Source organism: Perognathus longimembris, chromosome 16, assembly GCF_023159225.1.
Source record: "Perognathus longimembris pacificus isolate PPM17 chromosome 16, ASM2315922v1, whole genome shotgun sequence".
Classification (NCBI taxonomy): domain Eukaryota; kingdom Metazoa; phylum Chordata; class Mammalia; order Rodentia; family Heteromyidae; genus Perognathus; species Perognathus longimembris.
In genome coordinates, this window is record NC_063176.1 from 24,142,773 (window position 1) to 24,214,861 (window position 72,089).

The window sequence follows — 72,089 nt, forward strand, 5'->3', positions numbered from 1 at the left end:
GCACTTCTATGACACAGGGTTTTCCCATCCACACTAGGAGTGTCACCCAAGAAGAAAGATGAACAAACCACTTACATCTGATGAAGTGCATGGCAGTTACAGAATAAGTTAATAGTGATATATGTGGACTCTTGTCCACATAAGGACAAGTGCTTTTCCCTCAGAGGAAGATCAGTTCATAGGTCCCTCTGGTTAAATGTGCCAATAAAGGGGTTAAGAGAAGCACTGTTTAGATCTTTAGTACAGACTTGCCTTCATATAGAACTCTAGATAGTGATTCTACTGACCAGAGTAATCTGTATTTTTCAATTCCAGTAGTTGGGATGTTCACTTCTTTTTTTTTTTTTTTTTGCAAACGTGGTTATTGTTTACTCGAAGCAACAGTCCGGGATTGAGCAGCATAACACATTTAAGGACGAGACTTCCTCATGGTCCAGCCCAGCATCATGCACACAGCATCAACCTACTTAGTAAGAACACACACAGGCCCGGACCCCTGCTCCTGGATAGGTAGGGACCCCCTTGCTGCATCACCACCTCCCCCAGTGCCTCCACCGCGGGGCCTGCCAGGCAGCGCGGCCCACACCGGGCGCCGCCCTGGGCATTACAACAGCCCGAGCGCCCACTGGCCAGCCAGTCACGTGAGCGTGCGGCAGCGGGGCGATGGATGTGGGCCGCTGCTGGTCCATGAGGAACAGGAAGATGTGTTTAGCAAAGGACAACACTGAGGAGAAGCTCTGTAAAGACAGCCTGGTGAGGTGGGCCTGCCAGGTGGTGTCTGTAGTCTGTCCCATCATGGTAAAGCGAACACAGAGAATGATTTTTTTTTAATAAAAAAACAAAACAAAACAAAACAGTACAAAAGAGCCTCTAGCAAACACATCAGGAACAGGATCATTTGCTCTTAAAAACACAGTACTAAGAGCCACAAAGTATTCACTCCAATCTACTACTAGAAAACACCCATGCCGCTGCCCGCAGACCCAAAGGAGTCAGAGAAATAGACACTTGTTCCTTAAAAAGAAAAAACAAAAGAGAGAAGTGTGTGTGTGTGGGGGGGGGGGGGGGGGGAAGACAGCAGTAGATAAAGTGCTTCTTTTTTAATGAAACAAATCTAAAAGATGTACAGTCAGGCTCAAGTTGTGCAGTTCACAAGCACGGAGAAACAAATAAAAGGACAGAGTTCAGGGCAGCTGGAGCTAGCCCAGGACCAGGCTGGACTTGCTCCCGTGGGGGTGGGGGCGGTGCGGTGGTTTCCTGGCCGGAGCCGGGCCGGGGGCCACAGGGCTGGGCGCGGGAGCAGCGGGCCACCGGCTTCCCTTCGCTTGGCTCCAGACTGCCCTGGAAGTCTGTGTCCACATTTTCATGACCATCTCCTTCTCCCTTCAGATCTAAGACGTCTCCAGAGCTTGCTTCAGAGGTGTTCCTGCTCTGTGGTCCAGACGACTCCAAGTTTTCCCGATTTAGGATCTGCTGGCTTGGCCCAAGAAGGAGGATTTTCTTCAGGTGTCCCAAAGATGTTAGAAGCCATTTTGTTCTTCCTCACAGGCTGTTCCGTTGGCTCACCAAAGCCTAAGGAAAAATTGGATCCACCACCTGGGGGCCGCAAAACCCGGGAGCTGTTCCTGCTGTTGGGATCCACACCCTTGAAAGTGGTCGTGGTGGTCATGGCACCGAAGGAAAGAGGTAGGCTGGCGCGGGAGACCAACAAGGAGAGGACAGGACCCGAGGGGCGCAGAGAGCTCCGGAGCCAGAGCCGCCCGCCGCCGCTGGAGCCTCCACCCGGGATGTTCACTTTCTGGCAAGTGATAGCCTTACAAATAAGGAATAGTCCCTCACTGACCAGAATGAATAAATGATCTGTTGTTTCACCATGTTATGCCAAGAGATGTGGCTATTTACAAGAAACTTTCTATGAGAGCCAACAGTCAATCATTGTGACATCCTATACATAACCTCCAATAAAATATTTGACCAATTTGGGAGGGAAATATAAACAATATAGCTTTGCTACATAAATAACATCAGTAATATGCACCTGTAGCACCACAAATCACTCCCTGGGAGCTCCACCCCGAGTGACCAGTGACATTAGCTGATGGGACCAGATATATCCTAGCAATCTGCCTGTTCTGGAGAAATTTGTTGTGACATGTTATGTTCCCTATGAGATTCAGATTGGTAAAAGCTAAAGGCATGAACATCTTGAGAGCTGATGTTTGTACACACTTCAGTGTCATCTTAGCCTCATAACTATTCCCTGTTGAGGTTTAAAAGGTCAGCCTTTATGTATGCTCAAAACAAGGAGTTGTATACAATAAGAACAATAGAAAATGTCATCACACTTCATCTAGAATATGACTTGAAATCAAGATATATCATCTGGGAAAGAAGTCTATTCTGACACCACCCCTCATCCTAAAACATGTATCATGCTATCTTCATAGCTTGGACATGGGGATTGGAGGTGTTCTGGCAGTCTTTGGTGAGGACATGACTTACCAGAACATGGAGACAAGCCTTCTTTCAATTTCAGTTGTGGATAATTAAGAGAGGATTATAAGGATATTGTTTACTCGAAGCAACAGTCCGGGATTGAGCAGCATAACACATTTAAGGACGAGACTTCCTCATGGTCCAGCCCAGCGTCATGCACACAGCATCAACATACTTAGTAAGAACACACACAGGCCCGGACCTGCTCCTGGATAAGTTAGGGACCCCCTTGCTGCATCACCACCTCCCCCAATGCCTCCACCGCGGGGCCTGCCAGGCAGCGCGGCCTACACCGGGCGCCGCCCTGGGCATTACAGCAGCCCGAGCGCCCACTGGCCAGCCAGTCACGTGAGCGTGCGGCAGCGGGGCCATGGGTGTGGGCCGCTGCTGGTCCATGAGGAACAGGAAGATGTGTTTAGCAAAGGACAACACTGAGGAGAAGCTCTGTAAAGACAGCCTGGTGAGGCGGGCCTGCCAGGTGGTGTCTGTAGTCTGTCCCATCATGGTAAAGCGAACACAGAGAATAATTTTGTTAATTAAAAATTTCTGTGGCTTGTATTACAATGAAAAAGTTAAAAATATCCATTCTCTTTCAAAGAAAATCAACCCTTTTCTTTATTCAATATCTGGTCAGCAAGTACTGAACTAGTACCTTTTTTTTTTTTTGCTAGTCCTGGGGCTTGGACTCAGGGCCTGAGCACTGTTCCTGGCTTCTTTTTGCTCAAGGTTAGCACTCTGTCACTTATGGCCACTTCTGGCCATTTTCTGTATATGTGGTGCTGGGGAATTGAACCCAGGGCTTCATGTATACGAGGCAAGTACACTTGCCACTAGGTCATATCCCCAGCTCCCTGAACTAGTACATTGACCATTCACTTAGGGGGCATATCAGTCTGCATATTCTTTGTTGTCAACTTTTCAACTTGACTGAATTGAGAGAGCCCTAGAAAATTAGTGAAGCATACTTCTGCATAGGTCTGCAAACTAAGGGTCACTGTGAAGTCCCAATTAGGGAGGATCACTCAAGAGTCTTGAGGCTTCAATAAGACCAGGAGGGGGAGATTGTATACACACACCTCCCCCTTATTCAAGGGATAAATTTGCTTCACTATCACTATAGATATCAAGCTCCAGATTCCTCTGCTTTTGGACAAACTTGCCCCAGTGATTCACTAGGGGTTTTCAGAGCTTCAGCCTTGAACTAGAGTTGCATCATTGATCTCTCTTGTGCAGAGACTTGCAGCTTCCTGACTGTGCAGCTATTGCTTCCCCTGGCTCTCAGGTCACAGATGGTCATTTGGGGACTATTTAGCCTCTGATCTCTGATAGTGTATGGAAGTCTTATACATCACCTCTTATAATGTTGGATCACTATATACAGAAATATGTGTACAAAACATACATACACTGCTCAGGAAGGAAATCAAAGGTTTAGGGAGATTTGAGTGTTGGAATAAATTTTCTATGAAAAACCTACCTCTACCCTGACCCCCCTCCACACACACACACACAAAGAAGTGCCTTTCATCAGTGCTTTAAGAAACAGATTCATGAGGTGAGTAAAACATCCTTGAAGGAGTTTGCCATTGCTCAGGATGCCATATTGCAGGGAAGGTATCTGTCATTCAGTTGGAAAACTGAAATATGATGGGCAAAACTGGATCTGGAAGTGTCAGGAGTCAAGTAGCAGCACTTGTCCGCTGAAGGCAAAGTGACTACCTATTGCAATGGACTGCAAGCAGCCAAGCCACACCAGTTTGACTCATGTAGACTGGTGGATTGGCCCCTTCTGGTGTTTCCAGAAGTGAAATAAAAACCTACTAAAACAACTTCTAGGTCAAGTGAAGAAGTGTCTACATTAAATCGCTTCCCCTTAACCAATTCCTAAGCTACTTTTTCAGATGCACTAAAGAAACACTGGGACTCCATTTTCATCTCAGATATATTCTTTTCAATACTTTTAGTTTTCATTGCTATTGGGAGTCAGAGTGTATTGAAGACAGAGTAGTTAATTATCTCCCTCTCCTGATGGTCTTTAAGCTTGATTTTTAAATTGTTTTGTTATTAGAAAGGTGATGTACAGAGGGGTTATAATTACTTAAATAAATATAGAGTACATTTATTTTTGGACACTGTTGCTCTTTCCCTGGCTCTCTCCCAGTTTTGCCCTGTCATTCTCACTGATTTTCTATAATTTTTCAAGTCATCACTAGGAAATCTATTGGATGGGAAGTCACATAATTGTGGTAGTCTGATAAAAGAGCATAAATCCAGACATCTTTGCAGTTAAACTAGAAAACTACCTTATCTTTTTTTCTTTCTTCTTTATGAACAAGGATTTTACTTTCTACCCATTATGGACCATCAGAACTTATTATTAACAAGAGGTACTGTTTGGAAAACTACTGCAAAAGTCATTGAATTCTTTGGGCTGGGAATGTGGCCTAGTAGTAGAGTGCTTGCCTAGCATGCATGAAGCCTGGGTTTGATTCCACCACACCACATACACAGATAAGGCCAAAAGTGGCGCTGTGGTTCAAGAGGTAAAGTGCTAGCCTTGAACGAAAAGAAGCCAGGGACAGTGGTCAGGCCCTGCCTGAGTCTAAGCCCCAGGCCTGGCAAAAAAAAAAAAGTCACTGAATTCTTGAGGTTTGACAGCTCTTAAAAAATCAAATTAAGAAACTGATATGATCTGGATTTGCTTAGACAAATAACATTTCCATTGAGTCCAGCTGGTATACTAGTAATATTGAAATAAGCTTGTCCATGCTTATCAGCAAGGTCAGTCCACTCACTGGATACCACCTCAAGTGACACATCTGAACAGAGTTCTCACTGTGGAGTCATGGCCTTGGCTCTATTAGCTATGGGATCTTCTTTCACTTGAATGTCTAGCACTTGTTTCTGGCTGTAGCAGCTACTACTTTGTAAAACCTTGCCACAAAGTCTGGCTCACTAACTTCCAGCTGCCAAACAAATTCATTATGTTCCTCCTCAGCCCAATCCTGAAACCACTGATTCCAAAGACATAGCTGCCAAAGATACAAGGTGGTAGGTGTAAGGTCCACCCCCAGGAGGGCTCCATGCAGATGCCCCGCATCTGTTTAAATCTGCGCCCAGTAGCTGAGTTACCTAGGTAACTGGCACATCTGGAGGCAGTTACCTCCTCCTTCTCTGAGGTCACATCCAATCCACCTGGCCAGATCTCCCACCTTTTCCTATATAATCTGGCTCAACATGGTCCCTGCACTTTCCTTTTCTCTCTTACTCCCTCTTGCTCTTTTTCTCTTTTTCCCTCTTCCTTTCCCTCTCTCTCCCCGTGCCTCCATCTTGTGTGGGCTGGCAGTTTGCTTTCCTCCCAATAAACTACTTTCTGCCTGAACCATGTAGCAAACCTTACAGTAGATTTGCCCTAGATACACTAAGCTGCTCCAGACTATCCAGTAGAGGCTGTAATCTTCCTTGCTCTGCCTTAGCTACCAAATCCTGTAGAAAACGTTCAAGCTGGGAACCAGACCAAGTGGCAAACCACTGAAGAATATACTTCATCTCCTGGGAAGCGATATAAGACATTGGAGAGGGGAGGAGTTGGTAATTCTGTCTGCCACGGAAGGTAATGAAGAAGGCAAGGATTGTGGCAGTGCAAAGGAAGATGAGTCCAGTGGCATTATTACTTTTGTACTTCTCCTTTTGCAAGGTGGAGGATTAGTAGCTACAAAAAGAAACTGCTAAACATGAGTTCAAATACCAGAATGGTTCAGAGGTTGCCATGTTCAGAGCGAAGCTACAGAAAGCCGTTCCTTAGGGTCATCCATCAATTCGTTTTTCTGAATGCACAAACACGATGCTGACTCTTCCCATTTTGGAAACCAGGATCCTGTGTCCGTGCCTCCAAAGTATTCTTGACAAGGAATGGCAGAATGTTCAGAAGATGGGGCACCATAGCAGTTTGGGTTAAAGGAGCTGGTGTTTTTTAGCAGGTCTGCCGTGCTAAGGGAATTGGCCAACACGGAGTCAGGCCTGGTCCACGGAGGAACTTCTTCCCCAATTCCCTCCCCTTTCCTCTCAGACGGCACCCAAGGATCACCACGAAAGTCCTTCAATGAACCCGGCCAGCCAGGCTGTCCACCCCCTTCCGGCCTAGGACGGGGCCCCAAATGCTCAGGTGCCCCAGCGCCCGCTCCAGATCAGGGTGAGGCGAGTCCACGCGGGCAAGTACAGCGGAGTCTGGGCCTCTGCCGGGAGGAGGATGGCAGAGCCGGGAAGCTCAGGGCGGCAGGGAGACGCTGGGCGGACGCATGGACGCGAATCAGTGCGGATGTGGGATGTGGGATGAGGGATCCGGGCGCCGGGAGTGGTAATGGAGGCGTAGACTATGGCAGTGGGCGGGGTCGGCGCTGCGGGTGACCGACCTGAAGTCCGCACATGGGCAGCGAGGCCTAGCCAAGAGCGGGCCGAAGAGTGTGCTGGTCGGGTGGCTCAAAAGAAGATCGGCGCGGCCGCGGTGTAGGAGGGAAGCGGAGCGGTGGAGCGGGAGTCTCCGCCGCGGCTCGGGCGCAGGGTCCGGGCCGCCAGCCATAGCCCGCGGTCCCCGCGCTGGGTGGTTGGCAAGGCACCTGCTGGAACTGAGATCAGGGTTCCTGCCTTAGCCCCAGACGCTGGAGCATGGGGTGGGTGCGTGCTGCTCTCTGGGAGCTTCTTAAGCTCCCACCCCCTCCTTGTTTATGACTGTGGTTTTCTGGTTATTCTTTTCAGGGTCACAACTCTGAAAGCTATATAAATGCATGCTATATGGATTTTGATTGATAACACATAGTTTATAATTACGGAGAATGTAAGCGGCTAGTGGAACGGTGGGCTCGGAGCACTGAGGCCAAGTGCTCAGATCTGCCCCTGTGGACCCGAGGCCCACTGAATTCAAGGTGACCGCAGCCGGAGCCACCGCTGTGCTTACACAAGAGCAGTGGAATGGACTGTGGTCCACTCAAATAATTCTTTGTGTAAGGTATCTCTTTCCATTTAAGTCTCCTTTGCTTTCATTCATTTGCAGACACTCCTAATTTTGCATTAGTCTATGATACCCAAACATTCTTCTCAAGTAACAACTTTTGTGACTTGGCACTACTGGTAAACGTGGTGAACAGTACATCCGTGGGGGAGAGAAATTTTTTATATCCGATTTATCCTATCACAGCTCTTCTAGCTCTCTTTGAAACAGAAATCCGTCCATTTTTGATGGAGAAAAAAACTATTGCTTTTCTGCCATGTAATTTCTCAAATTAACTAGAAGTTGTCTTTAATCTTCCTAATGACCACAGGAAACCAGCTTAATATATATGCACTTGACACATGGGTTTCTCAGCAAATGCATTCTTGATTATGTAAATCAGTAAAATCTAGAATGGTAAAAATTACTAAAAGAAAAATAGAACTCAACAGTAAACAAGCCAACAGCAAAGCTTTAAGCGTATGTTAAAATTTTTGTCACATTTTTAGTATATTTTTTGAGCCTATCATAAATGGAATTTGGTGAAATGTGTGAAAAGAAAGGTTACAGCTAACAGTATGACCCACAATTTCCTTAATTACACAAGTATAAGACTCTTAACTGAAGCTCCAAACCATTTCTTAGCAAGACTCTCCTAAAAACATGACATTATTCTTTCTGGAACAATGATGAAAATAAAAAGAGAAAATTACAAAAAAGACATATTTTAGAAACTATATCTCATTGTTTGAGACAGATACACTCAGTTGGAACATGTTACTACAAAAATGTAAAAAATACTTAGTTTCAAAGGCTCTTTCAAATTCATTTGGAGAATGTATTTTTTGTACTCTATAAAAGACTAGAAGACTTTCAAACTATATATAGGGAATACTGGCTATCATTGGCTATTTTGCACATGATTTTCATGCTAAAGACCTGAACTACTGTTATTCAATTGATGAAAATAGCTGCTCATTACAGCCCCCATCTCCTGTAGCACATCATGAACTTACTAAGCAATTCCTACTGCAATGATAGATGAAGAACAACTTGCAAAATGAAAAACATTGTTTTAAGTTAGACTTCCATAAACATATTAAGAAAAACTTATTTTATATTTTAAGACAATTTTATAGGAGTGTAAAACTAGAATGGGTGTCACATTGCATTCCACTGGACTTAATTTCTGTCTCATAGTACTTCTGAAAAAAAAAAACTGTTTCTGTTTGTGGAAGGCAAGAGCAACAGAGACCAGAGTTATCCACCTAACAGAAAGAAAAACAGGCAAAAGCAAGGAAACAAAGTGAAGAAAACAAAATTGAAGACATTGGATATAAAAAAGATAGATACAACTGTTGAAGGCACAGGGAAGAATCCAGTGGAGCCCTGTGGCTGCTGTAGCTCTCTGCATAGAGGAGGATTCAGGTGAGGCACAGAGAAAGAGAATCCTGACAAAGCTAGGTAACTCAAGGCACAGAGGATCACTGGACCCATACAGACAGGAGAGACTTATACTCAGACATCTTGACCACTCCGTGTGTGCGGATCGTACCCTGTGCTATGAATGAGGAAAGTACCTGAGCCAGATAAAACAAGATCCATCCTAATGACCATGACTAGTAAATGCCCTGCTAGGAAGAGAAAGTCTAGCTCTCAGTGCACTAGCCTGGAGTTGCAGTGCCCCTGAGTCATGGAGTTCAAGGAAGACTTCTTCTGAGTCTCACAGCTTCAAAACAAGAGGGACACCCACAGTGGAGACTTCATTGCCCCACACAGCTTTTCTTAGCCTTGAGGGGAGGTGGATGAAACAAATGAGTTATAGTCTTCTGTTGTCCTTTATGACACACGTATAACAGTTGCATGCAGCATGTGCATGAGTGTGTTCTTGCTTGCCAGTCTCAACAAGCCAATGCACAGCATCTGTGCATCACTTACAGAGTGAAGAACAGTGGCTGTTCCTACCAGCCAGGTAGAATTCAGACATTCTTCAGAGAGTATGTAGAGGAGCTTGCTTCAGTCAGGGAGAACAGTTATCTTTACACAGACTTACAGAAAGATCTGAAATAGGAATGTTTTTATCACAGCCAGAATAAGCCAATAATACTGATAGGAATGCAAACATATCCAGCATCCCAGGTAATAAACTAGTGTTTGGCTTCTAATCAAGAACATGTAGGTACCCATAAATGCAGAAAAATATATTCAATAGTATGGAGAAAACTTAGCCAATTTTTTTGAAACTGGACAATTTTCAATCTAGAAACTGCAAAGATTTTAAAATTAGCAGAAATATACATTAAACTGCCTCCTGTATGTTCAAAATGTATATTGTATATTTCCCTTTAAAGGAGGGAAATTGAAATTTGAAATAAAAGTACAATGGGTAGAACACAGAAAAAATTAGTAAACTTGAAGATATTACAATGAAAGCAATCAATAAATAAACTACAGAGACTCAATGAACTGTGGCAACTTGAAATCATTTCATAAGTGTTTTATAGCAAAAGATACATTGATAAGAACACGGTTAATTGAACCCACAGAACTATGCCTAATTAATCTTTGATAAAGGAGCTAAAAAATAGTCTGGAAGAAAGATAGCCTCTTTAACAAATGGTGCTGGCAAAATTGGTTCAACACATGCAACAAACTAAAACTAGATCTTTATATATCACCCTGCACCAAAATCAATTCCAAATGGCTCAAAGACCTCGAAATCAAAACAGATACCCTGAAAACACTAAAGGAAGGAGTAGGAGAAACACTTGGGCTCCTTGGCACAAGATGGAACTTCCTTAACAAAGACCCAGAAATGCTACAAATCAAAGAAAGGATGGACAAATGGGACTGCATCAAACTGCAGAGCTTTTGCAGGGCAAAGGACATAGCTCGCAAGATAAACAGAAAGCCCACAGATTGGGAAAAGATCTTTACTGTCCATACAACAGACAAAGGCCTCATATCTAAAATATATGCAGAACTAAAAAAATTACCTTCCTCCAAAACAAAACCGCAAAGAACCAATAGCCTTCTCAACAAGTGGGCTAAAGACTTAAAAAGAGACTTCTTGGATGAGGAAATGAGAATGGCCAAGAGACATATGAAAAAGGGCTCTACATCACTGGCCATAAAAGAAATGCAAATCGGGGCTGGGGATATGGCCTAGTGGCAAGAGAGCTTGCCTCCTATACATGAGGCCCTGGGTTCAATTCCCCAGTACCACATATACAGAAAATGGCCAGAAGTGGCGCTGTGGCTCAAGTGGCAGAGTGCTAGCCTTGAGCAAAAGGAAGCCAGGGACAGTGCTCAGGCCCTGAGTCCAAGGCCCAGGACTGGCCAAAAAAAAAAAAAAGTGCAAATCAAAACAACACTGAGATTCCATCTCACCCCAGTAAGAATGTCCTATATCAAGAAAACTAACAATAACAAATGTTGGAGGGGATGTGGCCAAAAGGGAACCCTACTTCATTGTTGGTGGGAATGTAAACTTGTTCCGCCACTCTGGAAAGCTGTATGGAGATTCCTCAGAAGGCTAAACATAGAGATCCCCTATGACCCAGCAGCCCCACTTTTGGGCATCTACCCAAAAGACCACAAACAAGAACAAACTAAAGCCACCAGCACAACAATGTTCATCACAGCACAATTTGTCATAGCTAGAATCTGGAACCAACCCAGATGCCCCTCAGTAGACGAATGGATCAGGAAAATGTGGTACATATACACAATGGAATTTTATGCCTCTATCAGAAAGAATGACATTTCCCCATTCATGAGGAACTGGAAGGACTTGGAAAAAATTATACTAAGTGAAGTGAGCCAAACCCAAAGAAACATGGACCCTATGGTCTCCCTCATAGGGAATAATTAGCACAGGTTTAGGCTAGACACAGCAAAAGATCACAAGGGCCCAATAGCTGTACCTTTATGAACACATAAGATGATGCTAAGTGAAATGAACTCCATGTTATGGAAATGACTGTTATATCACTTTTGTAATTACTTTCAACATGTGATATGAAACCATAGCTTCTATTATTGATGACCCTCTTGTATCCCCTTCCTGTGTTTGTACCTGCACTATCTCTGTATCTTATTTGAGTATACTGGTATTAGAACTAGGAAAGTGAAAGGGAATACCAAAATTGAGAGACACAGGATAAAAAGACAAATGACTACAAAAGCAATACTTGCAAAACTGTTTGGTGTAAATCAACTGAACAACTCATGGGGGGAAAGGGGTAGGGGGAGGTGGAAGGGGGGAATGAGGGAGGAGGTAACAAACAGTACAAGAAATGTATCCAATGCCAAATGTATGAAACTGTAACCTCTCTGTACATCAGACAATAAAAGTTTTAAAAAGTTTGACAATAAAAGTTAAAAAAAAGAACACGGTTAAAACATCTCACATCATAGTGGAGGAGTGGGTGTCACTGTAAAGATAATTAGACAATGTGAAATGGCTGGTGACTACACTAAAGTTAAAGAGAGACACCTTTGCGAAGGACCTGAGGCTCCAGCAGCTGTCAGAACAGATGAATGAACCTAGGGAGAGAGAGAGAGAGAGAGAGAGAGAGAGAGAGAGAGAGAGAGCGAGAGCAAGTGGTGAGGCAGGTATTGGACCTAGGGACCAACCTGGAGGAACTGAGAAAGAAGCTGACAGAACATCAAGTCCCGGCAGGACCATCTCAGGTTGAGCAGCAGCTGAAGGCCCAGGTCTACCAGATGCAGAAGGAGCTAAAGAACCTGGAGCAACAACTTCATATCCAGGTGCAGGAAAACTAGATCCTCAGTCTCTAGAACTTGGAGCAGCAGGAGCAGCTGTGGAGACTGGAGAAGAAGTCAAGGAGTGGGATTGGCCCAAGATCCTTGAGATGATGAGATGTGCATGTGCACAACAGACAGCTGACAGATCAGCTGGCCCAGCTGCAGGATGCTTTCCACAGGCTGAGCAGTGAGAAAGAGGAGCTCCCCTGCATCCTGAACTTAGGGCAGCAGGTGAAGAAACATCTACGTGAGAAGCTGGACCACTGAGAGGAAAAGTTACAAGAACAGCAAGAGGTGGCAGAGATAAAGAGCCAAGCTGCTTAGAATGTGCAGGAGCTGCATGGCCAGTACTTGACCCAGTTGCAGGCATTCAGAGCCACCTGTGATCAGCACATAGCCTCCAATCAGCAGCTGACCTCAGAGAAGGCCCTGCAGAAGCACCTGCTGAGGCAGACCCAGCTGCTGGAGCAGCTGAAGCAGGAGCAGAGGCAAACTAGCAGATGGTGCCTCAAAACTCACAGGACACTCAGAAGTGCCTGGAAGCAACAAGACTGGAGAATGAGCAGCTGTGGGCCCAGCTGAGCTTCCGGGCTTTCCCTAGGGAAGAAGTGAGCAATGAAGATGAAAAGGGTGAGGAGGCATTCCTCCTGATATGATTGTCCCAGAGGATGTAGACAACTCTCAAGCCATGAGAGATTTTTACCTTCATGTGCTATCACTTGCTGAGTCAAAAAATGTAAAACTCAGCCAGCAGCTGCAGGAGCAGCAGCAGGCCCGCTGCAGGTGCCTGGCCATTGTAGCAGCCCAGTGCCAGACCAAGCTGGAGTACCAGGCCCACTTCCCCAAGAGCTGGAACTATCGCATGACTGGGCACAGAAAGCAGGTAACCAGGTGCCCAAGAAGAAGCTGCAAATCTGCTTCATCCATGACCTGCCTGACAAGGTGGATTTCCAGAGTCAAGCAGAGGACCTCCAGCACCACAGCAGCCGGCTGTCGGAACACATCAGTCCCAATGGAAAGTCCATAGTTTTATGTAATGAAGAGATGGAAGTCCTGGATGAGCTCTACCAGGAGAAAGATGAGGGTGTAAACCAGCTGTCCCAGGAGAAGGGGAAGAAGAGGGAGCTGCTGTTGCACCTCGCAGGTGAAGGTACTGAGTGACAGGGCAAGATGCCAGCAGACACCAAGACCCCTGCTGCTGAGGTCACCTCAAGCTTGTCAGGCCCCATGAAGATGGAATTTAGGGAGGAGCAGAGAGGTTTTGAAGAAGTGCAACTTAAAGACAATGTAGTACCTGCCCAGTGTGCTGCTGATGCCCGATATCCAGCACCATCAAGAGCTTTCTTGCTTGGGCAGTGAGCACTCCATTCCCTTCTTCTCCAGACTGATGCAAAGGATGGGTTTGAGATAAAGACTTGGCTACCACCATGTAGAGAAGTAGGCAGCTGGGTAGCATTTTCTCAGACCTTGATACATGGGGGGGTGGGGAGGAGGAGGGGGGCGAAGAGAAGTGTTAACTGCAGATCAGATAGGGCAGAGGTTGCGGGAGGAGGCCCAAATTCTAGGGACATCTAATAGTCCATTGGGTGCCAGGGAAGGGGCTCATGTAATGGTTATTACAAAAAATAAATTCCTTACAAAGGAAGATGGAGAATGATGGTGTAATTTCCTATTAGCATATTGTATTAGTGATATTATTTTATAAATGAATTCCATATTAGCATACTCATTATGTTATGTCATAATTTAGAGTTATGGAAAAATTTATTTCCTCAAATGAGTTATTTTAACTTTGTAGGTTGGTGCATTTGTGATTTTTTTAAATGGTACTCTGCACCAGCAACACTGAATTTTCTCATTTTATTTTAATATACCACAATGGTAGTACACCGAGGTGAAAAAAACAGTACAATCTGAAAATGAAGAAAAGGCTATTAATAAACATGACAGTTAATAGAACAAATGGAGGTAACCTGTAGTGGAAAAACAGACACTAAGGAAGTGCAGAAATGGAATGCAGAATAATGTATATAAGTGTAGAACATCTGTAGTGAGAAGATCAAGCATCTCAATTTTTCACCCATGAATTTTTCAAGTGATAAATGTGGCATACTGTTCACTGAACCTAATGAAATATTAAAAAAATATTTTAAAGTAAATTGATACCTAATAGTTTAAATGTTATCAGTGGGCTAAGGAATCCCAAAATGAATCTTCAAACTCCACTTTTCCTCAAACTGCAAATCCATTGGCATGTTCTAAGTGGTTAAGAGTATAGGGCCCCAAAACATGACTGAATCCTAATGACCCCAATAGGTTTTGTTCTGGGAGCTCTGCACATTGTATTTAGGCTCTTAGGCAAGCTTGTTAGCACTTGACCCAGGCCCCCAGGCCTTTTTGCTTCATACAGCATCTGAAAGTTTATCCCAGCTGTCCAGAAAGACTAATTCTAACACTATTGTCACCCAAGGAGTCAGGATTGATGACAGGTGTTCAGTAAGAAACTTCAACTAAATCTGGAAGAAAAGTCACTTAGAAAGTAAAGATAAACACTGTTCAGCTTTCTTTGAATGGAGATTGATTACACTTTTTTTTATTTTAAGAAAAACTGTTAGCTAGAAAAGTGGTTTTGGTAAAGTATTTTAATAGTCAAACTGGGGGGTGGGGGGAAGAGGCACAAGGCAAGCAGGGAGTAACCTGAGAGTGAGAAAAATCCACGGAGGCACAGCTAAAGGTGAAAGCGTTTTTTTTGTTTGTTTGTTTTTGTTTTTACAAAGGAGTTTTTTTTTTCATTTTTTTTATTATCAAACTGAATTACAGAGAAGTTACAGTTTCATACATTAGGCATTGCTTACATTTCTTGTACTGTTTGTTACCTCGTTCCTCATTCCCCCCTCCTCCCTCCCCCTTTCCCTCCACCCCCATGAGTTGTTCAGTTGTTCAGTTCATTTACACCAAACAGTTTTGTAAGTATTGCTTTTGTAGTTGTTTGTCTTTTTTTACCCTGTGTCTCTCGATTTTGGTATTCCCTTCCAATGTCTAGTTCTAATACCAGTATACCCATATACCAGTATATATCCAATATACTCAGATAAGATACAGAGATAGTGCAGGTACAACCACAGGAAGGTGATACAGCAATATCATCAATAATAGAACCTATAGTTACATAGGGCACGTTGAAAGTAGTTACAACTGTGATATAACAGTTGTTTCCTTAACATGGAGTTCATTTCACTTAGCATTATCTTATGCGTTCATAAGGGTATAGCTATTGGGTTCCTGTGATCCTCTGCTGTGACTTGCCTAAACCTGTGCTAATTATTCCCTATAAGGGAGACCATATAGTCCATGTTTCTTTGGGTCTGGCTCACTTCACTTAGTATAACTTTTTCCAAGTCCTTCCATTTCCTTACAAATGGAACAATGTCATTCTTTCTGATAGAGGCATAAAATTCCATTGTGTGTATGTACCACATTTTCCTGATCCATTCATCTACTGAGGGGCATCTGGGTTGGTTCCAGATTCTAGCTATGACAAATTGTGCTGCGATGAACATTGTTGTGCTGGTGGCTTTAGTGTGATTATGTTTGTGGTCTTTTGGATAGATACCCAAAAGTGGGGCTGCTGGGTCATAGGGGATCTCTATGTTTAGCCTTCTGAGGAATCTCCATACTGCTTTCCAGAGTGGCTGAACCAGTTTAGATTGCCACCAACAATGAAGTAGGGTTCCCTTATGACCACATCCCCTCCCAACAGTTGTTATTGATAGTTTTCTTGATATATGACATTCTTACTGGGGTGAGATGGAATCTCAATGTTGTTTTGATTTGCATTTCTTTTATGGCCAGTGATGTAGAGCACTTTTTCATATGTCTCTTGGCCATTCTCATTTCCTAATCAGAGAAGTCTCTTTTTAAGTCTGTAGCCCACTTGATGAGGGGGCTATTAGTTCTTTGGGGTTTTGTTTTGGAGGAAGGTAATTTTTTCAGTTCTGCATATATTTTTAGATATGAGGGCTTACAAAGGAGTTTTATTTACAACCTAAAACCCAGAACCAAAACAGCCTCCACCTTCAAATACTGGCCTGCAACTACCTTGTCCTGAGCTAACTACCCAGAACCCGGATGGGCCCTGACCTCCATACTTCCACTCCTTACCCTCCAAATCCTCCAAACCTCCAAAGGGGCAGCTTCTTTCATTCCTCCTTCCTGCAGGGCCTGACTCTCCTCAGGCCCCAAGCCTTCAGCAGGCCTTAGGACTCAGGCCTCTGTAGCTCAGCTCATCAGCTCCTCTCCCCTGGCAGGCACTTTCCTCTTTCCTCCCCCTATTCCTCCTCCCCTAACCTCCAAACAGCTACCCTGGCCCTCTGACGCTGCTCCTCTCCAGCAGAGAAGCCCACTTGGAAGTGCCACTGTGGCAGCGATGATGCCAGCATGGCCAGGACTTTCTAGGCTGCCTCTCCACCACTCCTGATGCCACGCCCCCTCCTGTAGTCCATCCACCTGGCAGTGGCACAAGCGTGGGGTGGGACTTCCTGCCCCCCTGGTTATTACAGTAGCTAAGACTTCAGCATAAGAAATCCCAGTCTGATGAATAACTGTCATCCCAACTGCTTTCAGAACCCCAGTAACTAGAGAAATTCCTATGTATTTAGAGGTAGAGAAGGTTTACCTGATAGAGATCTCAGGAAATTTGCTGTGACCTCCTCAGAGATACTTTCTGTCTACACCCAGTGTCTGGTTTCCCTTCTCTCCAGTCTCTTGATGTATGTGCTTATATTCCCTTGCCTTTTTTGTGGCTTCTTTTCACTTCTGAAGTAAGCTATCCCAAATTTGCCACTCACTTCCCAACTTCCCAGCCATCAAAGTTTTCTGTGTGGTCAGGTCCTGAAGCTTAAACCCAGGGTCAGGAAACTGTCCTTGAACTTTTTTGCTTAAATTTGGCACTGTACTGCTTGAGCCAAACCTCCATTTGCCCTTTTTTGCTGGATAGTTGGGCATAGAGTCCCAAGTACTTTCTTGTCTGGGCTGACTATGAAGAATAACTCTCAGATTTCTTCATCCTGAGTCACTATGATTACCGAAGTGACTCAACAGCTCTTCAGAGAACCTTTTACTATGTAGCACTTCTACAGAACTTTGGCCTTTGCACAATAAGTTAAAATAAAGCACACTCTAAGCCACATTCTGTCCACCACTCGCAGCACCAACAAAGCAGGCAACATCCTGCCCACTGGCCCCATTTTTATATTCAAAGCCCCTCCTTCTTGAATATAGACCAAGAAGAATGCATGGAGTTACTTCTCCTTTTCAATTGTTCCCCTGCCAACAGGTGACACCAAGCATCCAAATGCCCAACAGCTTTCTGTTCAGCTTTGCTGACTTCAAGAGACATTGCTCACCTGGTTGCCATATTTTGCCATGTTGTTAGGCTACTAAGACATTTACTTAGTCACCTTGTAAAGGTGGCTGAGTCAAGTTTGCCTCTAAGTACTCTGTCTTGGTATGGAAGAAGGTAAGCATGCGCTAAAGTTCCAGGTAGGCCACAAGTAGCTATGCAGTCAGACTCTAATTAGAATTAAACATGATTCCCCAGGTAAAACTCTGATGAACACAGTTGCTGGATGTCTGTCACCCATTTTTGTGAACTCAAAACATATTATAAAGACTTATAATTCAACAAGAGCAAGGAGGGATGGAGCAAGTCTGCTCTTCATACTGCATACTAGTGAGTATGCGATTCTCAGCCTGCAGATGGGTCAAAGTTTCATCTGTACACGTTGGGGTGCAAAGCATTTGGCTTGTATTAAGAATATAATAATCCCGGGGCTGGGAATATGGCCTAGTGGTAAAGTGATCGCCTCGTATACATGAAACCCTGGGTTCGATTCCTCAGCACCACATATATAGAAAAAAGCCGGAAGTGGAGCTGTGGCTCAAGAGGTAGAGTGCTAGCCTTGAGCAAAAAGAAGCCAAAGACAGTGCTCAGGCCCTGAGTCCATGCCCCAGGACTGGCAACAAAAACAAAAACAAAAAAAAAAGAATATAGTAATCCAAACAAATATAAAGAAATGATTTAATAAATAGAAGTGATCAACCTCCTATACTGATGAGTTTCCAACAATACATGTACACAACCCCCCTTCAAGTAGTAAAGAAAGGATACATTAACTGTACAGCAAAGAAACATGTCAGTGCTATGACATTGATCCAGGAAGCCAGGAGTAAGGCATCTTGTTACACACTCCCTGATGTGGCATGGGGAGAAGAGCCATTGACCCCTGTGGTATGCTTCAAAACCCATCATTATAATAGAATTATCAGGCAAACATCAGACATGACCAAACTCAGGGACATGGGACAAGATCCTAACCACAACTCCTGAAAATCACCATCAAGAGTATAAAAAGCAGAGAGGTAGAGAAAATGTCACATAGGACAGACTAAGGGGACATAAGGTCTAAACACAATGGGGTGCACTGGATTGGAGCTTGAAACACAAAAGTATATTAATGGAAAAATCCAAATAAACTTGGAAATTCAGTTCTTTGTAATACACACACACACACACACACACACACACACACACACACACACACGTGCACATGTGGTCATCCTCCAGCTTGAAATGAGGCTTGGACCTGGTCCCTTAGGAATCGTTTGCTCCAGTTTGTTGCTCTATCTCTTGAGTCGCAGCTCTACTTTTGGTGTTTTGGCTGGCTATTTGAAGATAAAGAGTCTCAAAGACTTTCTTGTCTGGGCTAGCTTCAAACCTTGTTCGGCAGATCTCATTCTCATGAGTATTTTGGATTAGAGGTGTGAGCCACTGATGCCTGGCAGGAGGGATGATGTTAAGCCACAAATCTTTTCTTGATTCTCTATCGTGTTGAGGATAAAGACAAAATTCCTGCCATAGCAATAGTTACAGAAAAAGGACATTTTCTGCCAGATCATGTTTCATCAGGCATTCAAATGGCTTCTAGGTTGAGGCCCCTTCAGTTGTCCTTGCAGCACTATTCTAACGCCATTCTCTCCATCAGGTAATTCTCCTCTCGTTTACACACTCCCCATTCAGCCAACTAATTTCCACATATCCTTCCCTTCAAGGTCAAAGCAAGAGTTCTGTTTGTCTGAAACCCTTTTTTTGGCCTGGGAGCATGGCTCAAGTGTTAATGTGCCTGCCTAGCAAGTGCAAAGCCCTGAATTCAAGCTTGAACTGCTAAAATATGAACAAGAATTAGAAAGTGTTTCTGTGCTCAACACTATTTGTGATACTGTTAAAAGAAACAATACCGTAAGTTGCAGTTTCCTGGTATTCATTTTGTTGAGATGAATGTGGCATAAGGGATAAGGTCAAGGGGAGGGGAGTAGACAAATGGAGAACAGAAGGGTGGGAAATGTAATATTCAATGTATATATGTGAAAATGGAACTAGGAAAATTGAAATATGTGAGGCTGGGAGAGATGAAGTGACATTAATCAAAGTGCACTGTACTCATAAACTGAATATTGTACTGAAACCCCTGTGTACAACTACTTCAAGAAGATATTTTTTAAAGAATCAGTGTCCTAAAATAGGTGGCTTTTAAACTACAGTTGTTTGTCATTGGTCTGGAATCTTTGACACTCAAGATCAAGGTGGTATCAGACAAGATGTCAGGGCAGGCTGTTCTCTGGATTCTGTATGGCGCTTGTTTGCTGTGTCTTCACATGAAGGATGGGGCAAGTGAAGTAATGGCGTCTCTTATGAGCTATTAATCCCATTCAGGAAAGCTGTATACTTATCACTGAATCCTCTCCTGAAGGCCCTGCTCCCTAAAACCTTCACCTTGGAAGTGAGGGTTTGGACATGTGAGTTCTGGGGTCACAAATGTTCAGGCCATAGCTAACCCCCAAACATACAGTTGAACAAAAATGCTCATATGGCTCTTATATACTTCTGATGCCAACTAGTCACTTTTCTGGGTTTTTGGACCCTTGGAAAATACAGTGACTTATTTGTCTTCATATCCCAATCCCTATGATAGTTCCCATTTAGAAATAGGTACTAAGTCATTATTTTTGATGGGGTAATTATTATTATTGATTTATTATTATTTGATGAGGAATCTAGGATGTTTTATCTGAAAATTCATAACACCCACCAATAATATAATTGACTTAATAAAGACAGTTTCAAAGTTGTAGACAGGTGAAACATATCTGGAGTTAGGTAGAGCTGGAACTGTGGCTACCATTAGGGCCTTATTTACAACAGGAAATAGTAGATCTCAGAACCCAGAAATGCTACAGCTAGAGAACCAACCCTCAGGACATGTGGCCCTCAACTGAGCAAGATTAGAGCTGAACTGTGTTTTCTTCCATCTTCCCATCTTTCTCCCTGGCCACACAAACCAGAAGTAGGGAACAAATACAGTGATACAATCAGTATGGGTGGATCTCTGTAGACCCAGAGCAAGCCACTTTAGAAGAGCAAATGAAAAATATTTAATACCCTTTGATACAGAATCAGTTAACAGTAATATCATGTGGATTCTTACTCTTCTAGAGAGCAAAAGCTTTTTCCTCAAAAGAAGATCAACTCATATCCTGGTCCCATGGTCTACCTCTCCATTGAACATCAAAACAAGGTTTCTCAGTGAAACAGTAGCCAGATGAATTCACCTACTCAAAAACTGAGACACACCAGGCAAACAGGATTCATTCTACACATGCAAGGCTAGTTTGATGTATGTAAATGTAATTGTTGCCCATCAGGAGAAAGAAAGGCAAGACATGCAGGACATTTGGGCAGGAAAGGTCTTTCATAAGATCCTGGATGCTTTGATGTTCAAAGCTCTGGTGAGCTAGGAATACATGGAAACTTTCTCCACGTGGTAAAGGCTGTTTATATTCCTCTTGAAGTCTGGAACCTGACAAAGATGTCCACTTTCTCCCCTCCTATCCCACACAGGGCTGGGTTTCATTCTTCTAAGAGTATTGAGGCAAGAGAGAGAGAGAGAGAGAGAGAGAGAGAGAGAGAGAGAGAGAGAGAGAGAGAGAGAGAGAAAGCAGAACCAAATAAGAAGGCTAGCTGGAAGGGTGAGAGGGAGGGAAGCAGAGAGGGAGGGCAGAAGGAAACACGTCCTTATTTGCACAGGAGAAACTCATATCTCTGGGAGGGAGAGAGGGAATGAGGTAGGGTGGATAAAACACATCCTCATTTGCATAGAAGAAACTCCTGTCTCTGGGCCAAAGAAGTCAGATTCCAACCTATCCCCAAGCTCTTGGATCTGATTATAAATTTGAGCTAGTGCAAGTGGTTGTGGGTTATTCAGGAGAAGTTTCACAGAGCTTCCAATTGAAAGTTCCTGCCAGGATGATCGAGGTTGTGTGCAGTGACTGCTTGGGAAATAAAGTCCACATTAAGTGCAACACTGACGACACCATTGGGGACCTGAAAAAACTCATCACTGCCCAAACTGGCACCTGTTGGAACAAGCTTGTTGTGAAGAAATGGTGTATCATTTTCAAAGAATACGTGTCTCTGGCTGACTACGAAATCCATGATGGAATGATCCTGGAACTTTACTACCAGTAGAAAAGAGCTCTTTCCCATGTCCTTTTCTCTTCCCCCACCTCACCTCTCTCATTACTATGGATGCTTGTTTTTGAAAACTGACATTTATAAAGATTTAAATGCAGAAGACATCAAAACCTAGAGAGAAAGGAAATCACACCAAAAACCTTTGGCCACCTAGATGGATGCAGGAAACTGAGTAGGAAAAATGAAAGCCCCAAGAGGATAGCTTTATTCTAAATACACATGGCCTCAGTGGCCAAGAACGGCACTGCTGGATAGTTCAGCAGCACAGATGCTGCAGAGTAATGATACAAAGGTAGCTGATGACCAACTTCAGGCTACCTCAGTATAGGTAACTCCTATACTCTATCAGATCACACAATATTCATCTGTCTGGAGGAGGAACCAGAGGGTGTATTTCCTGCTGTCCTCCTGCCTCAAATTACCCAAGTCTTCTCGAAATCAAAACAGACACCCTGAAAACACTGAAGGAAGGAGTAGGAGAAACACTTGGGCTCCTTGGCGCAGGCGGGAACTTCCTTAACAAAGACCCAGAATGTCTACAAATCAAAGAAAGGTTGGACAAATGGGACTGCATCAAACTGCAGAGCTTCTGCATGGCAAAGGACATAGCTCGCAAGATAAACAGAAAGTCCACAGACTGGGAGGAGATCTTTACCAGGCATTCAATGGACAAAGGCCTCATATCTAAAATATATAAACTATATGCAGAACTAAAAAAATTACCTTCCTCCAAAACAAAACCACAAAGAACCAGTAGCCCCCTCATCAAGTGGGCTAAAGACTTACAAAGAGACTTCTCTGATTAGGAAATGAGAATGGCCAAGATACATATGAAAAAGTGCTCTACATCACTGGCCATAAAAGAAATGCAAATCAAAACAACATTGAGATTCCATCTCACCCCAGTTAGAATGTCATATATCAAGAAAACTAACAATAGCAATTGTTGGAGGGGGTGTGGCCAAAAGGGAACCCTACTTCATTGTTGGTGGCAATGTAAACTGGTTCAGCCACTCTGGCAAGCAGTATGGAGATTCCTCAGAAGGCTAAATATAGAACTCCCCTATGACCCAGCAGCCCCACTTTTGGGTATCTATCCAAAAGACCACAAACATAATCACAGTAAAGCCACCAGCACAACAATGTTCATTGCAGCGCAATTTGTCATAGCTAGAATCTGGAACCAACCCAGATGCCCCTCAGTAGATGAATGGATCGGGAAAATGTGGTACATATGCACAATGGAATTTTATGCCTCTATCAGAAAGAATGACATTGACCCATTTGTAAGGAAATGGAAGGACTTGGAAAAAAATTACACTAAGTGAAGTGAGCCAGACCCAAAGAAACATGGACTATATGGTCTCCCTTATTGGGAATAATTAGTACAGGTTTAGGCAAGTCATAGCAGAGGATCACAAGAGCCCAATGGCTATACCCTTATGAACACATAAGATGATGCTAAGTGAAATGAACTCCATTTTATGGAAACGATTGTTATATCACAGTTGTAACTACTTTCAATGTCCCATGTGTATCTCTAGCTTCTATTATTGATGATGTTCTTGTATCACCTTCCTGGGATTGTACCTACACTATCTCTCTAATCTTATCTGAGTATATTGGAAACCGTGTATACTGGTATTAGAACTAGGAAATTGAAGGGGAATACCAAAATTGAGAGACACAGGGTAAAAAAAGACAAACAACTGAAAAGCAATACATGCAAAACTGTTTGGTGTAAGTGAATTGAACACCTTATGGGGGGAAAGGGAAAGGGGGAGGAGGGGGGGTATGAGGGACAAGGTAACAAACAGTATAAGAAATGTATCCAATGCCTAACGTATGAAACTGTAACCTCTCTGTACATCAGTTTGATAACAAAAATTTGAAAAAAAATTACCCAAGTCTTGAGAATGTTACAGGGAGGCAAATCCTCAGGCATCCACCAGTATTCATTCTGTCCAAATGTTATTAAGCCACAGAAGCCAAGGAGTTCTAGAAAAATACATCACAATAGGGAAGGATTGAACTAAACCTCTGCGGTTGTAGGTGCTCTGTCTTAGGCTATTGGTTTGTTGCTTTGTGGCTTCTCATCCTGTTAGAGTGGTGCAGACCAGTAAAGGTCAAGACAATTTTAAGAGTGGAAAAAGGTACTGATGGCTGGCAATTCTTACCACGTTTGTGCCAGAAAGAAGTTACAATCCTGAGGGACCAGAAAAATCTCTGCTTTGGAAACAAACTGGTTACACACAAAATTGGCATATATCAGAATACAAAAGGTTCGGTGGACTGACACCCACTTCAAGGCCAGGTGGTCAGTCCTTTCTGATAGTGAAGATTCTGAACTTCCTGTTTCTACTCCTTTTGTATTGCTATATTCTTTTTTTTTCCCCCCAGGGTACTTGGATGTAATACAGTGGTAGCGAGGGTACAGCCACAGGAAGTGACTACAAGAGAAACAAAACTAAACAAACCACTCAGTGCAACAAACAGACAAGGAAAAAGAGAAAAAAAGTAGTACAAGTTCACATGGCATGTTGAGAATAATTACAACAGTGGTATAACTTTTGTTTCCATAAAGTGGAGTTCATTTCACTTAGCATCTTCTTATGTGGTCATACGGGTGTAGCTATTGGGGTATTTTGGTCTTCTACCATGACTAGCCTATTCCTGCACTAGCTATTCACTATGAGCGGCACCATAGGGTTTATGTTTCTTTGGATCTGGGTCACTTCACTTAGTATGATATTTTTCCAAGTGCTTCAATTTCCTTATGAATGGAGCAGTGTCATTCCTTCTGATGGAGGCATAGAATTCCATTGTGTATATATACCACATTTTCCTGATGCACTCGTCTATGGAGGGTCATCTAGGTTGGTTCCATGTTTTAGCAATGACAGGTTGTGCTGTGATGAACATAGTTGTGCTGGTGGCTTTAGTCTTGCTTATAGTCTTTTGGGTAGATGTCCAAAACTGGGGCTGCTGGGTCATAGGGGAGCTCTACGTTTAGCCTTCTTAGGAACCTCCACATTGCTTTCTAGAGGTGTTGAACAAGTTCACATTCCCACCAACAATGTAGTAGAGTTCCCTTTGGCCACATCCTATCCAACATTTTTTATTATTATATTTCCTGAAAATAGACATTCTTATTGGGGTGAGGTGGAATCTCAATGTTGTTTTGATTTGCATTTCTTTTGTGGCTAGTGATGTAGAGCACTTTTTCATGTGACTCTTGGTCATTCTCATTTCCTCCTCAGAGAAGTCTCTGTTTAGGTCTTTAGCTCATTTGTTGAGAGGGCTGTTGGTGCTTTCATTGTTTGTTTTGGAGGAATCTAACTTTTTTAGTTCTGTGTATATTTTAGATATCACGCCTTTGTTCGTTATATGGCTGTTGAGGATCTTTTCCCAATCTGTGGGCTTTCTATTTATTTATTTATTTTCAAATTTTTATTATCAAACTGATGTACAGAGAGGTTACAGTTTCATACGTTAGGCATTGGATACATTACTTGTACTGTTTGTTACCTTGTCCCTCATACCCCCCTCCCCCCTGTATTGCTATATTCTTTAAAGGACTCCCTTGTGGGATTCACAGTATCAATGCAGATCTCCCCACCTAGTCTGCCTCAACGCACATACCAGCAACAGGCCAACCCCAACAACCCCCATTCTGGCAACTAGGGGCTAGAAAGTACCTATGGGTGGAAAGGACAAGTTTTGACTTGCACACCCCTCTTTATTGGTGTGCATGGACACATAGGCAGCTATAAATGCCCAAGTACCTCCATTGTCACCTTCCACCAAAACAAGGTAGATATTTGGTGGTCATAATGAAAATATGTGTGAATGCCCAAATCCCAGCCAAAAATCTTAGTCCTGGGTAAATGCAAGAAGCCTTTAGAGGGCTGGGGATATAGCCTAGTGGCAAGAGAGCTTGCCTCATATACATGAGGCCCTGGGTTCGATTCCCCAGCACCACATATACAGAAAACAGCCAGAAGTGGCGCTGTGGCTCAAGTGGCAGAGTGCTAGCCTTGAGCAAAAGGAAGCCAGGGACAGTGTTCAGGCCCTGAGTCCAAGGCCCAGGACTGGCCAAAAAAAAAAAAAAAGAAGCCTCTAGAGCATAGGATGTTTCCCAAGATCAATGTTTCTTGACTGCCTCCCAAACTCTCTCTTTGCTTTTCATTTCTAGATCTTTTCTCATACTACCTAGGCCCCAAGTGTGCAAATTCACAGACACAACCTATAAAGATCCAATGATCTGTCTCTTCAGTGAACCTAAAAGCAATGTTGCTCAGTGAAATTGAGAATTCAGCCAATTGAATTTACCTACTTAAAAACAGATACACCAGGCAAACAGGATCCATCCTAGTCATGCAAGGCTAGTTCAATGTATGTAAATCAATAATTGCCACAAATTAAAGGCAAGACACATAGGATCATTTGGGTACAAGCAAAAAAGGCCTTTCATGAGGCCCAGTATGTTTTGATGTCCAAAGCTCTGGTGAGCTAGGAACACACAGAAACTTCCCATGTGATAAAGGCTATTTTGGTCAAACTTCTAGTACACATACTCAAAGGTGAAAACCTCAAGCCATTCTTACTAAACCTTGGAACCTGACAAGGATGTTCACTTTCTCCACTCTTATTCAACATAGGGCTGTGTTTTCTTCTTCCCAGAGTACTGAGGCAAGAGAAAAACAAATGAGGACCAAATATGCAATGAGGAAAGTAGGCCAGGGAAGGAGTGATGGATATATGTAGGTAGAGATAGAGGGAGGGGAGAAGTAAGCCCTTCATCATTGCCACAAGACATAAGCCTATCTGCGAGCAAAGGAAGACAGATTGACAATCTCCAGGTAAAGTAGAATCTGAGTATAAACTTGGGCAAGAGGAATGGGGTTGGATCTTATTCTGGAGAAGGTTCTAGGAGTTTCCAGGTGAAGGCTCCTGCCTATATGATTGAGAATATTTGCAACAACTGCCAATGGAAGAAAGTCTGCATTTAGTTCAACACTGTTGACACTATTGTGGACTTGAAAAAGTTCATTGCTGTCTAAAGAAGCATGGGTTGAAGCAAGGTTGTTTTGAATAAATTGTACACTGTTTTCAAGGACCATGTGTCTCTGGATGACTACAAAATCCATGATGGAATGAGCCTGGACCTTTGCTACCAGTAGAGAAGAGCTCCTTCCCATGTCCTCTTCTCATCTCTCACCTCACCTCTCTCATTATTATGGATACTTGTTTTTTGAAAACTCACATTAATAAGGATATATATATATATACACATATATGTATATGTATATGTATATGTATATGTATATGTACATATACATATATATGTATATGTATACATATATATGTATGTATATATATATATGCTGAAGAATTAAACAGCAATAATACCCAAAAAGAAAAGAAAAACATCAAAAACCCTTGGCCACCTGGCTGGATACATAAAAATTGAGTAGGGGAGATGATGTGGACTAGATTATGACTTCCTTTTTGTGGCTCTTGTATTTCCTGGAGAACAGAGTTATAACTGTCAGAGCTGTTTTGGTCTTTATTAGTATTTTGTTTCACATAATACTGTATGCTTTGAAATGTCATAGTTGGTGTTCTATAATTTGTCTTAGATATTAAATGTGATATGTATGTATGTGTATACACACACACATATATGTGGTTAAAGAATATTTTAGGGGCTGGAAATGTGGCTTAGTGGTAGAGTGCTTGTCTAGCATGCCTGAAGCCCTGTGTTCGATCCCTCAGCACCACATAAACAGAAAAAGCCGGAAGTGGCTGTGTGACTCAAATGGTAGAGTGCTAGCCTTGAACAAAAAGAAACTAGGGCAGTGCTCAGGCCCTGAGTTAAAGCCCAGGATTGGCACAAAACAAAATCCTGAAGAACATTTTAGCCCACAAAGGAATGAACTTCCATGAAAATATATTGATATTAAAGTTTGGCAAAGTGCTAGGATATAAAAATCAATCCACAAAATTCAGTAGCCTCCATGCTCACTAACAGAAAGACGACAGGTCTTGAAATAAGGATCTATCTATCTATTATCTATCTATCTATCTATCTGCCCAAGTCTCTACCTTCTAACAAACATAATCCATGTTTCCCATTACTACTAAGCAAGCATGAGCGGGCTAGAACAATACAGTACTCAATCATAAGTAAACCAAATCGACAGGTACCATGGCATTCCTATAACTATTATTATGGTTATTTCTATAGTCTATGACTGTCATTTTTTACTGTCTGTTACTATGGTTGCTACCTAGGTACAGAGAGGAACAAGGGCTCCCTATTTTTTAAATGTCAAACTACAAGGAACTAATCTCATGGGTGGGGGTGCAGCCTTCTAGCATTGTGTCATCACCAGGGTTTAGGAGCTGCTATAGTTTTAACACTAAAACTTACTATATTTCCAATTCTAAAACTCCAGGCATCTAGTTCTAAGAAAACTTAGGGATCCAGGCTCACTATGTTCACACTTTGTTTCATTTCGGGGGGGAGGGGAGGGGATTAGCACATTCAAGATGGAGTCAGCTCTGCTCCCCCCTACACTCACCTTCTACCAAATCAAGGTATACATTCACTAGTACTAAAGTAAATGCACGTAACAACCCCTTAAGAAGCCTATGGAACATAGGATGGTGAGATCTGAGATCAAGTTTTCTTGACTTACTCCAAAGGTTTCTCTTCCCATTCCATTTCCCATATCTTTGCTCATGGTAGCTATACCCCAAGTACTCACATTCAGAAACCCAACTCAAAAAGAACTGCAAACCTCTCTCATTCATGAACATCAAAACACAGCTTTTCAGTGAAATACTGAAATATGGATACTTGTAGGGAGCAGAGCCAGCAGTTATTCTCACTTTGATCTCTGGCTATCACAAGGATATGCTAAGTGCAAGGACATTTGTTTACTAGTATCTCTGCCACTACCTGGAATTGCTTTGCTATGTCCGCTTTGCTATATCCGCTGGAGTACATTCCTATATTAATCAACCTCATCCTGCGTTACTGCCATCAAATGTTGCAAACTTCAAAGCCTCTTTGTGTTTTTGAATTTTAGCAACCCTATGCTATTCCCTGGTTCCAAAACTGCATATAAGCTGGAAGTTAAGAGTAAACTTGGCTGCAGTCTTGAGTTATAATCTCGAGATGCAGACCTCCTGAACCCCATCTTTTGTCTCGTCTTCTTTTTTCTCTTATCTATCCTTTTTCTTTAATCCTCGCCCCCTCAATCAAGATTCCCTCTTTGCTGCTGGCTGGCTCGGCAGAGACTGGATCTAAGTAATGCCATCTTGGTATAAATTAATAGTAGATGGAGACTTTCTAAGAACTCTAGAGATTAAGGAGGTCACTCTTGGGATTGTGAATATTCATGAGTTGTAAAGCTTGTGCTTTCTGGAGATATTTGGGGTCCTGATTGTCCCTTATTGTTCTGCCACATAGTTTTGCAGTGCCTATGTATATCATTTTTGTTAGTGTTATGTATCCCCACACAGTTTGCTTTGCTTATGTGTAACCACTTTTGTTATGAATAAGTATGTTCACTGCTTATGTATAACCACGTTCATTAGGAATAAGTATGTTCACTTCTTATGTATAACCATTTCATTAGGGATAAGCATCCTCAAGCTTGCTTTGTTTCTGTAAGATATTTTCAAGTAGACAAGATGATGGAGAACTCCACAGAGAAGAGAAAATTTTATTCAGCTAAACTGCTGGCTAAATCCAAGGCACACGTGGCAGGCTAGAGAGTCACTCCTGGGCCATGCCTTATCGAGGGCAGAGGGTGGGAGGTGTGTCCAGATGGATTAGGGTGTGTCCAGATTAGGGTGTGACCTCGAGGAAGGGGGGAGGTAACTGCCTCCAGGTGTGCCAGTTACCTAGGAAACTGGGCAGAGACTTAAACAGGCAGAGGCATCTGCATGGAGCACTCCTGGGCATGGACCTTACAGTTTTATGTGACTATTTTGTTAAGGCTGTTAAGTCTTGATCTCCACCCCAAGTATGTGTTCTTGTCTTTAAAAGCTATGCGCCAGCTCAGTTTGGGGCTGCTAGTCTTTGAGATTGGAGTCCACCATGCAGCTTTTGGCCTTTGGATAAACCCTCCAGATTCAACTTCTTGAATTGTGGCATACTGTACTTCACTAATTGAATTCCAATATAAAAGTAGGTAGATGGATTCAATTAATCAAAAAATTCTCAGCTAGGGTTAAACAGGATCCAGCCCAGTGGGGCAAAACTAGTTCAATATATGTGAATCAATAATTACCACACATCAAATGAAAAAAAGACAAGAGGATCATTTTGGTATATGCAGTAAAAGCCTTTGACAAGGTCCAATATCCGTTTATGTTAAAAGTTCAGGAGAAGCTAGGAATTCATGGAACATTCCTCCACATAATAAAAATTGTTTATGACAAACTTCCTGTGAACATACTCTCCATGGTAAAAACCTAAAACCACTTCTTCTAAAATCATGAACAAGCAATTGATGTTTATTTTCTCTACTTCTCTTCAATATACTAGTGAGATTCTTTCTTCCAAGAACATTAAGACAAGAGAAAGACAACAGAGAATCAAATAGGGAAGGAAGGGAAAGGAAAACTATCCTCATTTGTATAAGACATAATCCTATCTATATTCAGCCTCCATTCTATCCCAACCTCTTAAATTTGATGAAAGATTTAAGTAGGAGGTTGTGAAACCGTGAACCTTGAGCCTTTAAACCTTTCAGCTTCCAGAAGAACTTTGAACCTTCAGTTTTCCAGCTTGAATATTGAACCTTCAAATCTTTCAGTTTCCAGCTGAGAGCTCCTGCCAGGATGATCAAGGTTGGCTTCAATGACTGCCTGGGCAAGAAAGTCCACATTGTGTGCAACACTGAGGACACCATTAGGGACCTAAGCTTATCACTGCCTAAACTGGCACCTGTTGGAACAAGATTGTTCTGAAGAAATGGTATACCATTTTGAAGGACCAGGTGTCCCTGAGGAACTATGAAATCCATGATCAAGTGAAATTCGAACTTTAGTGCAAGCAGAGAAAAAGTCCTTCTCCTGTCCTCTCCAAATCCCTCCTACCACCTCACCCCTGGCCACCTCACTCACCTCACTTCTCCCATTGCTATGAATGCTTGTTTTTGAAAACTTACAGTAATAATGACTTAGATGCTGAAGAAAAACCAAAAATGAAAAAGAAAATATTGACAAGCTAGGAACATATGTGAACTTGAGCAGGGGAGATGAACGCTCCAAGAGGATGTCTACATTCCAGATACACATGGCCAGAGTGGCCAAGAAACCAACTTCTGGACATTTCTCTTGAACGGCTGCAGCAGAAAAACAATACAAAGGTAGCAGGTCATCTACTTAACACACTACCTCAAAATAGGTAACTCCCATCCCCTAGCAGATCACACCATCCTCCTCAGTTTGGAGAGTAACCAGCGGATCTATTTCCTGCCGTCTACCTCTCAACCTGTTTCAACATTACTCAACTTTCGGGAATGTTACCTAGAAACAAATCATCAGGCAACCACTAAGTATGAATTCTTACTTGCTAGAGCCGCAGAAGCCTGAATCTTGGGAAATGGAATACAACAGGGAAAGACTGACCTAAAACCCTGCCACTGTAGGTGCTTACCTTTGGGTTATTGGTTTGCTGCTTTGGGCCACCATTTGTGGCTTGTCATACTGTTACAACAATGCAAACCAGCAAAGATCAAGACCAATTTTTAGGGAGGATGAAGGAGTTTACTGCTGGCGACCCAAACCAGGCTAGTTCCAGAAAATAGTTTGGATCCTGAGGGAGAAGAATATTTGGGTTTGATATAAGGGGGTCACACACAAAATAGGCATTAATCAGATATATGAAAGGTGACATGAATTTCTGAAATGGTGGTCAATTCCTTTCTAGTTGTGCAGATTAAAGATTCTGATTCTGTGTCTATCCCTTTTGAATTATTATTTAAAATAATTCCTGTGGGCTTCCCATGATCAATTCAGATGGCCCTACCTATTCTGTCCAACCCACATTCCAGGGAAAGCCCCAGCCCCACCTGGCCACCATCTAGCAAATGGGTTGGGGCCACAGCCTGGCAACTAGGTGCTGCAAAGTGCCTTGACCTGTAGGGGTAAATTTTTTTACTTCCATTCCTATATCTAGAGGTGGGCAGGGACAAATGAATGTCTAAATTTCTAAGTTATCACCTTCTGCCAAATCAAGGTAGACATTCACTAGTACCCATGCAAATAAATACATGTGACAGGGTTCATAGATGAGAATCTTAATCCCATATGGGTCCAGGAAACCCACTGAACACAGGGATGTTTGAGATCAATTTTTGCTAATTCCCAAGTTCTGTCTTCCCTTTCCACTCCCCACATCTTTCTCATGGTTGCTATACCCACAGTATTCACATTCAGAGACCTAACTAAAAAAACAAAACAAAACCAAAAACTCAAATACTGCAGGTCTATGTCATTAATAAATATGAAAACACAGCTTCTCAGTGAAATACTACCCAACCAGCTTCAAGTTATGAAAAAAAGCACCTTACAGTAGGATTAAGCAGGATTCATCCCAGGAATGCAAGTCAATATTTTAAAATCAATAATTGCCACATATCAACTGTTATGGGGTCTGTGGATCAGTGGGCAATGAGACCACTTAGATCAGAAAAAAAAATTTAAAAAGGTTTTTTATTGAGTAAGAAGGCACTGATGCAACAGTGTGCACCTAAGGTGGAGATCTCAGGGAGCAGCCAACCAGTGTTGACTACTAAGCCTTCCAACTGGAGTGGAGAAAAGGGGAGGATACAAGTATGCAGAGTAAGGCTGTTTGTTCTAGCCAATGGCTGTTCCAGAATTCACTTTTAAATTTTAGCTTCCTGCCACAGGTTTTCCCACCTAGGGCAGAATTGGTGGGAGACTGGAGGGACTAAATTAATCAGAAAAGAGCAGATGCAGCATTAAAGAAACTAAAACAGCTTGTTAGTTATCAAACAAGTCTTTTTCAGAGGCAGAGGCAGAACATTCCTGGTGAGGGTTACAGTTCAGTTTTATAATTGAGCAGTTGTAAAGGCTAACATGAGAAACCAAGAGACGAAATATAAGTTTTAGTGTTAAAATTATAACAGCTTCTAAACCCTGGTGATGACTCCATGCTAGAGGGCTGCATCCCCACCCGAGAGACTAGTTTCTTGTAGTTTGACATTTAACAATATAGGGAGCCCTTGTTCTCCTCTGTACCTAGGTAGCAACAATGGTAATGGACAGTAAAAAATGATCATAGTCATAGACTACAGAAATAACCATAATAGTATTAGAAATGCCATGGTAACTGTTGGGTTGGTTTACTTATGATTGAGTACTGGATTGTTTTAGCCCACTGAAGCTTGCTTAGTGGTAATGGGAAAACATGGTAGCAATTGTTAAAGTTGGTACTAGGTCAGCATGACCACAAAAATTCTGCTTCTGTAAATGGCTTAACCCATTTGTGACTTGCTCTACCCCCTGTGTTAACCCCCTGCATCAGTGCTACGTGACCACCTGCTGTCAGTTCCTGATACCAAGGCCAGTTCCCGTTATCAAAGCCAAAATAGATAATTGGAAGGGTAGATAGCCAATAGAAATAGGACAAGACTTGCTTGCTAAATGCCATCCCATCAAGTATCTACCAAGTTGGAAATACCCTGCTCTTGTTGTAATCACAATAAAAACCCTGCCTATCTGAGGGTCGGGGCTCTCAGTCCAGATCTGCTACGTCAGTGACGGTTGGGAGTCCAGGCTTGAGCTTGCAATAAAGACTATCATGCGTTTGCATTGGAATTGGCTCCTTGGTGGTCTTTGGGGACCGAAAATCTGGGCATAACAGCAATCACATTTCAAAAAATCATTTAATTCTTTAATAAGTAGAGACCCTTGATTTTTAGTATGCTAGAGCATAATACATATAATCAAAATTAAATACTATATTCTATCCTCATTTTTCCCTCACCAACATTTCCCCCTTTTGTTTTTACCTGAATCAAAACTACAAGAATTTTCCCTTTGCCTCATTATAGTGGCTCGTTAATTTTCTGGGAATGGTTTGATATCTGAGAAAGGTACAGAAAACAAGATACAAACAGGTCAATACATCCTGGCCATAGCAGAGATCTTCTGGTGACAAAAACAGGTTGTGGCTTGAGTGGGTGGGGGGTGGGCTGGGGTGGGGACTACAGGTGTGAGCAATGCCAGGCAAACAAATCTAGTGAGTGCAGCTCTGGCCAGGTTACATTAGATAATACCAATCATAGGTGTTAAGAGCTAGTTTCAGTAGAAGGTTAATTATTTGAATTTACATCATTTCACAACCTAAAGACAAGAAACATTTTGGTAGGTGCAGAACAATTTTTGACAAGATGCAATGTCCTGTGATGATAAAGCTCTGGAGAATCCACATAATAATGGCGGTTTGTGACATGTCCAGTGCATAGGCTCAAAGCTAAAGAAATAAGACCACTTATAAAAGCAGTAACAAGACAAGGGTGTCCACTTTCTGTAATCCATTCAATATACCACAGGGATTCCTCCCCAGAGCATTTAACACAGTACACAAACAAAAGAGAATTAAACAGGGAAGGTGGGGAAAAAATCCTTTCTTCATCCTATCTTCTTGTACTAGAACTCAGACTCAGCCCTGCCCTCAAGCACTTTGATCTGAATAAAAGCTAGGGAAAGACTGAGGTTGTGAGGTCTTTGTGGAAGGAGCTGCCAGGAGAGTCCAGGTGAAAGCACCCTCCAGGAGCAGGATCATCCAGGTTGTTTGCAAGGTCTGCCTGTGGAGGTAAGTCGAGTTAAGCTACAGAGCTGGGGTCAGAGCCAGGACCAGGTAGCGGCTACAGTGGGAATATGACTGACGTGCTCAGCATCCTGCGACAGTACTACATCCAGAAGAAGGAGATTGTGGTGAAGGGAAATGAAGTGATCTTTGGCGAGTTTTCCTGCTCCAAGAACGTGAAGACCAACTATGTGATTGGGAGGCCCAGGAAGGAAGACCAGCCCAGAGAATACTACACGTTGGAGGCTATCTTATTTCTCCTTAAGAAAGTGCACCTTGCTCATCCAGATTATGTTCGATGCGCTGTCTCAGAAAATATCCCTGTGGTTATCAGACCTGACCGAAAAGATCTCCTTGGGTATCTCAGTGGTGAAGTACCAACATCAGAAAGTATAGAAAGAAGTGCCCCCCTGGAAATATGTTTTCAGAGATCCACTCAAGTAACACCAGCTTCATGTGAAGTTTTACCAGCAGCAAAGAAACCCCGAGTTGAGGAGGAAGAGGCTATGTGCCCTGATAGAGAGAGACTGGCTGCTCTACTGCAGGGCCGTAAAGAAGGAATTGTGCAGACTGCGCAGATCAGGCCTTTGTCTGAAGCTATGTCAGTGGAAAAAATTGCTTCCATCAAAGCCAAAATGATGGCTAAGAAAAGAGTGACTATCAAGACTGATCTGGATGCTATAACTCCACTTAAACATAGGCCTTTTGTGGATGCCAAGGTGAAACCGATCGGAGACATAGTCTGCAGAGAGAGGGTATGGAGGACACGAACAACTATCTTACAGAGCACAAGAAACTTATCCAATAATATTTTTGCAATTCTTCAATCTATAAAAGCTAGAGAAGAAGGATGGACAGCTCAGCAGCAACCAGTTCCACTTCAAGCATCTGTGGAGCCCACGTTGTATCCTAAACAGTCTACAACAACTGCCTACAACAGATATGACCAGGAAAGATTCAAAGGGAAAGAAGCAACAGAAGGCTTTCAAATTGACACGGTGAGCACCTACCATGGCATGACACTGAAGTCTGTAAGTGAAATTGCATCTGCTCCCATGTCTCACACTCCACCAGCCCAGCCTGTACCGAGACCAGTTTCTCAAGCAAGGCCTCCCCCAAAACAGAAGAAAGGATTGCAGACACCCATTATCATAATTCCTGCAACTGCCACTTCTTTAATCACCATGCTAAATGTGAAAGACCTTCTGCAAGATCTGACATTTGTCTCATCTGATGAAAAGAAGAAACAAGGTTGTCAACGACAACAGGAAATTCTGCTACTGAGATCAAAATATCAGATGCAGCCAGGGGGCCCTGCAGTTAGGTTCACTGTACCTTATAAAGTGGTTGACCAGCCCCTTAAACTTAGGCCTCAAGACTGGGACCGGGTTGTGGCAGTGTTTGTTCAAGGTCCTGCGTGGCAGTTCAAAGGCTGGCCATGGCTTTTGTCTGATGGATCACCAGGTGGCATTTTTGCTAAAATTCAAGCCTTCCATCTCAAGTATGAGGAAATTTCTCTAGATAAAAATGTCCAAAAATGGGCTGTAACAGTATTAGAAGTCAACTCTCACAAACGTTATCTGGACAGGCCAGTGTTCTTGCGGTTCTGGGAAGTATTGGACAAGTACATGGCGAAGCATAAATCCCACCTGAAAGTCTGAATTCTTTGGTTCCTCCTTTCCTGCAAAGCTGGATTTAGAAGCAAGGACTACCTTGACCTACACACTGAGAATCAGCTGTAAGACTTGATCATGAACACAGAAACGAAGGTCATTGTAGTCTCTCCTTAAGCTGGCTTTGTTGCATTATGCTGCCGAGGGATGTCGGCCATGAACTGCATCAGCAAATATTTTGGCTTAAGTGTACTTTTGGATATTAACCTTCTTGTTTGTAACAGAAATTGTATTTTGATACAAGCTTTCTTTCTATTGGTTAAATAAGCATTAATCCAACATTGTTTCTTTGGCAATAAATACAGGTTAGTTATGTATAAAGTGAGAGGCTATAAGGCTTCTTAAGCCAATTTGCTTCTGAATTTTCAATGCTTTGTGATCCCTTCTACTGAAAATACTGTGCTAACAGTGGTATTAAATTGTAGTCTCTGAAACTTCAAAAAAACCAAAGGGATGTATCTATTTTCTTTTTTCATTTTTAAAAATTCTTTATCTTTGTTATCTTGATCTCAATTCAATGTGTCAATTTAGGAAGACAATGAATCTTAATAAGTATTCTCCCATCAATCAAATCACCCCCATCTTTCCCAACCCCACTCATTCCCTCATGTTGTGGGTTGCATTTTCATACATGCACATTAAACAGCATGATTGTTTTTGCCCACTAAGGAAGTTATTTGTAAGGAAAACAAATCATGATTCACCTATATGCTCATTGATACATTTGTACCAGTAAATAAGATTGAAGAAGCCAAAACACAAGAAATGTTACAAAACTATTCAATAAAAAGGTATGCGGCCATTAAAAGTGAAAATCACAGACTAGAATGTGGCTTAGTGATAGATTGTTTGCCTAGCATGCATGAAGCCCAGGGTTCAATTCCTCAGTATCACATAAACAGAAAGAGCAGGAAATGGCCTGTGGTTTGGATCCAGTGATAGCCTTGGGCAAAGAAGCTCAGGGACACTGCTGAGGACCTGAGTTCAAGCACCAAGACTGGCAATAATAACAACAAGAAGTGAAAATTCCAAGGCGCCTGCCTTGGAGTGTGTAGAGACACACTCCTGTAGTTCCAGTGACTCAGGAGACTCAAAAAGATCATAGTTCCAGACCAGTTAGGACAGAAAAATCCACAAGACTCCTAATTACTGGAAGTAGCTGGGAGTGATGGCCCACAACTATCATCCCAGCTATGATGTGAAACAAAATCTAGGAGGATTCAAGTCAGGCACACCTCTAGGCAGGAAGTGAGTTCCCATGTCAGCAGTAACCGACTCAAAAAAGGGCTGGAGGCACAGCTCAGTGGTAATGTGCCTGGTTGGCAAGCATAAAACCTTAAGTTCAGAAACCCAATGCTAATGGAAGATAGAGGGGGTAATAGAGACAGAGGGAGTCGGGGAGGGAGATTAATATATAGTGTGGGCTGCGGGTTACCAAAACACTCCATGGGTCAGATTTATCTTTATTATGACACTTTAAGGTTGGAAGTTCAGCACCGCTGGCTCATGCCTAAAATCTTAGCTACTCAGGAGACTAAGATCTGAGAACTGGAATTCAGACAAATCTCAGAAACTAATCTCTGGTTAAGGGGCAAAAAAGCTGGAAAAGTGGAGGTGTGGCTCAAGTGGGATTGTGCCAGCCTTGAGCAAAAAAAAAAAAAAAAAAGCCAAGCCAATAGATAGTGTGAAAGAGATGGAAGTACCTGAAGACACAGAACACCAGTTCCCACAGACCATTTACTATTGCTTCAGTACTGGATCTCTTGATAATCATAAAGGCTGAAACTTCAGCATGGCATTTTTCAAAAGTTCTAGTTTTCCCTTTGAACCACGATGATTAAAAACGAAATACCATGGGAAGGAAATTAAAACTTTGGAGCACTAGGCCTAGAAATTTCTTCATAGAAATATCCATCGTGATTTTAAGAGACAATTGTATCATCTAAAAGGAATCTCTGGCTACAAAGTGAATCCTCAGGCAACCACCCCAGATTCATTCTCTTCAAACTTGATGAAGCCACAGAAGTCAAGGAGTTTTAGGAAATAGAATACTACAGAGAAGCATTGAACTAAACCCCTGTTGCTTCAGGTGCTCTGCCTTAGCCTATTGGTTTGTTGCTTTGTGGCTTCTCATCCTGTTAGAGCAGTGCAGACCAGTAAAGGTCAAGACAATTTCAAGAGGGGCTAAAGGAGCTGATGGCTGGCAACCCTCACCAAGTTTGTGCCAGAAAGAAGTTACAATCCCGAGAGATCAGAAGGACCTCTGGGTTGGATACAAACAGGTTTCACACAAAATAGGCAAATATGAGACATTCGAAAGGCCAGATGGATGTGCTAGGCTGTAGCTTAGTGGCAGAGTGCTTGCCAGTAAGTGCAACATCTTTGACTCGATCCTCAGTTCCACCAAAGAATGGACCAAAAAAAAAAAAAAAAAAAAAGTGAGCTGGGCTGAAACCCAGTTCTGGCCAGATGGTCAGTTCCTCTCTGGTTGTACAGATTCAGGACTTCCTGCTTCTGCCCCCTTTGCATTAATGCATTCTAAATGCCTTATGGGCTGTTGACTATCAATGCAGACTGCCCCATCTAGTATGTCCCAACTACATACCAGAAACAGGCCAACCCCACCACCCCCATTCCGACAACTGGTGGCTTGAAAGTGCCTCTGGCTGGACTGGAGGGGTCGTTTGGACTTCCATACCCCTATTTATAAGTGTGTATGGACACATGGGCAGCTTTGTTGTTACTTTCTACCAAAGTGAGGAGACTTTTGCTAGTCCTTAAGGAAATACTTGGGAATGCCCCAATCTCAGCTGAGGGTCTTAGTCTTGGGTGAATGCAAGAATACCCCAGAGCACAGGATCTTGCCAGAGATCAATGTTCCTTGACTGCCTCCCAAGCCTTTGTCTTCTCTTTCTATTCCTAGATCTTTTGTCATATTCCCTATGCCCCAAGTGTTCACATTCACAGACATAACCTCAAAAGATCCGATGATCTATCTATCACTTCAAGGAACCTCAAAACAAGGATTCTCAGTGAAACTGAGAATTCAGTCAACTGAATTGACCTACTCCAAACAGACACAGCAGGCAAACAGGATTCAACCTAGGCATGCAAGGCTAGTTCAGTGTATGTAAATCAATAATTGCCACCACTTAACCGAATTACAGGCAAGATGGGCAGGATCATTTGGGCACTAGCAGAAAAGGCCTTTCATGAGGCCCAGGATACTTTGAGGTTCAAAGCTGTGGTGACCTGGGAATACATGGAAACTTTCTCCATGTGGTAAAGGCTGTTTTGGTCAAACTGCCAGAATACGTATTCCAGGGTGAAGATTTGAAGACATTGCTTCTAAACCCTGGGAACTGACAGGGAGGTTCACTTTCTTCCATTTTTTTTCAACATGGGTCTGTGTTTCATTCTTCCAACAGTACTGAGTCAAGTGAAAGACAAAGGAAAGCCCATTAGGGACAGAACCTGGCAAGGAGGCAGGGAGGGAAGGAGTGAAAGAGGAAGAAGGGGAGAGAGGGAGGGAGAGAGGGAGGGAGAAAGGTAGGAGGAAAGGAGGAAGGAAGGGAGAGAAGGAAGGATGAGGGAGAGAGGGGAAGGAAAAGAGAAACAGAGGGATAGAGGGATGAAAGGAGGGAGGGGAAGGTAAGGGAAGGAGGAAGGAAGGGAGGGAGGGATGCAGACAGATCAAAGGAAAGCCATCCTCATTTGCATAGGACAAAATCCTATCTCTGGGCTCAGGAAATCAGATTCCACCCTGCCCCCAAACCCTTGCATCTGATTATAAATGTGAGCAAGTTCCAGGACTTGTGGCTCATTTGGAGGAAGGTTCTCAGAGCTTCCACTTGAAATCCCCTGCCCAAATGATCGAGGTTGTTTGCAATGACCACCTGGGCTAGAAAGTCCACATTAAGTGCAACCCTGATGACAGCATCAGGGACCTGAAAATGCTTATCGCTGACCAAAGTGGCACCCATTGGAACAAGATTGTTCTGAAGACCATGTTTTCAAAGACCATGTGTCTCTGGCTGACTATGAAATCTATGATGGACTGTGCCTGGAGCTTTACTACTAGTAGAGAAAAGTTCCTTCCCATGTCTCCTTCCCATCTCCCACCTCCCTTCCCTTCAATCAAGTCACCCCCATCTTTCCCACTCCTCACCCATTCCCTCATGTTGTGGGTTGTGTTTTCATATATGTACATTAAACATCGTGATTGTTTTTGCCCACTAAAGAAGTTATTTGTAAGGAAAACAAATTATTCACAAACATGTTCATTCATAAATTTGTACCAGTAAATAAGATTGGAGAAGCCAAAACACAAGAAATGTTACAAAACTATTCAATAAAAAGGTGTGCAGCCATTAAAAGTGAGAATCTTGGGCTGGGAATGTGGCTTAGTGATACATTGCTTGCATAGCATGCATGAAGCCCTGGGTTCGGTTCTTCAGTACTGCATAAACAGGAAAATCTGGAAGTGATACTTTGGCTCAAGTGGTAGAGTACTAGCATTAAGCATTAGAGCAGAATAGAACAGTGCTCATGCCCTGAGGTCCAGCCCAAGGACTGCCAAAATATATAAAAAATGACATGGAGTTTTTAAAAAAAGCTCCACCAACTGAAGCTGGGAATAAGTAGAAACTTCTCAGCATGATAATGCCGGCTTGTGTCAACCTTCCTTTCCACATATCTAATGGTGAAAACCTAGAGACATTCCTTCTAAAATTAGTATGAAACAAAGGTACTCTATTCCCTCAATTGTGATTCCCAGACAATAACTCCTGGACATGTCATCACCACAGTTGTAGCAGAGAAATCAGTACAAGCATTGGGTAGATGACCTACCCAACAGGGAACCTCAGTAGAGGCAACTCACATACCATATCATATCACACAACACAGATCACCCAGGAGGAGTAAGCAGGGGTTGTTTTTTCCTGCTCCACCTCCCAGATGCTAAACTGCCCAACTCTTGGCAAGGTAACAGAGAAGCTGGGTCCTGGGGTCAGCCACCCAGGACAGATTCTGCCACATCTTGATAAAGCCAGAGAAGCCCTTGGGTTCTGGGAAAGGGAATCAAACAGGGAAGACTCGGTCTTGTTGCAAGTGCTAACCCTTGGGATATTTAGTAGTAGCCTCCATTTGTGGCTTACCATACTGTTACAGCATTGCAGACCAGCAAAGTTCAAGACCACATTTTGGAGAGCGTGAAGGAGTTTATTACTGGCGACCTGAACCAGGCCATGCCAGACAGATATTTGCATCCCAGGGGAGCAGAATGCTGCTGATGTAAATCCAGCTGAAAAGAACTGTAGACCATCTCTTTATTGAACATGAAGACAAGGCTCCTCAGTGAAATAGCAACCAAGGGAATTGAAATAATCCAATCATTACACATTCCAGGTACAGGATTCGAGCCAGGGATGCAAGTCAAGTTGAACTTGTGAATCCATCATTTGTTGATGAACACATCAACAAAATAAAGATTAGAAACTGGGGAGGATCATTTTGGCAAATTCAGAAAAGACTTTTGAGAAGATCCAATATCCTTTGGTATTTAAAAGCTCCACTGAAGCTTCAAATAACTAGAATTGTTCTCAGCTTGATAATGCCAGGCTGTGTCAAACTTCAGGTCCACATATCCAATGGCAAAGGCCTAGAGACATTCTGTTAAAATTAGTATAAAACAAAGATATCCTCCTTTTCCCCTAAAATATACTATTGTGATTCTTTATTTCAAGGGCACTAAGGCATACAAAAGACAGAGGGAAATCTGAAGGGGGAAAAAAGAAACTATCCCCACTTGCATATGACATAATCCCACCTAGTGAAAGGAACTCAGACTCCACCCAGCCCCCAAGCTATTTGAAGAGGATAGAAGCTTGGGCAGGAGGAGGAGGTTGTGGCATGTTGGGAAGAAGTTTCCAAAAGACTGCAGATGAAAGCTCTGGCTGTAAGCATCCTAGTTGTTTGTAAGAAGCAAGATGGCTAAGAGAGTCCACATTAACTGAAGCACCATTGACACCATTGAGGACCTGAAAAAGGACATTACTAGCTTCACTAGAACATGTTGGAATATGGATTCTTCATAAGAAGAAATGGTCCACCATTTTTCAGGACCATGTGTCTCTGGGAGACAATGGAATCCATGATGGGATGATCCTGGAACTTTATTAACCAGTAAAGAACTTGTCTTGTGGTGTCCTTATCCCCCACCTTTACCTCTCCCATTGCTGGGGGTGCTTGTTACACTGGCTCACATTAGCCACACTCAGAAGTAACCTCTGGCTTGGGACTCTCAAGATGTTCATCTCTCTGGGCTCCAACACCTGCAACAGGCAGACCTGGGAGGATGTGGACTTTCCCTTTCTGTGCCAGACCTGTCTTGGAGAAAACCCATATGTCCAAATGACCAAAGAAAAGTTCAGTAAAGAATGCAAACTGCGTGCCAGGCCATTCACCATGTTTTGCTGGTGCCTTGAGGTCTGCATGGGCTTCAAGAAGGTTTCATTGTGATATTTGCATAGGTGCCCATAGCATACTCTGAACAACCTTTTAACCCCTTGCCCTTCTGCCCTCTTTTGTGAAACTGATTTTTTCTACGCTATCTTGAACACACTTTGATCTTGTATATGCCTCAGAATTACTCTCTTTTCCCCTCCCCTGGTCAGTCTCCTTCTGAAGTCCGTGGTTATCATTTTAGATCTAGCTTCTACATATGAGTAAAACAATGAATGAACCACTGGTACTAGGATAATTTCTTCTCAACTGTATATATCTGCCATATTTTCTTTAACTCTTGCTGGGCATTTTGGCTAATTTCATAGCTTGGCTGTTGTGAACAGTGTTGTGATAAAAATACATATGTAGGTATCACTTATGTATTTTTCTCCCTCCTCTGGGTATAGGCCCAAGAGTGGTATGATGGAGTCATAAAATATATCTATTAGTTTTTCAGATGAACCTCTCTACTGATTTCCATAGTTTTTGAATTAATTCACATTTCTACCAAAAATGTATGAGGGTTCCTTTATCTCCCATCTTTGCCAACATTTGTTGTTGTTGTTTTCTATAGTCATTCTGGCTGGCTGGGATGAAACGGAATCTGTCATTTATGTATGCTTTTTCTGTCTTCATCTTTTTTCCAATGGGACACTTCATAGTGACCTATACGATACTTTCCCCCATAGAGATTGATAGGTAGTCCAAGCTTGATATCTCACAGGATCTTTAGAGCTAAAATCTTTGCTCTGCATTGGGCTCACATTGGTAGATATCTGCACGACCAATTAACAGTAGATACCATCCAATCTGTGTTAACAGGTCCTATAATTCTGCTTAAGGTGGTCAAGGGCACACTGGCCAAGGTTTCAGATGAGATCTGGGCATGGCTTCAGTAGAAAGGACTTCCATTTGCCAACTCTGATCTAGCTACTACCAGCTCTCCATCAGCCAGCTCAAATGATCAGTGACAAACTCCAAGGATAGCTAAACTACTATCACAGCTCCTTGAGAACCATTAAGCAAGGCTCCCCAATCTGTAAAACGTATTAAACTTTGCTTTGGGGGCAATAAGCATCTTAAGCATTTCTAGTTGCACAGGAAACATTTAGGACATCTTGCTTCCTGATTAAGACCTTTTTGTACAGTACATAATTCAGGAGCTGCCTTTGTCATCCACAGCTTTAGTCTAAGATAGCACAGCTCCCCTCTTGGCATCTGTGCAAACTATATAAGACCTGGAATGTGTCACTCAGAGGGAGACCACCAAAGTCATTCAGGTACAGAGCCCCAAGTAGTAACTGTTGTGGGCGTGAATGTGCACAATGAAGACACCAGACCTACTCGTTTCATGACAAAAATCAAGTGGTCAAAGAATTCCTTAGAGAAAAAGGCACACACACACACACACACGCACACACACACACACAGGTCCTGAGACAAGGAAACAAACTAAGAGCTTTCCCCAGGAGAAATGGGCTGAGTAGATGGCCAACCTTAATCTAGAAAACATACTTTTGTGAATGCGAAGGTCATGGACAAAAAGCATGACATATCTAGCATGACATCTCTAAAAGGCCAAGGGAGGATAACTCAAAACCCTTAATTTTCTTGAGTACCATTAAGTCAGGCCCCCAAATTGTGAGGTTAGAGATAGTTTCTTTGGTCATGCCTAGAAAGTGCAGCTCATGGGTCCTATTCTAGGGGAGTATAGACTACCAGTGCCTAGGAGTCATCAGGGGTTAAGAAGAAACACCATACAATGCACAGGGCATTCCACCATTGATGATCATACAACCCTGAATGTCAACACTGAAAATGTTGGAGTCCTTATCCACTGCTGAAGGCCAAATACTTGGAAATCTTAGAAAGATACTTAGGAACAGACAGTCTAAGATTTCTAAAATTCTTCTGGCAGGAGAAACACACTAAAAATTCTCAACCAGTTGTTGAATCTGGTTCACCACACTTGTGAAAAGAGCCATCATTCCATATTTGCTCAAGGTTTCCTTATAAACACTGTACGCTGTCACTTTCTAAGGCACAACCATTGAAAACTTTTGTGGCATATCATGGTCCATTGGACTACTGAAGCTTAGATTCTGATTCCACAGTGTTTAGTCTCTGACTTAAGATGAGCTGCTAATTGCTAGTGAAAGGAATACAGAGAGAACAAGTCTTTTTTATTATAAAGGTTCTTAGGATCATAGAGCTTACATTCTGAATTCAAGAAACCTATGATCTTGCACAGATCTTCAATTGACAACAAGGAAGTGACATACTTCAATTGAACTGTGTAGAATAAATTCCATGACATACTTGGTCCTGACACTTACAGTGGCATATCTGTAGCCTGCTACTAGGAGATACTGTGACCTAGGATCTTTCAATAGGTTGAGTTGTCCCAAGTGGAACTTCAATCAATGGTCTACAATCAACATCACTTAAAGGGCTGATTCTACCTAAGTAGAATCGGATGAAAATGTCTCCTTCAAAATTGAAGTTCAAGGGGTTGGGGATATGGCCTAGTGGCAAGAGCGCTTGTCTCATATACTTGAAGCCCTGGGTTCGATTCCCCAGCACCACAAATACAGAAAATGGCCAGAAGTGGCGCTGTGGCTCAAGTGGCAGAGTGCTAGCCTTGAGCGGGAAGAAGCCAGGGACAGTGCTCAGGCCCTGAGTCCAGGGCCCAGGACTGGCACAAAAAAAAAAACAAAAACAAAAAAACAAAAACAAAATTGAAGTTCAAGAGATAACTTCTCCATCAAGCTAAAATATGTGAGCTCAGTGATAACCACATGTCTCACTACAGAGAAAGAAAATTAAGCACATAAATTCATAAAGGAAACCAGACCCCAATACACACTTCACCTAAGTGACTTCCATCCATAACCAACTATTCCAGAGTGAAATGACTGGATCAAGGCATCCAAGAAAGCATTGCCTGTATCCTGTGAGCTGCTCTTTTTTTCTTGTTTAGGTCCAATGTAAGAACATTTCCCAGTAAAAACCAGAGCAAGATGTGTTAAGGAGCAGGATACAGAACCACACTTGGGGCAACCTGGGAAGAAATGTGCTCAGACTTCAAAGGAGCTGCATGCCTTCTTACCACGTAGCAGAATAGATCCTTCCTGAGATGGTACACTATGCCTCTTATAAACCTTCTTTAACCACTATATTGTAGTACCTGCTCAAACCAAAATTAACATACTACTTATTCTCGGTTTCCGCTCAGAACAGGTTGGCTATTGACCTTTAGTAATCAGACTCACAAAGGGTTAAACTAGGATCCAAGTAGAGCCAGAGAAGAGAAAACAATCCAGAATCATGTGAAGGGAAGAACCCATCTTCTCTCAGCATAAATAGCTCTGCAGAGGGTGCTTCAAAGCAATGTTGAACAGGATTCATTCTTAGGATTCCACATACATATACACACAGATATGGGCACAAGAAAAAGTCTTCTAACTGAAATCCAAGTATCTACTGAGAAGCCACATGATGTTGTTCAGTATTTGTTGACTATTAAGGAGACTTGCCAGCACTGAGAACTTTACCATCAAACTGCTGAAACAAATGCACTACAGTGTTTCACAAGAAAGATCTAGTTTAGCATAGGCAGACTAACTCCCCCACCAGGGTCCAGCAGCCACTGCCAGCCTTCCTTGTGGTTGCTTCCATCATCTGAAATCCAAAACATTCCAGGAACATCTCTACCTTTCTACCTAACTTGGATCCTGGACAGGAACCACTCATTTCCTAGAGAAATGTTTCTACTAAGAATGTCTTGACTAAGAAGCGTAACATCTTCCAAAACTAGGTTCCAAAACCCTTAGGTTGAAAATGGTTCTTGAGTATTCAGAGTGCATGTGTGTTCCACTTCAGTAAATGAGTTTAGAGTTGCAAAAGGCTTCCCAAAGTGGGAAAAACGGTTTCCCCAATGCCTCAAGGTGACTAACAAAGCCCACATCTTCACCTGGGAAGGAGTCCCCCTTGCATTTGGAAAGAGATCTGACTTTGTAATTCAGAATTTGGTATCTCATGACAAATTAGTGCACTGCCACCACTTATCCACATGTCATGAGACATACCTTAAAGAATCATCACTGCATCTGGCATTTACTACATAGCTACAGATCTGAACAAATACACTTCAGTCTTTGTCTTGGGAAGGCTCGCAGTACACCTTTAGTCTTATCCAGGAGTTAACTCTGATCTCCACTGCAGTCATGACTGAGGGAATCTTAAAACTACTGGCATAACATAGAAGATCTCACTATCCTACTTAAATATTAACATAATGTGAGGAAGTTGGCCCAGATGACTAGGAAGTAGCATACTTGCTTGGTTCTGAAAACACTGATTTGCTGTATTGTATGGCTTACACCCCCCCAAACATCTGGGAGCCTACAATATCAGTGATGGATCTGTTAATCTAAAAGGCATCCAAACACCTCCAACTTCCAGGTTAAAAAGACAGTTGGCTACATTGTTTCTCTTTTCTTCTCTTGGTGCTCTGCATTTTGAGGAACAACATATATTATTCATGTAAATATTGTTCCAAATCCTTTTCATGGATTCAAAGACTTGTGCAGTTTGGAGAGGACTCCAGGATTAGCAGCCTGTCCTGGCCTTCTTCCTTGCCTTGCATAGGGCTGGGCAGATCCTTAGTGAAAGTGGCCTCTAGAGAACTCAGTAGACTAGACATCCTGGTAGTCCAAAGCAAATCCATAGTCTTGTCAGTCTTGAGAACATCACCTATTACATGACTATGTCCTAGAACCCATGTTCATGGCTGTCAAACACAGTAGCATACAGAACTGCCAAGGCTGAGCTGACTACTGTAAGACCCACAAAGTCTGGAGCTCCTATGAACACAGCATCAATTTTATCAAAGAAAATACTAATGTCACTGAGGTTCAAGCAACTGTCAGGCTACATTAAGTTACAGGATTAGGTGGCTCATTGGTTCCTCCAAACCTATCAGCTCACTCCAGTGTGTCCAGTGAGAAGCTAGGAAAATGAATGAACATTCTTTGTCTCATCTATGACTCGGGTGCTATTTTACATATGACTCTACCTATAAAACCCAGCTGAAATAGCCTACCATAACATCATGGTTCCTTGAACGCAACCTTATGACTTTTAAAGGAAAGTTCCAAAGGACAAAAGTTCAATAACCAATACTCTTGGTTCTCTCTTATATCCTAACGGGAGAAAGAAGTGCAAAATGAGGGCATGCAATCATTTCTGTTAGCAAAATGATTTGCTGGATGGCCAGAGACTGCAGAAAGATTACGTGAGTGTCAAGGAAGTATGAGTAAAATACGCCAAGGGCAATCTATAGAATCTGAATGAGCAAAGCAAAACATACCTCAGTCAGTACCTAGCATGATGCCAGAGTGCCAGAGTGCACTGTACCATCAAGTGGGAAGCATGACTTGTCCACAAGTCAGACAGCTTCTCCAGTGGATCACCCAAGGAACCCATTCTGGAAGCAGTTAAACTGACCATATTCTCCATTTTATATCCTTTCCCACTATCAGAAGCAAGCTAAGTTCACCTTAAAATGCCATCACTTAAAACCAAATCACCTCTGGTTGACAAGGCAATTACATCTCATATTCTCCACCCTAGAGAAGGAATCATTCATCCTACATTGATTGATTTGTACTCTGCATAGGAGTTTACGTTTCTCATCCCTATGTGCCGATGGCAACCAGTATCCCAGTTTTGAGAATGCCTAGTTTCCTGCATAAATCCCATCTAGCTCACCTAGAACAGGCAACCCATACTACAGTGAAAGCCAATGGAATAAGGGAGACTTCTATTATATATCCTTGAGGCACTGGAAGCCTGACATGATTGCCACATCTTAAATGCTGAGCAAAGTATCAGTTGGGAAATTGTCTACTGATGGAAGTCCAAAATGGAGTACCTATTATAAGCATCAAAGATGCATGGACCAAATCCCTGTAAGGCAGAGCCTTCTGTTTGGCATTAAGACCATCTGGCACTGTCCAGAAGCAGCCCACTCCCAGTGACAAGCTGAGTTACAGTAGAAATCCTGGCTACCCTGACATGGGACAATTCCAGTGGCTGGTGCTCTGTCTGAAGCTCCCTATCAGGTTCACTCTGATATGACATATTTTGCCCAGTCCTACTTTTTAACCTATTGTTTTCAGATTTTAGTCTGAGAACCTCGAGCAGGTTTTCCTTTTCAATTTCGAGACAACATCTCCTTCCAACACGGCTCAACCACACAAATACCACAAAGAATTGGTAACTATTGGCTTAAGATAGGCCAAAGGGAAGCATGAGTCAGACCCATGGTGCTCTTTACATTGGCCATGCAGTTCACCAGCAGTTTAAAAGAGTTTGCTAGAAAACCTTAATCAGTGGCAAGCACACAGCATTCAAGTTGCAGTACATATGGTGAACTATCATTTTTAGAGGAAAGTATTTCCCCAATAGGCATAATAAAGACATGGAAACTAGAGTGTAGAAGATGCTTCCTAAATCATTACTCTCAATAAACCAGTGAGATATTTGTGTCTTCCATCTACCTACATTTGGTTTCTTTAAGTGGTTCTAGACCTAGATGTTCTCACCAAGGGACACAAGAAGTACAGCTAGTTTCAACTCATATGGCCAAGAGAATAGAAAAAAAACTGTTATATGGAAAAGAATATGAGAACACAGAATGCATGTGCTCTGCTGGAGTTTAGCTTGGGCTACCATGCTCACAGTTGAAGGGCAGTCATAATTCACAAAAACATAGGCTGATAAAGACAGGTCACCAGGAATTCAGACCCTTTATCAACACAGTTCATAATCACAAAATCAACCTCAGTAAGTGAAAGGATTGGCCATATATGAGCAATGCTAGGAGCAATGGCAGAAGATAATGAAGAGCAAGTTAGTTCAGATAGTGGTCCTCATGGACAGGATAAAACAGCAGAGCCAGACTTTATATACTAAAGTTGCTTGTAACATGTAGACAGAGCAATGTGCCTCTCAGTTAATGTGCTTTTATAAAACCTTTCAAGCTGGCAATCCAGAAGTACCCACAGGAGAGCCAGACATGGGAATAATACACATTGGTTTATTGAAAGAACGGAAGAAAATGCAAAAGGAAGTCTTTGCAAGCAGCTACTTGGACTTGCTCTGCTCCGAGTAAAGCAGGGACAATACGACCTGAAACTGAGCTCTCTCAGCATGGGAGTGTGGTGGACTTTACCTGAAAATTTTTCTGTTCCATTGTTTATGGTTGCTTAACCTGGCAGAAGATCAACAGTAGCACAGAGAAGGTCTGACCTTGGCTACATATCCTGTCAGCTGATACCATATAGACAGACACATCCTCTATAGACTGAGGCTACTCCTGACCAGAGCACACAGCCATGTCATATAAGCAAGTCACATCCTGAAAGCAAGCCCTGGATAAGCTGCCACATAGGCTCCCATGACATACCAAGTGTAGAATCACAGAGAGAGGTATTACAATGAGGAACAATTGTACACAGACACAGATGGCCTAAGGGCTTCTTGGTGAGAGATAGGCCTAGGTGGTTTACTCTTGTATCTTGATAGCCATGTGAGAGACACATAGCCTTCAGTATAGTAGTCCAAGTCAGAAATCCTTAATTGAAATCTGTTCCAATGTCATTAATCCCTTCCCAAGCCAACATTTTCAGGTCAGCACTTCTTGCCAAATATGAAGCCATGAGACAAGATAGGCTTCTGTTCATGTATCAGTGTATCTATCCAAGAAATACACATCCACTCCCTATGAATTACACACTGGGAGATGACTTCAACCTCAGTGAAGCCATGTAACAAACTGGACTCCATGAACAGAAGCCTATATATCCAAGAAATACACATCTACTCCCTATGAATTACACACTGGGAGATGACTTCAGCCTCAGTGAAGCCATGTAACAAACTGGACTCCATGAACAGAAGCCTATCTATCCAAGAAATACACATCCACTCCCTATGAATTACACACTGGGAGATGACTTCAGCCTCAGCGAAGCCATGTAACAAACGACTCCATAGGAGTACCACTGAAATGTCATTGTGCTACCCACAGCTTCAAGTCCACTGGTATCTACAGAATACTAACGAACTATAGTAACACATGATGGTCCAGAGAAAAGTCAGTCAAGACATAATGAATCACCGCTTCACATGCTCCAAGGAGATCATTGAGACCCGGCTCATGCTTTGGGACAGAGGCTCTTGAAGCTACTTGGTGACTTTTGGTGCTCCTTTAAAAGTAATGGGATGTAGTGTTCTTTACACTTCAACTAATCAAAGCTAAAGTATCCAAATTCCAACCATATTCTAATCTATCTCTACCTGCAGTAGTGTCTATAGGGTTTATTTCTATCTACGTTTATGGAATTACTGGCTGGCCTGATGTAGAAAACTGGAAAGCCTGAACTGCAGAGCTTCCACTGAATTACTACCTATAGTCAACCCCTCTTTCAGAGTCCCAGCCTGCCCTTCCCAAGGATACGCCGAATGGATTTCTGACTTGGCTGCCAGTATTCACATTAGGCAACTGTCTTCAATAAGTCTCCTGATTACTTCCATCCAAGGGAGACACTAAATACCGAAATTCTACTATTCCAAGTCAAGTTGTTGATTGACAGTCATGTTAAGCTGGTTTTGACTGCATGGTGACATAGCAAGGACAATGATTCTGTTGCTTAGAGGAACTGAAGCCACCACAAGCATCAACAACCCTTAGCAGTCTTTTCCTTGGCACCTAACCAGAATTCTCAAGACCAAGAGATATCACAGCAGGACAGCAAGGTCATTCAAATTCTGACCCTGGTGTATAATACTAAAGCAGAGAGATACACAGTTGAGACATAGTTTGAGCTACATTTCAGCACAGGGATCAGCAGAAATAATTCCTCAAATTCAGATCACATAAAAGGGAAAATAAATCCTAAGGGGCTCAACACAGTTTCCCAGTAAGGAGGGTATTATCTATGGGAGGTACTGATATATCCTTTCAAAAATAGGCTGCTCTCCCAACTTTCTAGTTATCAAGAAAACTGATAAATGTCTACCCATAAAGACATGGAACAAGCTATTACTTCAGAATCTAGGCTTGCTTTTTCACCAGGGGCTTTTTGGCTCCTCACAGATGATGTTTCCCTTCTATTACTGAAGAGTTCTCTAAGTATCTATTCGAATAGTCAAGGGAGGCTGCTAAATTTCCAATGATGTAATTCTTGCATCATTAACTGATAATGTTCAGTGCTCATGAGTTAGGTGGCTACAAAGATCTACACAATGTGCATATGATTTGAAGGTTTTAGGGTATCTTAGCATAGGAAAAAGTCTGAAGTACTTCCTTTCATACTGAAGCAGTACACAAAGACAAAGCAGCCCCACTGTGGTTACTGAGACTCAATATCCAGAGATAAGTACTAACTCCTCAGTTTATGGAGGTCCTAGCCACTGGGATACCATGACAGATCTGCAGTATTACCTCCCACTGGGGCCATTGGTACATTAGCCAGAGTGATACCTTATGGGCAAGGATTTAACTTGCCCATCACACTTCCACCTGAGGCCAAAATTGGAAATTTGATACTACATTAGGACCCAAACCTCAAAGCAATTGAACTAGTGAGGAGTCTCCCTTTTAGTAGAGGGCTCTGATTCCCACCCACCCCTCCCCCCACGCTGCAGAGATAAATTTCACCTCAATCTTAAGGCAAAAAAGAAAATTACTTTTCTCCACTTTCTGACATACCAAACAGGACTGGCTCCATCCTAGGAAGCTGACTCCAGTTGTACAGTAATGGCCATGATAATGTCCATCTGCAATTATAGAAAAAACAACACCTCCCTTAGCCTGGCCAGTTCCCTATTGCTTCACAGGTCTCCTTAATTGGTCAGTACTTAGCCTCTTTGGAAACAATTAAGCTTTTCTGCCTTTAAAAACCCCTGATCAACTTATTAAAGGACCTTCAAATTTTTCAGTGCATGGAACTCCTTTTGTTTTGACTCCCATGAGTTAAACACCTGCATCTGTTCTGCTCAAAAGGAACATAGCCATTGACATAGCCAAATGTGCCCTGGCTGCACATACGCATTCGGACACAGGAAACCAGGGCATTTAAACCATGCACAAGTCATCTGCAGAGGGATAAGGACTTCCAGTTCTTTCATACATTCAACAGTTACAGAGAGATTTCCCAAATTGAGAAGGGGGAAAACAAAAATCAAGCAATTGTTAGAGCCTACAAACTACTTTAGGTAAACCATCAAAGGAGATGAAGAGCCTGTTGTCTTGGGAAACTCCCCTGGCATCTGACCAAAACTACATGGACTTTCTCATAACTAGAAATCATTGGAAACTTCTACCATCATCCAGCTTCTGCCCATGACCTGGCCATTTAAGATGGTACAATTATATCTAGGGAAGCATCAACTCCACTGTGATTAGCCTCTCCCCACAGATTGGCTTGGGTTCCAGAGGGACACTGGGTTACTATAGCATCTACATAGTGGCAGCAGGAAGAAGAGAACCATGTTGCTAAACATCCTATCAAATCCTATCATTGCAACATCTCCACAGAGAAAGCATAGAGCCTAAAAGACAAGAATGTGCAGGCCAAGATGCTCAGTACTAAGGTGGACAAACTGGTTCTTTCAGAAGAGAAAATTTGAACAATTCTCCACCTTTTCAGTTTTCCCCAAGACCAAGAAATAACTGGGATTTTGAAATATTACTTAAAAGTCAGTAAAGAGTAATAGAGATTCCTACAAGCAAATGCAGCAACCAGTTTTAGTCAGAGCAGCAAGATAAGGCATCCTGCCTATTCCTACACCGTTTCCTCAAAGATCCTTCTGTGCTATATACACTGCTGCCTTCAAGGATTCACAAACACAAAATCAGAGTCACTAATGAAACTTGGTTCCCTGCTACCCTCTGTAACCTACAGAGACCTCTGTGCTATCCAGAAATCAAACATGGCTAAGTCACTTGTCTCCCAGAGCCTTGATCCAGATCCAAGCTCTGTGCTCCCCATTAGGTGCCCTTTCTGTGCTGAGATTTGTGTTTATTGTCTCCCTTCCCCAACTAGAGGCAGACCAGTACTGACCAAGCCATTTTTGGTCATAGGGCTGTACTCAGGGCCTGGGCACTGTACCCGAGGTCTTTTTGCTCAAAGCTAGCATTCTAACACTTTGAGCCACACAGCCACTGCCAAGCATGGCTTCTCTAAGGGCAATTCAAATTCTAAGCTTCAGTACACCAGGGTACCTTTTCAGTCTTCAGTATGCTCCACTATAATTGGCACATTCTCTTTCATGCAAGGGAACATCTAATGCAGTCCTGGATCTTGCTACCTTGACAGAAGGAGATATCTTTTATGCCTGCCTATGACTGTCATCCTGCAAACTCTGTATACCTGCTAGATTTCCTAGACCAAATGGCCTCCTCAATCAGCCAACTTCACTGGCCAACGTCGGTCCAACATTGCAAGATCATTGCTTGTTGAAAATGAATCACCTAAATAAAATCAGGTGACAATGTCCTCTCCATTCTGATAAGGTTCAAAACATTTTATGCCAAGCTGATATGAGTGGGACACCTCCAGAAGCTGCAATTTTCTCTCACCATGCAGTAAATCATACACCTACTAACAGTAGTGGTCACAGATAGGTGTGGAAGGCACTAAAGATCACATGCTCTCACTAGAAGGTATCTTCAGCAACAACCTCAAGCCTGACCAGGTTTCACTTTCCCTGAGGGAGAGTATCAGGTCTCAGAAACACCCAGAACTAATGTCTCCTCAGTTTCTAATGAGTGCTGCCATTTTGTTTTTCAGGCTCTCTTTCAGTCCCATTACAATGTCAAGTCTCATGAGCTTCTGTGCCCTGCAGTACACATGGAGCTAGAAGTCTGCAGAAGCATCCACACAAAGGGAAGTCTGTTATGACTTTGGAGGATCACAGCTTAGTTGACAAAGCCTAGAGACTGTACATCCACCTGGGTAGTTGTGTTTGTAGACATAGCTGGCCTGATAACAGATCTGGCTATGACAATACTCTGTTTCAAGTAAAGCCTGCATCTAGACTGCTGGGGTGAGAATAATGGAGCCTGTTATTGGCCATGTGCTCAAAAACCAGCCACATCCTAAAAGGGAGATGAAGATGCTGAAAGTTCCTAGCTTTCACAAAACCTTGAACCAGATCTGTCATACTGAGTGGGGAAAGGAGGGCCCCTAAAGATATCTGGGATGAGTCATGTTTTGTTTGGGTACACTGGAGCATAAATAAACATATAGTAAGCAATACCACCTGAGTGGCAGGCAAAGCTCTAATCCTATGATAGGAAACTCAAGAGGCACCCAGCAGCATTAATATAAAAACATCACAAACACCTACCAAAAGATTCTTCTTCAAAATAGTATAGCACATATAGCAAGCCTAGAACATGAAGTTTTGACTCAATAGCAATCAACCAAGAAGGTAGTAGAAACTGAGCATGGAATCTCAACCTTTTCAAAAGGCAGCTTTCATCCATACCATGTTCTGCAAGTTACAGGATATGGCCAAATCCTTCCCTATAAATATGTGTCCTATCAGTTTATTCCAGCAGTCTACGACAAATGCACCCAAGCTCACATCGACACACAATCAGTTGATTACCTATTCCTGTTATCACCAGCCATCGTAGCCTGTTCTGGTGAGCAATAGGATGGATTCTTCACACCAGAATGTTCAGGGAACACTTAGAGGCATACAATGATCCAAGAATGTGTGCTCCATCCTTCTAGCAATTAGGCATATGTCTGAAGATATCTGTCTCTACCCAGAGGGGACTCTTAGTAACATCTGAACTTCATTGTTCATTCTTACAGCCTGACATCCAAATACATGCTGCCATAGGGGGTGATTCAGGCCACAGGTAGCTTGCTGAGGTGGATGGCGGGGAAAGAGTACCATATCAGCTATTATAATTAAGCCCTTTCCAGCAAGGCATGAGCCCAGAACCAGGATGAGCAATGTGGCTAACAAGCCCTTAAAACATCTGAAGCAAGTTGCCTGATGTTTGCTTCTGTCACAATGCAGCGGTAGCACCATGAATCCCTAAGAGTTAGAACTTGTGAAGCTGGATTGGCCAATTTTCTCATGTCACTTGAATTCAGAAAAGAGACAACAAGACACAATATCTCTTTATCATCTGCCTAAAGGATCTAGATATGAGCAAAATGAGCCCACATGAGGATATGATCGCCACGGGCATTCAGACCCCAGTAGGTGATTTTGTGCATGTCCCAGCCTGGAAAACACAACAGAGTCACAAGTTCCACAAGAATTATAAGTGAGGGAAACAGAACAGGAAAATAAGGTCCAGGCCCAATTAGAGAAAGTATTCCAAGGTGGTCTAAGTGTCTTCACTGGAGAAACTGACATCCTCTCTAGAATATTCTATGTTCCATCTTCCTAGATTTATGGCAGAAAATCATACATCCTAGCACCCCATCCAGCACACCACAGGAGGGATCTGGCATGTCTTGCCACAGAGTTGCTCCAAAAGAAACTCACTCAGCAGTTCTTTGCCAACACCTCCCCCTCCACTAGTTAGTTGTCTGCAGACATGTTTTTGTCACAATGGAATATACCGCCATTATCCTGATGCTAATTAAACTCTATAGTGCTTAGGACAAGTCCCAATGGTAAAGGGACATCCAGAAAAAGACTAATGAGGTAGGTAAAAGTGTCCTGACACAGCTTTGTTTTTGCACAGAAAGGGCAGGTTTTTGCCTAGGGCCAGAGGCAATGCCTTCAAGTTGATATGGTATTGTAAGTGGGGCTCTCTGAAGAAAAGCCACGTCTCTATTGAAGAACATCCAACTTAGTTAAAAGATTCCTTCACCTTGTAAAGACAAACATCTGTACATCCTATAGATTTTCTTGCATTGTAAAGACCATTATCAGAATCCACTCTAAAGTTCGTAACTTTCTTTTCTTTTATGCCTATAAAAGCTCAAGTAGCCACTACCAAGGAAGACTGTCATTCCTAATTTGAACCTGTTGCTAGGCCATGGCCAGAGGAAACATCTCTTATTTCCTTAAAGCAGGGCGGCTAATTTGTATCAATAGTAGGCACCAAAGGAGTTCACAAAGATCACACAGCCCCACTCAGTTTGCTGAAGCTTATTCCTCTGGGCTTGAGAGATTAGCTAATGTTTGCCCATTTTCCTTGAAATGCTATTCAACAGTTCACTCAGCTATAATAGACTGCTGTCTTCCGGACACTGCATGTAATTGTGAGAGCTTAGTGTTCTTCGGTGTTCTTCCAGGAATGTGTACAATGCAGTGAGCAAATGTCTTGTGAGCTATGATGAGGGACCACCTTCCCATCATACTTTCCACTTGGGCTAAACCTAAGTGTTAGGACAAGACTCAGACCCCAGGAATGCAAGTTCTGCAGTGCTCACCAACTGCCTTTTCTATGCAAACATGCCCATTTTGTTCACAAATCAGCAGGACATCTTGGCTCAAGAGCTTCTTAACAGTGAGAACACCCATGTCTTTCATAGTTAAAGCACTCAGGAAATTAAGGAATACTACTTCAATGGCAATTCACAAGTGAAACGATTCTATAGCTTTATAGAGAATAATTTCAAGATGCTTACATGGTTGTGAGACTGACAATGCAACACATTACAGAATACACACTTGATGGAGTCCTGAAAATACAAGAGCCAGGCTGGCACCAGCAACTAGAAACCTTCAAATATGAGCTGAGGTCACTAGACCCTTGAAGACAGGTAAACCAACTGCATGGAATTAGGAAGCTGTTAGCTTTCCTAAAACTCAAACAGGATAGATTGCCAACAGCCACATCTTGGACTAAAGAGAATTAGGAAGTCTTTATGGAAAGACTAGAGGTAGAACAAACTGGATGACTTCTGCCATGTAAGTATTTCAGAGTCAAGCAAGTCAAGTCTGCCAGCCAACCCCTTCTTAATTCCTTGTCTGCTCATAAGCCTTCAACTTTTTAATTCAACATAAAATGAGCAATCAATTCTGTTTTTAGTAAGGAAATTGAGGGGTAAAAACAGAGGTAGAGGTATGAACAAATTTGAGGGAGGAGCCAAGTATGCTCTGCCCTTCCAAGAACAGCATGCCTTCTTCCAAGCAGGTTAAAACACCATAGATGAACTAAGAGTCCTCATGTCAAATCATCTAGTTCTTTCATTTGCCAAGTTTCTACCCTCCTAAGTGAGACTGAAGACAGATTTAAGAGTCTGGATCCCAAGAGACAACAAAGTAATGCCAATGGTCTGAGGAGTCAGTGCTATGAACCAACCCACTTCAAGAAATGTTCATTAGCCAATTATGGTCAGGATCATGTTACTTGGTTGATTCTTTTTTTTTTTTTTTTTTTTTTGGCCAGTCCTGGGCCTTGGACTCAGGGCCTGAGCACTGTCCCTGGCTTCTTCCCGCTCAAGGCTAGCACTCTGCCACTTGAGCCACAGCGCAGCTTCTGGCCGTTTTCTGTATATGTGGTGCTGGGGAATCGAACCTAGGGCCTCGTGTATCCGAGGCAGGCACTCTTGCCACTAGGCTATATCCCCAGCCCACTTGGTTGATTCTTGAACAGACCAATGAACCAAATTCACAGTACCTGGAATATGAAAACACAATCATCTTCCATTTCTTATTCAACAATAATCTACATTCACACTCTAATAAATCTGAGACTGTTTCCAAAGGACTGGTGAAGGGCAATCTCTCTTGTTTTCCATAAAAGACTATGAGTGCTTGGTGTGCTGGTGTTCTGTCCATCATGTAACTGTCAGTCTAATGAGAACCTGCTCACAGAAGCCATCCTAAGTAGTTCAGATTCAGCACATAACTTGCAAATTCCCAGCCTTGTTCAATTCCCTTCTACCAATAAACAATCTCCAAAAAATGACACTCCAGGCATATCTTTTGCGATTTCGAGAACTGGTATTCATGCTTTAACCAGTACAGGTGCATCTTGGACTCCATCTATTCAAAAATCACCATCTACTACAGAAGCATTTTACTGTGTAGTCACCATCCTGCCTTAAAAACGTTCATGTTTTGAGACTACCATAACCAGGCTGCCATCAGCAACTAGCAATCTTCAAACAGAACTTCAGTAATATGAGCTGAGGTCACCAGACTCATAGGGAAAGCCACCAGCACAGACTGGGGAAGAAGTGCTCCCATCACTGCCATGGACCTTTTTGTGGGGCCCCCAGAGTGTAGAAGGCACTTTTAATGCAGAACAAGCTAATGAGCATTTGCTCACTGTAAGGGCCAGAGCAACTCTAGAAGACAACTGCTCTCTGGGGCAAGCTGAACCTTTAGTTCCGCTGACAGCATACTCTTCACGAATCCAAGAAACTCATATTGTCCACAATACTCTCTTTTTACAACATCAAACACATGTAGATGCACAGTTAATTACAATTAAGGAAAAGTTCAGGTTAATTTTGTCCATCCGTCACATGAGGGCCAATCTGTCCTTGCTGATAGTGAGGACCTGCTCAACCTTCCCACAGAAATCATCATGGGTAATTCAGCCCAAATACAGGAGGAATTTTCCACCTCAGCCTTACTGACGTACCAGAAAAGGAACTATGGCCTTTCACACAATCAAAATTCTCCTAGCAGTTACTCAAGACCTAAGACATAGCACAGGAAAGACTTCCTGACCAAAACCACAGAATTGAGCACTTACAAGAGCCAATACCCAAACTCCAATCTCCACAGAGCCAGGGCAATCATTTATTTTTTCAATCAGCCATAATGGCCAACTCCTCCTAGCCAGGATACAGAGTGGACATAGCCCTCCTGCCAGCCAGCTTCAGGATGAGAGGGACATCCTGTGATACCAGACATACAGACTTGGAAATAAGCAACCATTGTGAGGGCCACTGGGCCTACACAGTGGGAGGAACTGCTTCATGAGAGAGAAGAACCTATATGATCTCTTTGATACTTGCACAGGTGTTTAACTTTGGTCATTTAGGTGTGATTATGTTCCAGTAATGTCAGCAGTTCACCAAAACATCCAGGTTATTTTCCAGATCAAATGAGTGTCTAGATACTCTCTAAGACAATGTTATAGACAGCTGGCCAGGCTCAACCTCTATTATTTCCGACGGTACACATTGACTCACCAGTCCTATTCAGAACATAGAATGGACATATAAAACCTGCACATCAGCTCACCATAAGGAGAACACCACATGACAGCAAACACAGATATGTAGATTTTTTGAAAAGGACAATATCTGGAGTCATCTGTGTCTACGTAGAATCTACTTGACTGGAGATGGACCTCACGGATTCAGACTCAACCCACAGCCTAATGCTCAAGTCACATCCACTCAGCCTATTATAGCACAAGCCATGTCAGTTGCTCAAACACAAGACACAAACATCTTGACAGTCCCTAATAGCCAGCTGCTGTGGGTTTAATACTTCTCTCAAGGCAAATCAACACAGGTTAATATTCAACAGCCAAAAGTTGGCAAAAAAATTTATAGGCATTTTCTATAGAAATATAGTCTACCCTATGCTTTCTGATCACCTGCCAGTTTCATTACTGTGTGAAGACAGTCTTTGCAACAAATGTCCTGACATCTCTGGTCCTTTTTGGTAATATCCTTCTCATATTCCAAGGAAATGAACCAACTATCTGGAGTGAAGAACAAAAATGTCTTGCTCCAAGTACTACCTATTTGAGTGTGGCCTTTTATATATCACCCACAGCTTAAGTCTGCATCAAACAACACAACACTACTGAAGCTTAGATTCTGAACCCACAGTGCTTAGTCCTTGTTTTTCTTTTACTACTCCTAGGACTTGAGGGGCCTTGGCACTTTCCTTGAGCTCTTTTTTGCTCATGACTAGCACTCTACCACTTGAGTCACAGTGCTACTTCTAGCTTTTCCTGTGTATGTGGTACAGGGGAATCGAATTCAAGGCTTTGTGCATGCTAGGCAAGCACTCTACCACTAGGCCAAACTCATGGCCAGTGCTTCGCCATTGACTGAGCTAGTCTGCTACTTACTGGTAGAAGAGAGAACACAGGTGTTTGAACCCAGAGAATCCCTATGAATAACCACGTGGCTTAGGGTATGAACCAAACTAAAGTGGATCTCCAAGAAGTACAGGCAGCTCTGATGAGGGAAATACCTTGCATTTGCTACTTGCCTAGAATTCCAAGGTCATGGGTAAAAAGCAAAGAATCCCAAGTGCCAGTCATAAAAGCCCAAGGGTAATGGCTGAAGGCCCCTGAAACACAGCTCAGATAGGCCCTGAAACTTGTGAAGCTTCCTTTGCCATACCAGGGAAGTGCAAACTGCTAGGACTTAAGAAGTTTAGTCAACAGATGCTGATAAATGCCCTATAGTGTGCACTAGAGCACCCGACTACAATAAAGATCAGGCCCCAAAATGTCAGTATTAGAAAGGTTGAAGAATCCTGCCAAATTGGTAGTTTGACTTTGTAGTTTAAATAGTTGGAAATGTTAGAAATAGGGATACTGGGTAAGTGGTGCCAGCTTGTCCTCAGTGCCATCTTGGTGGATTATGGGGACTTTCCCAAAACTCTGGAGGTGAGTTCTACTTCTCTGTTCCCACGTTTGGATGATAGACACCTGAATTCCTTGAAGCGGATGGGGCCGGAGACTTGGACAATAAGTTCCCAGACCTGCCAGACCGGTGGCATGAACTTGCAAGATTCTCAACTCTGGACCTCCCTGTGGCCCTGCCCTCTAAAAATGACCCTAATTGAAGCCTCTCTACCCCTGCCACCATTTTGCCATGCCAGGTCACCATGGGGTGTCCCTCTTCAACACTCCATTAGAGTTCTTCTGGTCTGTTGAGATTGTTTTCTGCTCCTTCTTTGCTAGCCTTGAGGCTCAATTTCCAAACAGTATTAGGTGCATCGAAGGCTGCAAGTTGTTTGGGGCCATGAGGCCATTTACAGAATCTGGCTTTCTAATAAAGACTCAAATTTCAACCTCTCAAAACGTGGGTTATCTGTATCTCACAATCAAATTCCTATATAATAGATGGATGCACAGGAATACATCTTAGGATTTATAATTCTTGATGTGAAAGAATCATACCTCATCCCCCTACCCCCCAGCCCCAAAAATCACCCCGGAGAAAAGACCAATCAGCTGAGAAGTGAGCCATTTTCCCATTACCACCCCAGGATTTTCTTTTTCTTAGAATTGCCACACACTGCCAGTTTGGTCCAATGTCATAGGTGTCTGGGACTACTGAAGCTTAGGTTCCAAACCTAGAAATGCTTTGCCTTTGGCTGAGATGGTCTGCTACATATTGGTAAAAAGTATACAGAGGGAACACAAGTGTTTTTATCCAAAGCCTCTAGTCAGCCTCACACCTACAGCTTGCAGTCCTAATTCAAAATACCCATTAAAATGCACAGAGCTTAGCAAAGGTAGACACACATGGAGGCTTAAGTCATTTGTTGATTAGAAGTAAGGAATAGGCATGTGAGATATTTCTCTTTAATCATATAGGATACATTTGACGACCCACCAGGTCTAGACAGTGATAGTGGGGCACAACAAAAACCTATACCCAGGAAGGTGTCCTGAAAATGTGACCCAGCATCATTCAACAGCTCCTGGTGTCCAAATTAAACTTCACTGATCAATATGGGCTGCAATCACTATCTACAGAGGAAGAGAAGCCACCTAAGCATAATCAGGTGGCACTGTCCCCTTCACATAAAGTTCAGATAAAACGTCTGCTATCAAGCTAACGACAAGAGTTCTTTGTAAGGTACCACACTGAGAGCACAAAAATGTCTCATTTGTGTGGTAACTGCATCTGACCTTCCAACCAGGAGTGTCTTTCAATGCTGCGGTAAATATTCTTAGTAGACATCCCCTCCATCATTGCTTATGGTACACAACACTGTTTAGTCTTTCAAAATACCTGCATTATACATAAACCACCATATAAGTCACCTGTCCCACTGGTAGAGTACTAACAATGGGATATGCCACTTCTATTATACATCAACTATGAGGTGCCAGCCTTAGTATTGGAAGGACCTCTTAAATGTTCAAAGCATCAAGTTGGGGATGAAGCATTCAGATGAGAGGCTGTGATTAATAAAGGAATGTACTTCCTTGGTTAGCTCTTCAACACAGGACATAATATTCTCTAAGGAGGAGGCCTGTCCGCCTGTGTCATTCCCTTCTTAAGCAGTCCACAGTCTGAATATCCATGTCAGAAATGGCAATTCCAGCCACTGTGACATAGGGTATCTTTATGGAAGACAGTCACTAGAGAGTTCTCTGCCAGGCTCACATCAGTCTCATGCCATAAGTTTCAATCTGTTTTAGAAAACACATTCAATTGTAATCTTGGCTTGTCATCTCATTCCCAGAAAAGTTGAGTGTGATAAAAAAACATCAGGATCCATGGACTCTGTATGGTCATACCACCTGATCCACTAGCATTGCATGTGACAATTTACAAGCAAAGAGAAAAATTTAAACCCTTTACTTGTCCCATGTTTTGGGCATTTTCCCGTTAACACCTATTCTGAGCTAACAGCTGTGACAGGGTACTTCCCAATAAGCTAGAATACATGCCCTGGGACTTAAGTAGGTTTGAGTCTTCATGACCCTCAGTTACCCAATGGGACAGTTACGACTTGCATCCACATAAGATTATAGAGGTTCCACTCTGGTATTCCCAGTAGTCCTGGTAGTAGATGGACGAACCACCACTGGAAAAAATAACTGTGCTCCTTTTTCTGGGATACCAACAATAGTTATTGCTCTATATAAAGGAATAAGATCAAATTAGGTAACTCCTAGGAGCACGTGGTACTCATGTGCCCCATGTTAGGGGGCACTGGGCAGGTACAGTGAATTTTTACAGATATAAGTTTGTCAAGATTATAGATGACCGCTCATAAATGTCCATGTTACCTACCAAATAAGCAACTTAAACCAGAAGTGCTGCCCAAGAGAGGGACCCAAGGAATGATGGAAAGTTAGCAGATGTCCTTTGGTATGTGGTGGTCCTCACAGAGCAGGTACAAATAGTAATGACGTGTCAAGAAGATGAGGATGGTAAGGCAATGTGCAGTCAGCACCTCTATTATCCTTTAATGCAGCTGAGCAGGTTGCAGGTGTACACTTGGGCCAACCTTTCTGAGACAGAAGAGATCTTCAGCCTTCCAGAAATACTTCCAAGCACTTACAGATCCCAACTAGGCTATGCAAACCCAACAGGCGCTGGGCATCTCCCAGGCTAATCATTGAAAAGGAATTTTAACAGTCCAGATATTAGCATCTATATGACCTACACCTAAGCTGACATCATGGTCAGCTTAGACACGCATCTTCCTCACACACATATATTTCTTCAGCCACAATGATCTATTCTTCCCAGTCACAGAATGAGAACTTCATCAAGAAGGTATTTTCGACAGAGAAGGTTCCATGATGCCAACAACAAGAAGGCCAAACCTTAAGTAAAATCAGGTGCAAGACTATAGACACCACCCATGTCTACAGAGACTGCCTGAATACATATGGACCCCCCGAGCCCCATGCCTGTATTTTTTTTTCCTCAAATTTTTATTATCAAACTGATGTACAGAGAGGTTACAGTATCATATGTTGGGCATTGGATACATTTCTTGTACTGTTTGTTGCCTTGTCCCTCATGCCACCCCCCATGCCTGTATTTTGATAAAGTCATTATCCCATTCTTGAATAATTCAAGTTGATCTCTCTACTTACTGGAGGCACAATAAGTTGAGCAGTATTCCCTAATAACCAGCAACGCCAGTATCGCCAGACTCTCCCTTATCAAGGCTAGCCTGCAATGACAGTTTCTTGGCCAAATGTGAAGCAGCAATTCAACTTATAGATATTTCTAAAAGAAAAGCAAACAAGATCCAGCAGGCTTCATTGTTTCTATCTCAGGGATGGAGCCAGCAGGAAAAAGTATGGCCATTCAGAAGACTACAAAAAGAATATGTTTTCAAACCAACATTTCCTGGAGAAGTGCAAAAGAATAGGATCATCCCAGACTTTATACAAGTAGAAAGGAAGTCCAGGTCACCAAGGCCAAACAGAGCTCACATAGGTTTCACGCTGAGAAAGCCAGGATAGGAAATTCTATAGCCATTGCCTTCTGGGAGAGGCGGCTAGTCAATGAGGTCAGGCACAGGTACAGGAGAACACCAACAAAACCCACAGTCACCAGTTAGAAATTTTTATCCCATTGGGTTTTACCAATGCTGCAAAAATAATTGTAATAGGCATGGTGATTGGATCTGCACACTTGCTCAGGGCTCACTCCTGGCCAGTCTTCATCTTTGAAGAGAGATGATCCCAGTATTCTTACTTCTTAACTGTCTTCCTACAGTCAACAGCCAACTTCTTCAGACCCTCAGAGATGTGTGGAGGGTACAGAAACTGGCAGAGACCTCCAAACCAGATATGATCACCAGGGAGGCACATAACCTTCACCATAATCCCTGCCATATGAGGAATTTCAGAACCAAGGAAGTAAGTACCAAGGCCATATACCATTAACCACCTAAGAGATAGACTTAACTCGTGATCATATAAAAAGTAAAGATTCCATGCACTATGCCAGAGAAGTGAAATATCTACCACTGGGCCATCAATGATTCATCGAGTTTCAGATCCATGGACACCTCTAGAATTGGCATTGGTTATAACAATACAGGATAATCCAGAGAACTACTGGTAGGATACACCATACACATACTGGGATACCATCTCATACCAGAACCTAATTCATTCTGTGCAAGTTCTGTGGGATGCAGCTATATGAGGTCAGAGTGAGGATCCACTGGGATTTTAAACCTTGCTCTGGCCACACTACTCTGGTAAATAAAATACCTGGCAAGTTAAAAATGTGCTTATACAGAAGAGTCACATAGTAAAACAGAGGTCAGGTTCCTCACTAAAGGAGTTCACCATATTTCTAATATGTGATTATCAATCCAGGTAGATTAGTACTTGAAGAACTGATCGGTGTCTGTTGATTTTGTGGGGAGATTTTAGGGTTGAGGGGCCCAATTCTAGCAGTTGAGAGTCCTAAAAAGCAGAGATGAGTCTCTCCTGAAGACCTGCCTGTGGACAGATTCTACATCTGCCTCAAGAGTCCCAGCCTGCCCCTTTCCAAGTAACCCTCAAAATCCATCAAGAAATTTTGAACCCACTGCCAGCCCAAATCCACATGATGACAATCATAAGACCTACAATTAGGAGATATGAGGCCTGCATTGAGTTTACTTCCTTAAGCCGACCACTCAGGATTCATATATAGCTAGGTATCGCTGGGATACACTTTTGTCTGTCACTCAGCACACATCTGACAATACAGATAATGTCCCACATGAAGTAATGTAGGTTATTCGCATTATATCCTGAGCTGTAAGACACCCAGCTTGTGTGACAAGTACAGTAGATACCTGAAACTTTTTTTGCCCATCCTGGGGCTTGAACACAGGGTCTGAGCACTGTCCCTGGGATCTTTTTGCTCAAGGCTAGCACTCTAACTCTTGAGCCACAGCGCCACTTGTGGTGTTTTCTATCATGTGTTGCTGAGGAATCGAACCCAGGGCTTCATGTATAAGAGGCAAGCACTCTGTCAAAAGGCCATACACCAAGCCCTTGGAACCAACATCAGTACTGAGTAAAGAGACATGTAGACATGATCATTTATATGCAAACTTGTTTGACAAAGCAGGTAAAGGAGCTTTTAAAACGCAATCCAATATAAGGAGAATTACTAACATTTTAAAGAAAGCATTCACCAAGTTGGAGATCCTGTTCTCTTAGGAAAAAAAGCTATGGTTTTCAACAGAAAACAAAACCAAAGTATCCTGCTTCTGGAATCAATAGAAAACTTATTCCATCATATAGCCTTTTGCCATTACTGTCCTGTGAAAGAAATGATACAAAATCAAGAACTCTGCTAGCTTCCATTGGTCTCCCACCAAACTCTGCAATGTGCAGGAATGTGTCCATGGCCACACCCTGCATAGATGGATGCTAAAAGCATTCAGTCTGGCATCCTGATAATCTTTTGTACACAGAACTGTACAGAGAAGTTACCCACTTCTAAATGTCAATAGTATTAGCCTTACACAAGAATCTGCTTTCAGGAGAGAATCTAGACATTTTTACAAATCTTGCAGTTCCTCTAGGAGCTGTCTAGACTTTGAAGTACACCCTGAAGCAAAGATGAACAAGAACCAATCCAACTGTTGATACCCACAAGAAGAGATAAATCATCTATTGCTATTCTCAAAATTTCCCATTAAAAACCTCTGTACCATGCACTTGTGTCTTTAAAGACATGTACCTAGGCAATTAGCAAGGCTATACAAGGGACTCCCCCTCCACTTGTAAATGACAAGGCAATTTTCCTGCATTCGAGTCAACATAAATGCCACTGGGTCATATCCTTTCTGTGTCAGGAGTTACCACTGCTTATTCCATGTGACTGCTATCTTATCAATTCTGAGCATAGGCCACAATTCTCAAGTACTATGATGTAGCTATGCTGTTCAACAGGTGTAGAGGTTATGACAGCATCACTTAGGTCAACTGATCTACTTTTACCTCATGAAATCTTCATACTTATGACTAATAGAAATACCCAACAGATATAAAACGTCAACAAACACCAACTAGCATGGAAAAGTAGGGCACCTCACAAAATGACACCCAGGAAAGAGGGCCCTTCCCACCCCCTCCTAGTTACCCCTTTCCCACACCAAAAATGTCCCGAATTCCCCAGATAGCACCACCACCTTGGAGCCAAATATATAACATGTGGACCTGTGGGGAGACATTTCACATTCAGACCTAAGAACAGGTGAAGGTGCATTTGTTTTCTTCTCTTCTGACCGGCTACTTGCACCCCTGAGTGGTCTTGCCACTGCCACCAAAGATAAACATGGAGCTATGCTGTGTCAGACACAAAATGCCCCATCATCTCACCAGGAGAGGTGATCTGCAGTAGCAACCTCAATCCTGGCAATCCCTTATCCTCCTGAAGAAACTCATGCCCAGGAGTGAATTGCAAAGAGAGGCTTGCTCAGCTTCTAACACCTCTGCTCCCTACTATATTGTCAGCCTTCATTTAGCTGAACCACAAATTCTTAAGAGCTTCTGCCATACTCTGGAGAACAAAGAGAGCTGAAGGTGTGAAGTACCAAGCTGACAAAAATCCTTTTCTTATAACTAGGGAGATTATAGGTATTGAACAAAAAGTGAGGCTAACTGAACAGATATACTGTACACCCACTGGCCTGTAGATACCTTGATATTACATGTGATATAAACATACCCTCTATTCCCCATAATATCTTATCCACATAGGGAGAAGATGAAGGGACTATCACCAAGGTTGTCCACAAAAATGGTCTTCTCTAAGGAAAACTGTTTTCTGCTACCATCTAAGAAGTAGATCTGATTTATAGGTCTTCTATAAAAGAAACAGTTGGTTGTTGACTTTCAACCACCAGACCTCCTGGGGCCACTGGAGAACAAAGGGCCTTCTCAGAGCTCAAGGAAAACACAGTTCAAGGGTAACCTTCATGTCATCCATAGCGATCTAGGCCAGTGCAGGCATCAACAGATGCACTACTGTCTCATTCTAGTTAAGACGCAAAGTGAGTCTCAAGAGGACCAAAACATGAGTCAGATTCAGATCCAAGACTAAGACATTCATATGGAGATGTGCCCAAGTTGTTTATCATGTGACCCTAAGTTGTGAGTTTTATGAAAAGATTCCTGTACAGTCACCATGTCAATGATATCCCTGGGCTAGCACCTAAAAATTGAGGAAGGGATTATTTCAGGAGAAATTTCTAAGAGTTTTATTCTAAAATATTCTCCTCTCAACTTTAAGAATGTACAAGCATCCAGCACCCCATCCGTATGGCACTGTGAGAAAGTAGCTGCAAGCTTATTAGACATTAGCAGGAGCTTAGCTCAAAGATCAAAATGGCTCTCAATTATGACAGTGGCAGCAGACATTGCTTGTCCTCTCACAGTCAGGGAATGTGCTCTAGTAAGAATGCTCAACAATGGACAAGACAACTTCCCCTACACCTCCCTGTTACTTCATGACATGAGTCAGTATTTATAACCTAAATGGCAATAAACAAGTGTTAAACATCCTGAAGCCTTTGTGGGATGCACAAGTGCACATGTAATATGGCCTAGATTTCTCAGATTGCATGCCAAAGGCAGACAAGAGGCAATTACTACCTTAGGGGCTGAAGCATCCCACAGCTGAAGGACCCAGCTAGTGTACCTATTCCTGCCAAGTTTTGCTCAACACTGTGGCCTCTGATGAGCAATGCTACTTCCTATAATTCAAACATAGGAGAATTTAACAGGAAGTGTGATGGTGTTCATTTCCCACTGTAGAGTGGCCATATTTCAACATCTTGCAAACAACTGGAGAAACCTACTCCACTGTACTCAACCTGTGCCTACATGTCAGCTCCCATGGTGCCACCCTATGGTTCTGCAAAATGTACCTTGCTCTGCTTACTTGGCATTTCCTCCAAAAATAGACCAGAAGAGGAAAGAACTTTACAGTATGAAGTCAGATTCTATTCTTCAGTAGTCCCCCAAAGCCCCAGATTGCACATAAGTTGCCTTCAATAGCTAAGTGTGGGAAAACTTGCTCCCTTTGGGATTACTAAGGTATTTCTGGGTCCACTTTAGAATCATGCAAGCCAGCTTTGCAATCTGTACACACTTGGCAGTGTCCTGAAAATGCTGTAGCAGGTTTTCGCTCAATTCCCCAAACAGATCTTAGGTCAATGGACGAAGGTCACCTGACTCTGAGGTCAGATGAGCCACATCATTAGGTAGTAGTCTTCAGGTTAAAAGTTCCATAGATACTACTCAGTGCCCTACAGCAATATCCCAGGGCTGCCAGTAGCCATACCCACATCAGGAAGAAAGTGAAAGGAAAATGCTAAACAAGTCCACCCATTTATCTCTAGTTAAAAAAATTTCTGGGGAAAAATGAGTTAAGATATCCAGCCACATTCTCTGGCTTCTTGCCTCTACTTTTCAGAGTATAAAATGGAAGCAAAAAAATCTGGTACAAACCAAAGTGACAGAGGTGTTCATAACACATAAGTAGTTTGGTTTTCAGCTTTGATGGATTTAGGGGTGATTCTGTTTCAAACATGTCAGTAGTCTCCCAAACCACCCACATTATTTCCTCAATTAAGTGAAGTTCTACATTCTGTTTTTCTCCATACCAGTTTTGTGCATAACTACTCTGCTTTCCAACTTGACCTATGGCATTCCCAAGGTATGTGGTGGCCTACCACTTCTAATTAGAGAATGGAAATAGAACTTGCTCACCAGCTCAAGATGACATGAAGGAACAATGCAGGACAGCAAGCACAGAAAACCCAGACCTTAAGAAGGCCTAAATCCATTTGTCTCCACAGACATTGCTTGATCAGACATGGACCTTATGGGATCAATCTCATCCCTCTTGACCAAATCAAGGGCACTGTGTCTATTTCAGGACAGCCACATCATTTACTTGCTCAAATAGAGCAAGCAATATCTAACTTCCAAGTCAACTGCTCTGGATTCACCAGCTCTTCCTTCAGCGAGGACAAGTCTGTAGACACTTAGGATACCATGAGCACAACCCTGTAGTCCATTTATAGGCATTTTATGTAGGAACAAAACTGAGGGACACTGTCCTTTCTGATCATCTGCCCACATTCACTCTCATGTAAGGTGGATCCTTTTGATCAATATCCTGAACATCCCTGGGGTTCTTGACTACTCGAGGATTAAACAATATCCACCTTCAATTTCCAATAAAATTTTGATTCTTGAACAATTTTTGCTCCAGAAGCAACATGGTTATCATCAAGACAATACCTTTTGGTTTAACCTTTCCATCACTTACAGCTTATGTCTGTCCACTGGTAGGAAAACACTAATGAAACTTAGATTCTGAATCCGCAAGTACACAGCTTTTGGCACAGCTGGCCTGAAATATTACTGGAAAGAATACAAACAGGAAAGAAGTATTTAAGCATGAGGCATCAGGTCAGGATTATACATCTTAGAGTGAATTCAGAGATGCCCATGAAGTTGTACAGAACTTAGCTTTAGTGACAATAGACATAAGGATTATTTAATTGTACAGGACATATTCAAGGACACAAAAGTCCTGACACCTACAGTGTGGTATACCTATAGCCTATCCCCAGGATGGTGTCCTGAAAATACTATGGTACAGCATTTCAGTCACAGTCACCAGGGAAACCTATCCCATCAGCTATGACAGCCAACTCCTCTTAGCCAGGGCACAGAATGTTGTCATAGACTTCCTGAGCGCAAGCTTCAAAATGAGGGAAATAGTCAAGTATGCCAGTCTCCCAAACTACTAAAACATTCTAGATCAAGATAGTGTTTTCCAAAACTTTTATAAACAAGACTGGAGAGTCTTGGGTAACTCTAAAAAGGGTAAGCAGACAAACATTTCCCCATTTAATGACTACAATCCATTGAAGTGAAGTTACCAGAAATAGAGCCAGTTCATTATGAGCCAAGATGATTTCCTGGGATTCAGCTGTTTGTTTTGGGGTTTTCATTACGATTCCCTAGGATACAGACTTAGGTGGGGTGAGAGTCTCATAACTAGAGAACCCAAGTTCTCACACTGGCAGAAGTGGTTAAGGGTGTGAATAAACAGGATGGAAATCTCAATTCATTGCAAAGCACCTCCACCTCCCACTGCTGCTTCAGTCAGTTCACCTCCTTGCTTCTCTCTTCCTGCCAGTTCTGCCCAGCAGGGCCAACAGAGGTGACATCCCGGGAGTCACACCCTTCCAGCTTGTTGCTTGAGCTTTTCCTCGGTAGGATTATATACCCTTGGAATTGAGTGAAGCGTCATGTACAGTGAAATATTGTGCCTAGCCAGACATGCTTTGGTGCCTATGTGGTCTACAAGGATGGACCTTTGAGGAGAGACAAGCCAGACCAGCAGAAGGAACCCGATCAAGTGGATAACAATGGAGAAGGACAAATTCTCTGTCAAGTTGCCTGCGAAGGAGTTTTCTCCAAGGAACTCAAGGGCA

The 72,089-nt window shown here is 42.6% G+C and overlaps 3 protein-coding genes and 4 pseudogenes across 3 annotated transcripts; 5 read left to right on the forward strand and 2 right to left on the reverse strand.

Moving 5' to 3' along the window:
- Positions 1-1,085: 1,085 nt before the first annotated feature.
- On the reverse strand, positions 1,086-1,770 carry LOC125364645 (annotated as a pseudogene).
- Positions 1,771-5,387: 3,617 nt separating this feature from the next.
- On the reverse strand, positions 5,388-6,164 carry LOC125364501 (annotated as a pseudogene).
- A 15,450-nt stretch (positions 6,165-21,614) lies between these two features.
- Positions 21,615-21,836, forward strand: LOC125364868 (ubiquitin-like protein 5). Its single transcript, XM_048364621.1, has one exon. The coding sequence runs from the start codon at positions 21,615-21,617 to the stop codon at positions 21,834-21,836; it is 222 nt and encodes a 73-aa protein (XP_048220578.1).
- A 4,967-nt stretch (positions 21,837-26,803) lies between these two features.
- LOC125364364 lies at positions 26,804-27,025 on the forward strand (annotated as a pseudogene).
- Positions 27,026-30,701: 3,676 nt separating this feature from the next.
- Positions 30,702-30,910, forward strand: LOC125364875 (ubiquitin-like protein 5). The gene is given in 2 exon segments (XM_048364626.1): positions 30,702-30,777; positions 30,780-30,910. Coding segments are annotated over 2 exon segments (207 nt in total).
- Positions 30,911-34,772: 3,862 nt separating this feature from the next.
- LOC125364503 (parafibromin-like) lies at positions 34,773-36,362 on the forward strand. The gene has a single exon (XM_048364109.1). The coding sequence runs from the start codon at positions 34,773-34,775 to the stop codon at positions 36,360-36,362; it is 1,590 nt and encodes a 529-aa protein (XP_048220066.1).
- Positions 36,363-40,243: 3,881 nt separating this feature from the next.
- On the forward strand, positions 40,244-40,455 carry LOC125364829 (annotated as a pseudogene).
- The last annotated feature ends 31,634 nt before the right edge of the window (positions 40,456-72,089 follow it).

What these genes read in the sequence shown, in the direction of transcription:
- LOC125364868 (XM_048364621.1), top strand. Translation starts at nt 21,615, where the DNA reads ATGATCGAGGTTGTGTGCAGTGACTGCTTGGGAAATAAAGTCCACATT.
- LOC125364503 (XM_048364109.1), top strand. Translation starts at nt 34,773, where the DNA reads ATGACTGACGTGCTCAGCATCCTGCGACAGTACTACATCCAGAAGAAG.